The sequence below is a fragment of the Micropterus dolomieu genome, linkage group LG08, assembly GCF_021292245.1.
Source record: "Micropterus dolomieu isolate WLL.071019.BEF.003 ecotype Adirondacks linkage group LG08, ASM2129224v1, whole genome shotgun sequence".
Lineage (NCBI taxonomy): Eukaryota > Metazoa > Chordata > Actinopteri > Centrarchiformes > Centrarchidae > Micropterus > Micropterus dolomieu.
The window spans coordinates 19063837-19124784 of record NC_060157.1 but is presented as its reverse complement, the minus strand read 5'-3'; the positions used below and the strand labels follow the sequence as shown (position 1 = coordinate 19124784).

Below are 60948 nucleotides of genomic sequence, written 5' to 3'. Positions count from 1 at the left end.
AACAAATAAAATAAAAAAATACCTAGCTCTAGATTCATATTTATTTCCTAAAATGTCAAACTATTCCTTTAACAGTATCTTTCCAAAGTGGCTTGTGTGACGACTGCCAGTGCATGCCTTGCATCATTTACCATTAGTAGCTTACAAAACAGTAAACTACACAGATTTCTTGCATGGTAACAGTAAATCATGTACACTATGAATATTTTGCAGTGCATGCTGAATACAATTATAGGATGGTATTGGGGCAGAGACACAGAGAGAGAGAGAAATAGAGGACATGCTGTAAACTAATTCCCTTTCACAATCCATGGTGGGTGTGAACTTGCAGAGTGGGCTGAATCTGCAGTAGAAATCCTTCACAGTCCAATTAACAGCAAGAATTTCCCCACAGCTCTTGCAGCATCGCCTCACCAAATTTTACTGTCGGGATGGTGGGGTGGCAGGGAGGGTCCTCCTTCCTATTTCTTCTGCTACAAGGTTAAGTCAATGCTGGTGTGTCACCTGCACATGTACACTGACCCAAAACACACACTTTCACAGACACAATCTAAAAGTGAACACATTTAGCATGACAAATCGTTCTAAAACTAAATGAGCACTTGCAGGAATAGAGTGAGAACATACATTGTTGTGTGGCGGCTGCCCTCGCCTCTGTTCAGGGCACTTGACAGACATACTGATGGTGACATTTCAAAAGGGCACCTCACATCATGATTGAAATTATAGGTGTGTTTTCTTTAATCATTGGAGGCCCTCTTTATACAAGCAAGAGTATGCACACGCAATCAAAGTTCAGAGCTTCTGGTCATTCAGGAGAGGTTAGAAAGGAAAGAATAATGATGATATTCCCCCCCTATATGCCTCCATGTCACGCTTGCCCTTGCATAACTGCCCCCTTACCTGATATCTCATGCAGCGTGTGTGAGGTTGGTGATGAAGCCGGTGCCGTTGCACCAATAGCAGCTGTGTTGGGAGAGGCAGCAGCGGCGTTTTCACTGTCAGGAAGACTGAATGATGACCCCTATCTCACATTTGATGCCATGTTCTCACAGACGCACACACACATTGGGCTTCAATCCCATAAATAAAGAGGTGCATACAAGACATCCAGGAAATAAACACATTATTCACAACTCAAAATGAGGAAGAAGGACAGACAGTGAGGCGCTGAGGGATTGCCTTTTTAAGTAGGCATTTGAATATGAAACTAAATTTGATTGAAGATGTTGTGTATTAATACAGTCACACTGGAGGATTCAGAAGCCTCTTCAAAGAACATTACACCGCAAAGGATTTATGTAAAATACACCCAGGGTCCTTTTCAACATCAAAAGATAACGTAGGCATACCCTGCAAGAAAGAAAACATTGCAGGACTTTCAAAAAGTATGTCTAATAATGATTTCTTAAATAAAATTTCCTGCCTATTTCAAGAGACTCTTTGTAAACACTGTATGTAAATACATGCCTGAACAGGAAGGTGCCTTTCATTGTTTGTTTGAGTGGAAGTATGGGAGGAGTACACTCTTAATCCATCCTCTGTGCATACATTTTAATAAGTGACCTGGCTCAATACGCTTAATGGCATACTGCCCCCTCTTGGACAATCTTGGCTAATAAAATATTTTTTCATCGATCAATTGGAGCTTACACAAAACTACACACACACACACACACACACACACACACACACACACACACAGAGAAAGAAAGAACACTTTGAGGCATTTCCTGTGGTTTCATTTACTCTTTTTTGCACAAAAGCAAAGCATCTGTAGTGGGAGAAAAAAAAACATCTCATTAGTGTGACACCAAACATGCATTCCAAGAGTTGTAACCATTGCAGATGCTTCAGTTATCCCAAATACATTGGTGTGAAAGCCCATTGTGCTCTTTTCTCTGTCTGAAATAACAAGATGCGGCTGAGGTCTGGATCGGCTCCTGCTTTCGCCTGCCAAACCGCGCCGATTCTAACTGAGACTGGATGAAAGAAAATTGGCCTCAGAGTCGGCTGAACAAGCATCTATGAAGCTGCTGTGCCGTAATGAAGGAGAGACGACATTAGTGTGGGGTCAGGCATCAGGGAGGGGAGGATGAGGTTTGGGTTGTTTTTGTGAACACAAGCTGTTGCTCTGGGAGGAGCACAAAAATGTGGATGCTCGTCCCTTGTCCAGGGCAGAGCTGCTGCAACATTGCACTAAACTCACAGAGCTCATTATCTTGAAACATTCCTGCTGCAGGGAAAGAAAGCCACAAGGGTCAAGGTTACTGATAAACACAAGGGAGTGTTTGGAAGGATATTTCAATACGCACAAGGCCAATGAGATTAAAACTATAGAAATTAAGGGATACTAGAGATACGCTTAGAGACAGTTTTCCCTCCTGCATCAACCCTCCTGCATACTGATTGGAGTGGTTTATTAAACTGAATATTAAGTAGAGACTAACTAAATCCTATTATTCACCTCAAACCACAATCAATGGGCAGCACCTTCCACTGGGCCAGTCATAAAAGAAATCAGTGCCTGACTAAACGATGGTTAACATCCAGATGAAATGCCTCTTCATCTCTAATTGGCACTGGCGCAAATCTACTGGAGTATGGTGAGAACTGCTTGTCTGTTATGAATCCAAAGGCTGAAAACAGCATCTTTTACAAAGGCAGGCGGGTGCTTTGGTGGGAAGGAAGACAAGTCACATAACATTAAACAGTAATACAGCAAAAATAACATGATGATGATTGACTATCTGTCTGTCACATTTCCAGAAAACATTATGATGTACTCTGCTTTCCGTCTCAGCAGCAGACTTTAATCACATTAAGGCATAAGCATGTCGCTCATTTGATGAAAGTTGGCTATAAATGTAATAAAGCTGCCAAGGTTATTAGAAGTGCCACAGGCCATTTTACAGCAGCTCACACACCTTGTATTAGATTATAGAGAGAAATATGATGAACCAAGGAAGTAGAACTTGCCCATTTACAAAGGACCAGGGGAGGTTTAATGGCTTGTGACCGAATCCAGACATACATTGATGCAGATAGCGATGACAATCTGCAGTGGTTTGTCTCAGCTTGGTGAAAACTCAAAGATGTCCTTTTAAAGAGTGCTGCAATTCAACTGCCTGTCTACGTCACGTTGTGTTATGTATATGTTGTGTTACAACATATGCACTCCACTGAAAAACCTCTTTAGCAGGTCACATCCAGCAGTGAGTTGAGTTGTAGAGGGTATTTAGTGTTTTATTTGATTTGATTTGTTTTTCTATTCATTAGAGTTGACAAGATTCGGCAGTGACCAAGAACAACACTGAAAGGTGTTTATTTAGCTCTGATTGGGATAGACTTGACTTGATTTTTACAATCAAATTAACACTGAAAATGAATTATCCCATTAAACCTCCCCTGGACCTCGAGTTCTGCTTTCATGGTTACTTGTCAATTGTTCCAATTAATGCTTTGTATATCATATGTTTAGTTTTGGTTTTTATCAGTCTTTTAATTGGGAATACAGAAAAAGCAGAGGGGAAAGGAGAATTACATTTATGGAAAAATTAGCAGAGCTGCCTTACACTGAGAAAAGACATAAAATCCCTAAGCCACAGAGAAATAGATGGAGCCTTAGGAGATTTCCATAGAAGTAAAATATGGTGAAAGAAGAGAGATAAAGGCCAATATGTCTGACTGAGAAGAATTAAATTGAGAAGAATTAGAAACTGCATAGAGGGGTAAATCGCAATGTCGATTGCCAGAACCTTTGTCAAGATAGTTAAATAATTACTTCTGAATTTACAAAAGAAAAACATGACTCATGGTACCAGGCATCATGGTGAAGGTTGACAAACTTAAAATGACATCTGAACTGAAACTAAATCCCAAGGGTAGACAGCACCACATGGCTACCTGTAAAAGCCGGAGGGACTGTTTTGGGGAGGTAAGGAACATGATTGAACCTCCAACCTATCATAACGACCCTGGTGATTGGGAGGAAGGTGCTATCTATCTAAATGCGGGAGCACATAGTCATATACGCAAAGTAAAATGGCACTCCTCTTTTTGGCTGTGCTGACCAATAGTAGAGCAGAAATTAGGTATGGCAAGTGAATTAATATGTACTTGCCTCTGCCTCTCCCTACAGCTTAGTCCACTCTGTGTCGCCTTCTTTTGCTTTGGCACTGCAACACCTCCATAGCACATATGCCTCAACCGTGCACTGCTTTCATTGTGATAACACCTTATTGTTCATTTGTTAACTTTAGTTTTTATAAATCATACTTTTAAGTAAATCTCTTGCTTCTGCCTTGTCACATTCCCTAAGCCAGATTGAGACAATTCATCCATAAGAAGATTTACTTGATAACCTGAGAAGGAGCCCTGAAATGATAATCAGATACATATAGAAGTAGTTCATCTGCATAAAACAACCATTTCATTTCGACACTAGCACAGGAGACACTGTGGAAATGGGAGGAAGATCTTAATGCAACTGAAGTTCAATGGCCACTTTTAAGGTACTGCAAATGCAATTCCATTCAACCCAATCAAATGCTTCCTCTGCATCAAGTGAAATCACAACTTCAGGGGTTAGAAGAAAATCACATTCAAGAGTGTGTGAATGTGAAAAAATGGTTTGATGAAAACATTTTGTTCCTCCGATATGATAACCGGAAGAATCTCCAAAGCTTTAGCTAAAATTGTGACATAAACATCAAACAAAGACAGAGGTCTATGAGAAACTCAGGTCATCGAAATTGGGAGCATATATATTGATCAACAACACAGGGTTGTGGAATAGAATGCCTGCAATAATCAAGTATCTGCCATTTTTATCAGCTATAATCTTAGAGGCAGAAAATTGGACTCTTCTATCAACCAAAATTGCTACCCCACCACCTCTAGAATTGAAAGTGAAAAACCTCATCCACCCATGGACACCATAGTCTGATTTGATCTCTATCACCTAAATAGGTTTCCTGTAGGAATGCCATATCAGTGTTTAAACGTTTAAGAGGAGAATATGTTTTTGACCATTTAACCAGAAAGTTCACACCTTTTAACATTCCACTTCAAGAACCTGATACAAGATCTGGTGTCCGAATTTTGTGAATTAGGGGTGTTCATCTAAGTTGTCACTTGAATACGAAATAAAAGAAAGGAAAAGCTCGCACCTGAGCCCCACCAGAAGGGAAGGAAGGGAAATGAAAAGGTGGAATGGTGAGGGAGAGAGGGAAAAAAAGTTATAGACACAACCAAACCCCAACAACCAGCCCAAACCCTCCCCCCACCTGCACACCAAGTGTCCCCCATCCCCAAATGAATCCACAGTCCATGTGTAGCTAGGGACATGTATTAAACTATATCAATACAGTATACAAGTGAAACAAATAAAAGAAAAATACAATGCAGACCATGTCAGTTCTGTTTTCATGAACAGCCATTGCCCTGACAAGAACGGTAAAACAAGGTGGTAAAACATAGTATGCAATGCTAATTTACAGTCCATCAGTAATCAAATGTCCATCACATTTACCCTGAGTCCTACTAGGTAATGTTATTAAATTTTTTGTTTGTCCAACCAGCAGTCCAAAACCTAAAGATATTCAGGTTACAATGATACAAAACAAACAACAGCAAATCCTCACAGTGGCAGTGGAGAAGCAGAAACCAGAGAGTGTTTGGCATTTTGCAGCTGGATTTCACATACAAATAGTCATGTAATCCACCGTTAATACTGTATAAACATATTGATTAGCTGCTTTCATAAACAAATGTAAGGTCTCCTCATTAGAAATGTGTTAAGGGTTAAGAACATTACATAGCATAACATAAAAAACAAATATTAGCTGATCCGTCTCAGAAATCCTGATGTACTGAAACATGTACTCGCATGTTAAGTTGTGTCCTTTAAAAATAAAATCACAGTTACAAGCTATTTTTAAGATTTAGTTATATAACAATACTTCCCGTCATGTGCCCATCTATTCAGTGTCTTTCACTGCGAGACACAGCAACCCACGTATCCCTCACTTTATTTGTGTTCTCCGATATGTTGTTTGCAGAAAGCCGGGTGATAAATGTTCACTCAGTTCTACCCCTCTTATTTTACTTTTGTGAAGCACTTTGTGACCTTGCTCTGTGAAAAGTGCTGTATTAAATAAACTTTACCTACTTACTTACTTTTCCCTTGCTTGCCTCTCAACGTGTGAATTTGCTGCACAGGAAACTGGCAGGTGGCTTTAACTGCCTCTCTGAACTGCAGTGAAGGCTCAGGAATTATTGAACAAACAGACTTGGCTCCTCGAGGTGTAATAATGGCAAGGCAGAAGAGCTCTGGTTCTCATACAGTACATTCAGGTAGTCAATCCTGATGTTGTACATGTTGCAGCAATTAAAGGTGTTCATTGTTCACTCACTTTCAAGACGGGTAATAACCATGAAATAAAGACACTTTTTAGGTGCACCTGTGGCTTAGGGGTCTAATGACTGAAGCATGTAACTGCAACATCCCATTCCAGTCCAGCTGCTAAACATCTCTTCTCTTTTTCCCTTAATTTCCTGTCACATCTCACCTACTTACTGTTTAATAAAGGCACCAAATGCCCCAAATGAACACAGTGTATGTCACATAACCTTTACATGTCTGGTAAAAGACTTTCAGAAGACAGAGCTTTAGGTTGATTTTCTGTCAGTTTTCTGCCTCGATGGGGTGATGACTAGGATGGCTTGCCAACCACGCAAAGCAACTGTCTTTGAGCCCCAGATTCACTGTGTGTCAGTTGGTTTGTAGTCATCTACAGTAATTGTGCCTCCTTTGATATGTCTGGGCTCCTATGTGTAGAAGAACCAAAATGTATTATCAACAAATTGTACTTAAATTATCAAAAGAAAAAGTACTAATTCCACAGAAAAATGGCCCCTATGACTGTTATACTATTATATGTTATAACATTAGATTACTACTATTACTGATGCATTAATAAGAAAGCAGCATTTTACTGATGTAGTTTAATCTTTAAAAAGGCGTCGTATTTTATAGAGTAATCAGTATTAGTGTGTAAAACCTATGTTTGTAAAGTAACTAATTAAAGCTGCCAACTAAAGATTTTGCTATAGATTTTTGTAGAATTATCAAGTGGCATGAAATTGAAATACTTAAGTAAGTACCTCCAATTTGTGCAGTACCTGAATAAATCCTGCACTACAAGGAAAGGGATCAATAGCCCTCATCACATTTCTGTCCCAGGGGCCCCTTGCAGGATAAACCAGCCACCGTGGCTGATAATTGATGGATGATGAAGGTTGATGAGTAGCTACCACCATGGCCAAGCATGGTGCGCATTACTGTAAATAGGAAGACAAAAAAGAAAATTGTCATTGTTAAATTGTCAAAATTACCATGAAGTAAGCTGAAAATAGCTGATGACAGAGTTAGTATAAGCTTCTTGTGGAAACTGTTTTATTGACTTTGTGTTTCTGTGAGATGAATGGGGTATTTTCTCATTTACCATGACACAGTTTTTGGACCTAGCAGCCATTACACTGTTAACCTGCACAAGCTGACTTTACTAAAAGGATTTAAGGCAACTGATTTCCTCAAAGAGCTTGAGTGATCGATAACAGAGAGAAACTTATTTGAATAAGTGAAATTGATTTGAATGTTAAATGTTTGGAATTCAAGTCTTCAGGCTGCTCAAAATGGTCAAATTTAGAAACTAAAATTTAAGATATAAAATTCAGATCTGAACATAACAACAATACAATAAGGAATTTAATAAAAGCTACTGAAATCACACAACTTGAAATTGATCATTTTAAAGAGGGAAATTCAGACTACATCAATTCAGATGGATGGTTTTCAAAGTTAAATACTTCAGCGCTATAAATTAAGTGACATATCAGTATTAACACTGAGTAGCAAATTTCACTGCTGATTGGGGAAGGCAGACAATTTCCAGTCTTACATGCTGTACCATCAACTTCAATTTTGTCTAACATTGCTGGATTGCTTTGTGGCACAACATACAAGTTCTCTCCTCTCTGCAGTACAGAAAAAAATCTAAAAGGTTAGGAAATTAAAAGCCAATGTAAACAATGTTTTATTCTCCTCAGTAAAAGTTAAAGAGAAATGTTATTTAAATTCAACCGGGTGTTTTTTGTTTGTAACAAGGTGATAAAATGGTAACACGGTTAAACACCTTCATCCTTTTGCTAATGTCAGATCCAGTCTGTGATGGAAAAAAATGGTAACAAAATCAAAAGAGGTTTAGAAATGTTTTATTACCCGCCATGTGTTAACATCTGCATCTTATCCTGACATTTCATCTTCATCTGTGAGCTGTAAAACGGCAGCACTGCTCTGGTTCAAAAGCAGACGGTCAAGGATTTATCTTTTCATTTATAACAAGGAGTTCTGAATGCAGCATGAATCATTTTTGGATTTCACTAATTCCCTCACATCACTACAGGCTTTCATTATTTTGACTTTAAAACAAGCCTGGAAGAAAACTAAAAAAAAGACAAATGAAGAGGTTAAAAGTGGAAGGTTTGTCTGTGTGTGCATGAAGTCTTGATGCACTGACCATCTTCAAACATTTTTTCCATCTTCTGCCAGGATGTTTGCACCACGCCTCCTCTTCAAGACATCACTGAAGAAATAAAAGGCTTGATGAAATCTTGACAAGTCCAACACTTCAGAGTTGTCACATGTATGAGGGATTACGCCTCATTAGAGCAGCGTTCAAAAGCAGCTCCCCCACAATTTTCCTCCACAGTCTTTTTATCTAAACTGTAGTCTCCTTTCCATCTCTTTCTCTCTCTCTCTCTAGTTTCCCTCTCTGCTACCCCCCACTGGCAGCAGATTGTCCCTCCTGAGCTGCAGGGAGCCGTCAGTGATCTCCTGGGGGACAACCATCCCCAAATACTTTTTTCTACACATGGCGCAGTGTCATGTAGGAGGCCCTCAAGCTCCTTGTTATAAACACTGACTGGAGGGTGAAGGATACAGATGGTGGCATCCTCTGTCCGGCTGTCAGACTCGAGCCATAGTTGTTATCCCAAACGGCAGAAAGAAAACATGCGCAAGGAGTGAAGCCAGATGTGTTGTTTTAAAGGAAACTGTTAAAAGACAGTGATTAAGACTGACAGTTTCTACCTAAAATTGAATGATGGTGTTGAATATGCTCATTTAGGGGCCACAGAGGGGCTATTTAACAAAAAAACAGTCTCCTGAACAGCAATGGCTGAGAGAGCAGAAAAAAACTTGACTCACCACCATTAGATCTCTGTTTTGGTATCAAGCAAGTATGTTGTGTGATTTGAAGCTCCCCACATACGTGGTGATAGGTTTTTCCCATCTACACCGCTTCTAAGCCAGACCAGACTCAGCCTTCTCTGTTGTTCAGCTCACAGTGACATATTATATATATATATATATATATACACATTATTTTTCCTTCCTGTGTATCCACCATAAACCTCAGCAAACTGCCGGGCAGAATCCATATCCATGGGTTTTTAGACGCTCACTGAACATCACACAATGACATTTAAAAATATTGGAATGAGGTTTGTACTCGATTAAAACAAAAAACTCTTTGGTTGTTGTTTCCACTCTAAATACGTGCTTAATTAAACCTCCTAGTTATGTATACTGCTTTGTGTTTCATTTTGATTATTTAAATGATGAAAGTAAATATCTTGAAGTAGTCCTCATGAAAAGGGCCAGTTCTCAGAATGCTCGTTTTATATTAAAGGCAAACAAACTTGAATGGATGAGTTTCCTGATAGTGTTGATTATTCTGTTGTTCAACGTTTTAAAGGAGAAATAACAATCCTACTTCAACAAGAGTATTAGGCCACTCAATAAATTGCAGCTCTGCATGGGGGGGGGGGGGGCAGCCCAATTACAGTAAAGAAAGTATTTTGTTTCTCTCCACCACCTGAATGATCCCACATTGCTTGACAGCTCTAAGTGTCTGACGTCAGAGCAACGTCACTAATTAGAGAGGAGAGGTTACTGTCCAGGGTGCTGAATCCTGAGCCTTTCAGTGCAAAGCAGCTGCACGGTCGCAACAGGTGGGTGTGCGTTTAACGACTCAGGACATATGGATGGAGTATAAAAACTGATCAGAAAAATGTTCACTTATTTAAAGAAGATAGAGAATATTTGAGGGGGAAAAGTCCGACAAAACCTTTTTTTTTTCTTTTCTGCTTGCTAAGATGGACCTGCTCCCAGCCCAGGAGGCTGCTAAGATCTACCACACCAACTATGTGAGAAATTCCCGAGCCATCGGCGTCATGTGGGCCGTGTTCACCATCTGCTTCGTCATCATCACCATGGTGGTCTTCATCCAGCCCTACTGGATCGGGGACAGCATCAACACCCCGCAGGCCGGGTACTTCGGCCTCTTCCATTACTGCATCGGCAACGCCCTCACCTCGGAGCTCACCTGCAAGGGCAGCCCGCTGGACTTCGGCTCCATCCCTTCACCGGCTTTCAGGACCGCCATGTTCTTCGTGGGCACCTCCGTGCTGCTGGTGGTAGGCACCATGGTCTGCTTCAGCTTGTTCTTCTTTTGCAACGCAGGGAACGTCTACAGGATCTGTGCGTGGATGCAGCTGGCCTCAGGTGAGGAGGAGTGCGGTTTCTTCAGTGGTAGAAGGTAGGCTACATGTACTCCAGTGCTGTAGTTAAGGACAATTTTGAAATAGGCTACTTGTACTTCACTCCACCACTTCCATTTACTTCTTCTCCACTACATCTCAGAGGTTAATATGATATGTTTTACTCCACTGCATTTATTTCACAGTTACATATTACTGTTCAGATGGATGTTTTATATAAAAACGTAGTTAATGATTAAAGTACCCAACAGCATATACAGTATTAAAACTAACTCCACCAGCTCACATGTTTATTGTGCATTAGTAATAATAATCTGATGTAATATAACACAACGAAATGCTCCTTTCTGCATACTTTTACTTTTGATACTTAAAGTACATATACTTACTGCATGTACTTTTTGAATGCAGAACTTTTACTTGTAATGGAGGGGGTTTTTTTACATTGGGGCATTACTACTTCTACTTAAGTAAAGAAACTGACATCATTTTGTATTTATTGAATTATGTTTGTAGGTTACATTATGGTTACACTTTATTTTGTAGTCCAGAACTGACACTAAACTTACAACTGAGTGAAGATTACAATGCCAATGATTTACTTGGAGGTTAGACATCAACTGGTATTACATGAATAGTAATATCTACAATATTATCAGATTAATGATATTGAAGCATTGTGTGAAAAATACTGTGGAAATTGATTTTGTAACTATGTCACCAAAATGTCTACTGGGTTTAAGATGAAGGCTTAAAAAGAAAAGCCCATTCCTTTTACAGTTAAGATTATTATCTTGACCAAGGTCAAAGGTCACAGTCGATGAAGTTACTCCACAACTTTTTATTAATTCTACTTTGTAAAACCTTACAGCTGCTTTAGTATCAGCATCAAACTATCCAAATAAAGGTTCATTTGTCCAAATAAACGTTTAACATTTACCTGTGAAAGTATCAAAGTCATGAAACTTCCACAAAACCTTAGCCGAAGTTCAGCACCTGAATATTAAAACTCTGAAATGAAGCAGTGGGTCTGAAGGACAAGTGAGGCCTCTGAGGTGATCAACTCATCCTGTCGTGAGCGACCTTTCCACCTCTCTTGTTTCAGGTGTTGCGTGTGTGTGTATTGGATGTGTTGTTCTTCACTGTGGATGCCAATAGGGGATCCAGTTTCAACCCAGACTCTGACACCTCTGAGGGAGGATTGATTACATGTAACAAGATCAGGTGTTGCTGGGTTGTTAACTGGTCTAAACTCACACCTAAAACATACCAGGGCCAAGGAAACTATGATAAATGGTAAAGGCCTATACTAGTGGTGGAAACATTCAGATCATTTATAAGTAAAAAATAAAATAAAATAAAGAATACCAACACAACAATGTACATTAAAAGTAATGGATTTAAAGTCTTGCATTCAAAATCCTACTTAATTACATTAATCTGACGCTTTTATCCAAAGCATCTTACAACTGCTATATATGTCAGAGGTCACACGCCTCTGGAGCAACTAGGGGTTAAGCATCTTGCTCAGGAACACATTAATGGATGGGTCACAGGAGGAATTGAACCCAGGTCTCCCACACCAAAGGCATGCTCCTTATCCATTGCACTATCACCACTACTACTAATATGAAAGTTTTATCAACATATATATTTAAAGTAACAAAAAAAACTATGGAAGCCATGAGTTTAATCACTAACAGTGTGTATAAGCACATGATGTGTTTTTATATAAAATGAAACCTGTAAAGTAACTGGTAACTAAATCTAAATATAGTATATAAAGTGTAGCATGTAAATAATTATAATAATAAATAATTTTACTTAAGTACAGTTCTCAAATGAATCTACTTACTTACTTTCCACCGTTGTACATAACTTGACAATGACTTGCAATGAATGCAAAATTCTGATCTTAATCTAGGTTTGTGAAGTATAGCTACGGCAAAAACCCAGAGGAAACTTTACCAGATGAAGAGCATTTAACATTTAAGAACTTTCATAACAGTACATCATGCAAACAGCACTGCTGAGCATCCTTTGCCCTGCTGCATCATAAATGAAAACCTTTGGCACTTTATGGGATTACATCAGGCCTTATCCTGCACTGGGGGCTCAGAAGAACTTCCCTAATAATTATTTATCAAAGTAAGAGCACACAAGGGGTAATTATTGCAAGGCTCCGCCATTTCAGTGTCCCTCTTCCCCCGCAGCTGTGTTGATGGTGATGGGCTGCATGATCTACCCGGACGGCTGGGACTCTGCAGAGGTGAAGAGGATGTGTGGCCAGAAGACAGATAAGTACAGCCTGGGGAACTGCACGGTGCGCTGGGCCTACATCTTGGCCATCATCAGCATCCTGGACGCCCTCCTCCTGGCATTTCTGTCCTTCACCCTCGGCAACCGGCAGGACAAACTGCTGCCAGATGACTTTGAGGTGGAGGGAGCAGGTTAGTGTTAGCAGACTTATCACAGTGGGGAAAACACAGGGGCTACTGATAATAGTACTATGTTGGTTTTTTTTATAGTGCAGCATTTTTTGCATAACCAATTCGTAGTAGTGGAAGTTTTGTACATATACAAAGACAGATTTAAGAATGGGACCTACTGACTATTTTGTATGTATTATTTTAATTCAGTGCTTTATTTACATCATTTAGATGATTTCATTCATCCGATTGCCCCCGAAGGCTACAAATATGATGTTATGCTTTTTCCTTAAAGCTCAGAAGGCATCATACTGTTGCCAAAACGTCAGCTCATGGGATTAAGTCTAAGCTTCATATCCATCATTTAAGTTATTAAAGAAGTTTTCTCCATATATTTAACTTTAGTTTGAATGTCTAATAACCAGTATTGAGGAGTTAGTTTAGTAATAATAATGCATTTTATTTGTCTGTGCCATTCAAGTCACCCAAAGACACTTTACAAAAACCAGGTAATACAGTTTATACATAGTAAAAGACAGAAGTGGCAAGAACAAGCCAGCAAGTACACTGATAATAGAAACATTATGATACACAAAATACATTGACATTACGAAGCACCAGGAAAGGCTAATCTAAACCTGAGGTTTCAGTTTCAATTTAAAAGAACCAACAAATGCACACTGGAGAGAGTAGATGGGCATCAGGGGAACGTAGTGAGCCCGTAGGTGTGTAGAGATGGAGTAGATTTTATAAGTTTTGGATGTGCTAGGCCATGGAGAGATTTATAAACATTAACTACTTAAAAGTAGATGTGGTATTTCACTGGGAGCCAGTTCAGTTGTCGAAGCTAAGGGGTGATGTGCTCCCATCATGATGGGATCGCGTGTGGCAGCGAACTCTTGCAGCCAGATTCTGTTCATACGGGAGTCTGTTAAACAGCCGAGTGGGTATAAAAAGGAGAAGGTCATTACAGTAGTTAAAAAGGGATGTGCTAGTCATGAATCAAGGTCTCTGCTTCAGAGTGGGAAAGAGAATGCTGTAAAGTGGTAGACCCAGTGTCTGGAATCCATTAAATAAAAAGGTATCTATGAGAGTGTTTTTCCCTCCTTTACAGGAGACCCCTGATGAACACAAACCTTCAGGACCACCGTGTGATGCAGATGTACTTTGATTGTGATGAACAGGCATCTTGAAATGTCTTGATTTGCTTCAAGTGAAACCGTTTTCATAGTTGTATTGACTCTGGGTTAATTGAAATTTAACAGCTCTTTACTGCTTCACAAGAGCTGTCGTTTTTTATTTTGTACTTCATGTCAGACACCTAATAAACTCACAGAAACAAGCGTGACAGTCATTTTGTGCTGTATGAACATCTGTTTTATTGTATGGTGTGTTGTACAGTTTTTTAAACTGACAGCTCACATAAAGTCTTTGCTCTTGAATTTCACACTGATGTAAATTTTGTTTTTTCTACCTTGGCCTCAACAGATACATAGGTTACTTTAAAATATGATCAGTTTGGGACACCATTACATAACATCAGATCTCACCATTTCTATGGTAAAAACAGTGACATTATTGAACAGTTGGCCATACATACAGAACACATCTTTCATACGCTTTATTAAAACACAGCTACCCAGCTAAATAATTTTAGCTAAGATATAAGATTTGTTAAAAACTGTACATAACTGTAATATACATAAAGGCAAAGTCTTTGGTACAGATATATACAGTTTATTTTCATTACATTTTTTTTCCTTTAAATTGGGCTTCTTAACATAGTCATCTTGTTGAAACCTTTAAAACACTATTCCTGAATTGTAATAAGTGTATGAGAATACCAGCCTCCCATTAGAATGAAAGATCTAATTTATTCTAATTAACTAACCACCACGCTAAATACCAGGTGAGAATGGATTTGTTATGGCTAAATAATATGACCTACATTATCGGACAGTGGGCTTCTCAGTAAGAAACTAGAGTTTGCTGGAGAAATGCTAATACACAGTCAGTGTAAATGTCAGCCCAGTGTGCAACTTCCTAAGCCTACTTTACAAATACAAAATATTTACCTTACATGTGTAATATAAGATAAAATTATTCAATAAAAAAAAAAAAAAAAGACACACAACAACACAGCACTAATGAAAATGCACGAGAATAGAAGTGATAGCGGGTCCTTTTTTAAAGGGGACAAAAATGACCAATAAAGGCTACATATCCTTGCTTTGTTTGGGTTTTAGTGCAGGAGTGTAAAAAACAAGGATGAGTCACTAGCAGTACAATAACAGGTTTGCTTCGTTCGCACAGCAGTTGGAGCCAACATAACCATAAAAGTAAAATATTCCACTGGATTCTGGACGTCACCGCGCCAAGAGAAGAACCAACAAATACAAGGCAAACATACACAGAAGCTTTAGTTCAAGAATGAGAACATAAGAGACCCAAAACGACGAAACAAAAAGAGAAATAAATATTCATCTGATATGCCCAAACTGGAAAGTGATCTGTTGCAGTCTCTGGAGAAGGTGAGAGGGAAGGGAGGTGCAATGGCTGGAGGGCCCCACTAGAGGGAGAGCCAGGGGTGGCGCAAGCACTCTGCGGCCGTGGCTCGCTTCTCTGGGATCAGCTCCAGCATGGGAAGCAGGAAGTCAGTGAAGCACTCGGCTTCTTCACGGGGCCACTCGTACTTGTCAATCAGCACCTCCAGCAGGCCCCACGGCTTCAGCTTGGTGATGTGTTTCAAATCACCTGCAGACGACCAGTCAGTCAGACAGCGTTATATCAGAGCGGTGTAACTTCACTACAACAAGGTAATTAAATCTGTGAAAACATTTATTAATATCTAGGCATACTTTCAATATTTATAATATACTTTATTAACCGTAAATGTGTTTCCAAATAGGCATTTCTTTTGAATAGCAATATCTAACGTAGGAAATTTAACAATAAAAAGTGAAAAAACTAAAACATATGTAAAAATAGTTATGACTATTAAAAAAATCTCTATGGCATGATCTAGACCAGAGACAGAGAACCTCTTCTAATCTTGACACCGATGCTTGCTTCTTTTATTCTCTTCTCTTTTTTACCTTTCTTGGTGAAAAAATCCTTGGAATATTTGCCGTTCATTATGAGTTTGCGTGGGACGCTCCCCAGCAGCTCAATGATCAGCGCTATATGGTCTACAAGGGCAGACGATTGCAAGAGGAGAGGGGAAGACAGAGACAAGACAAACAACAGATTTGTCAGACAGTGTCCCAGTCACAGGCCCACTCTGGGTGTGTGTGTGTGGAGGGCTGAGGTAGAGAGGGGTCGGGCTAACAGCACATGCACACTTGGGCCAGATTATTGCAGCGTTTGGGGTGCACAGACCTACAGTTAGGAATCAGGTTATCAAATATGGCCACCAGACATTACAAGAGCTGTAAGGTTCTTAAACTTTTTCCAGCTCTTCTTCAAGAATCAGTAGATTCAGATTTGCCATGGCAGTCAGAGACACAGGGTGGGACACGAACAAAAATCTCATATTGCTGGTGACGAAGTCATACTACAATTAGGGTGGACAATGCTCTTTCTGAGATTTGTAAACAGCCTTTTACTGAAATATTTCAATCTCAAATCTTTAGTGGACGTACCTTGACGTGTCGCAATTGCCTGCAAGAATTACATTGCAAGCCAGTCTAGCTGTTGCAGACTGCAGCGTGCTGCGCTCAATACTGGACCAATTTCAAAAATTGTTGTCCCAATTACTCACATAGACACAAAACATGGGAAAATAGTGTGAGAGACTCCTTTGAAGTTAAGTTAAATGCAAATTAAATTAGTTAAAATCAAACCACTGCTGTGGCTGACTTTACACTCTTGACTCCCCTGTGGAGGAAAAAAGTAATGGGAAATTCCCCTATGAGGATCAATACAGTACAAAGTGTCCAGCCAAGTCCTCTGGCTACAACGAAAGAGGTCCTAAATGCACTTCTAGCAGGCAATCTTTGGCAGAACTACCGACACTTGAATCGATGGCACTGTTCCAAGTGTTTTGAACACTTTGAACAGTGCCATCAGTGAACACAGTGTTGTTCAATATTTATTGGTCTGTATTGATTATTTTGCTCACTGGCCTGCAAACACCGACAAATTTGGTAGATCTGAATGTGCTGACTGTGCTGGCAGGAGCCTTCCCCCTTTCGTCTCCCATCCACCTTTCCCAGAGCGAGCCATTGGCAGAGGGGTAGCATACCTCTCTTGGTGAAGTATTCCTGTGAGTATTTCCCACTCAGAGCATAGTGACGAGGGATTTTACCAAGCAACTCAATCATGAGAGCAAGATGGTCTGAGAATGAGGCACATCAGAGGAGGAGAGGGGAGAGAGAAAGTCAGAGGGTAATAGTTTGGAGAGAGGAGGAGATGACAAATGAGAGAGGGGACAGGGGAGAGATTGCAAATAGTCGTGTGGAACGATGTATTACAAACAATGGATGATGACAGCCTAGTATTTACAAAAAAGCACAAGTATGGGATGCCTATATTATTTTTCCACATCAAAAGCTATTACAAAAGTTTGAACACATGTGGGCCATTAACTTTCACATAGGCAAACAAACCATCAAGACTGAATCAGCTTGAAAATCAGGCTTAAAGCACAGCCACAGTGAGTACAGCAGATTATGATACAGGATGAGTGATGATCCAAGTCTCAGCCAGTAACACAACAGAGAAAGCTGTGGAAGAACATTAAGCAAAAGCCTCATGAGAACATGTGCTGTAGGTGCAAAAAGCCAATTCATAGCTGCGGGGCATGCAGCAATAAACTGAAGGTTGTATCTTAGCAAATACCAAACTTGTTGCAGCAGAAGCAAGTCACTACAGACACCTCGAGCTAAACAGCAAGCCAATACCAACGTAAAGAAAGCATATGGAGGAGAACAAGGAAACGTGAAGAATGAGTGAGGAGGTGAAGAAAAGATGAGCAAGGAAGTGAGCGATGGCCCCGTCTCCAGTGTAGCAAAAAAAATAATGTGGTTTGAGCTGTTAGAGAGGAAATAACCACAGGAACGCTGGCACTCATCATTTCATGATTCACATCTACATTTCTTCTAAATTTGAAATCACTGCAATGAGAGTACCTCATTTAAGTGTTAACACTGTGGAAATTTAAGCCAAGTGTACTTCAACTTACTGTGCAGTCTGCACAATAAGCTGGAGTGAAGGCCACAACTAGTACACAGTAAGCATGGTATACTGTGAAACTCTCATTAGATGTGTGGATGTTTTCAATCATTTGTAATGGCAATAAAACACCAATGGAGGCCAATTTAACAAGAAAAACATCATGAAGCTTTTCACAGTAGCAATAACTGTTAAATGTTACCACCCATGCTAAATGTCTCTTACCCGTGAAGCATACATTTCACAAAATACTACTAAATATCGAATTTAGGATTAATGCTGTGAAGTCATAAGTGGATTCAACAGAGAAAGAACAGGAAGTCTCAGCAATACCTTCATCTCTTGAATAATCTTCCCCAGAATGTGGCTCAAACAAGTAGTCCCCTGTGGCAAGCTCAAATGCCTGAGGAGACAACAAAACAATCATAAAAACAGGAACAGACTGTACGAGGGGAAATATTTACTTCCTCACATCACTTGCTACACTCTCACAACTCTACTGAGGTCTTTTCAAGGTACATCCAAGTATTTGTGAAACAGGGCGATAGCTGATAGTCCGTGCAGTCTCTCACCATGCAGGCTGTGCTCCATATGTCGGCCGGTGTGCTGTATCCAGAACCAATGAGTACTTCTAAGGAACGGTACTGCCGTGTCTGGATGTCTTCTGTAAAGTGCTTGTGCTGAGAGAGGGAGATAAGAAGACATCTGAACAAACAAGATTCCATAACATGTGTACATGCCACAGCCAACAGATTGGGTCCCATTATGATGGGAGAAATATATTAAAAAATTAGAAATCTGTGAGTGGACTCTGCAGAAGCCTGAAGGACTAGCAGAGCTGTATCTGACTTTATCTACGATTCCATCTTAAATCTAGATCAATACCACACATTAAACAAAGAGCTGGAAGATTTAAGTATTTCTATTTTGGTAGCTAGATGACACTGGATATGTCTCTAGCTGGGAGACGTCATCCCTAATCAGGCAATCCCTCAGGTCATTAGTAGGCTACTCACCACCCAGCAGGCATTTCCCAAATCTGCAATCTTGACCTTGATCTGGTCTGCATTGAGTGGCTCAAGGGGGTTAACTAACAGGGATCCTGCTGTTAGCTTGCCTACATCAGAGCAGAGAGAGAGACACAAGAGAGATAAGGACGGACTAAACATCTAATAAAACAAGAGCCTAACAGTCAGTATTTCAAAGTTCCCATGGCTGAGCCCTTATTAAACTTCCGAAGCCAGCCACAGAGGACAGCTAGTAGATTTACTGATTTTGGCTGACTGACCATTTCTCAGGCTTTCCTGGGTTGTATATTGACAGTCAGGACCGTCGTCCTGCAAAATGCTTTGCTCGAGCTCTCCCTCCTCCAGCCCAGCGAGAAGGTGTCTCTCCATTACTCCACTTCTGTGAGCACCCCTGTCTTTAGTCTCTGCATCCAGCTCCTTGAGATCTGCAGAGTCCACACCGTTGCAGATGGGGTGAACAAGGGACTCCTTGCGTTGCTCCTCCTGACTGGCACATTCCTCTGTGGGCTCTGCGTTGCCATTGTGTTGGTCTTCGTCCCTCCATTGGGACTGCCTCTGGTCTACCTCCACATGGCCATTACAGTTCAACTCTGACAGCCCTTCGGGCCCCATCCTCATGAGATCTGCATTCACAACGTATTCGAAAGAATCAGGAGAAGACAGAGGGAAATTCTTTTCAGATGACTCATACCAGGGATTTTATTCAGAACTTTAATCAATAAGAAAAAAAGTTTAAGAAGCATTACTCGTGTGATGTTGGCTTCTTACCCTCCGTTTCCTCATTTCCTAGCTCGAGAAGAGACACCTGTCTGAGAGGAGCGCAAGCCCGTCCCTTTGGAGACTGCGGGTCCTCATCTTCATCCTCTTCCTCCTCTCTTGTTTCTGTAGTCTTCTCCATCTCCTCCAGGTCCATGATGCACTTTTCTAGCAGCTCCGCCTGACGCTTCTGCTTCTTTTTTAACTTCTTCTTCTTGTTCTTGGACATTTTTACTGTCTGTCAGGGATGAACATAAGAAATAAAATATCACTCATGGACAGTAGCACATGTGTGTTATAATGAGAATGTGGGAGACAACCGTCCTGTGCAAAAAGTAAATGATAAAAAGGTTGTACCTGTTTTGGAGCAGGTGCTGTGCTTACTGAAAAGTGAAAATCAGACGAGTCAAAAACTGTTACCAAGCTGTGCTCATGAATGCACATGTGAACATATATGTTTGTATGTGTGCGTTTGTGTCCGTCTCATACTTGCTGAACCAGAGGGGGGAGGCGCCCCAGCCCTCTGCCACTCTGTGGCTTCAGCTGCGAGCTTCCGGACATAAGGCTCATCAACACTCATCAGGATATTCTCCGGCTTGATGTCTGTGTGGATGATCTCACACTTTGTGTGCAGGTAGTCCAGGCCTTGGAGTACCTGGAAAATGAATGAATGGGGAGTAATTGACTAATTGTAAAAGCTTTACTGTATATTTGAACTGAAATAAACACTTTTTAATATTTCAATTTCCTTTTCTCTACGTCTCTTTTGGTTTTCCAGTTAAAATATGTGGAATAAAAAGACTGATGCATATGGGCCTCATAGAAACTCAAATCTAGATAATGAACTAAAAATACAAAAAAAAAAATCAATGTAATTAGCTATTGTTATAGATATCCAATGTAAAATCAATTATTCACGCATAAATAATATACTTAATACCTAGTGCCAGTGTATATATATCTCAATGGAGTCTTTTGTAATATACTGCTGAATCAGTTATTCGTCAGAATGACAAAGTTCACAATTAGTTAAAAAAACGCAAACAATTTTTTTTCAACATTTTTTTTTATCTCACTCGATCTGTCATGTTAAGAGCCTTGTTTAACTTTCTAACTGTCCATATGTTCAATTATGCAATGCCCCGCCCTGACTGCTTTCCACCTGTCAAACTGCCTGGGAGCTACCTGGCCCTTGTAAACTAGTACAAGCTACAAGCAAACCTTAATCACGAGTCACCAGCACACAATAGGCGCGACACTGCGGGTCTCAGGTTACCTGTCTTACGATGCTCTTCACACACGGCAGGGGCAGCCCTTGGTAATTGGACTTTATTATCCATTTTAACAAGTGATGCCCCAACACCTCAAATACCATGCAGACATCTGATGATCGCAGCAGTTAAGATATTAACAGTGCAATACAGGTAAAGCCAAACTTAAAAAATCCCATCAGAAGAAAACAATTTATTAAAACAATGTGAGGCCCTGTGGTCCATTTACCTACAGGAGGAGTAGCATTATTTATATTGAAAAGAGGGCAGCTCATAGGAGTGCAAACACCACAGCGTTGTTACAGAGTCTCATATTACAGCTCCAGCAATCCTTGTGGCATTCAGGGGATCTTACTAAGCCAACGCGTTGTGATAGGTGGAGGTCTGTTTGGGACACACAAAGCTCCATTTCCTACACCCATCACCTGTTGTTTACCTTGTTTCTGGCAAACTGCCCTCCAGCTAAATTTGACACTAGGGGACAGATTGATCCTTTTCTTTGACAAAGTATTTTTCTAGGAATTACACAGGCTTTAGTTTTTCCAGTAGGAAGCTATTAAATGGATCAAACCTGGGCCATAAAACATACCAGGAAGCATTAGCGATATTTGGCTGTAAAGGATACGAGTTCCATTGACACCAGAGATCTTGAAGTCGTCTAGCAGCTGGACCACCATTTCCCGGTTGGGATCATTGGGGTCTGAGTTTCTTACCTGGGGACAAAAAAGGAAGAGCACAATCGAAACAATCAGGATTTATACCGACTAAAGTTAGACTGAGCCAATAACGGATTGCCGTACGTGTCTCATAGTCATGTAATACTGCTTGAACACACATGCCTAATATGCTGAGTGTTCGAACGCAGTACTGTATGTGAAACATTACGTAAAGTCTGTAATGGCTTACAGTGTAAACAAGGTCCTGTTGTCCTTGTGATAGTCTTTTTACAAAACAGTGACTGATGTGCCTGCGCTGATGGAATTACTGTGCTTCCGGATGTGATTCCAATTCACAAAAGTGTGTAATTAACTCAGCTACTTACAGATCTGAGGAGTTTGATCTCATCCACTGCCGTCTCCGTGTAGTGCTCCGCACTCTTCACCACCTTCATTGCGACAAACCTCTTCACCCTGCAACCACAGAGCAAGTAACGTTCGCAAACAGGAAGCACCGTACAAGGTCCTACCACAACAGTCTCACAGTCAGCTGCTACTCAATCTGCATCCAACTTCAGGCCTCAAAAACAAAAAACAGTGCAGTAAGAGTATGCAGTAAATATTTTTTCGTACTGGATGTCCCAGGCGAGCCACACGGTGGAGAAGTGTCCCCAGCCCAGTTTCCGGATGACATGGTATTTTCCGTTGTAAAGGTCTCCTACTTTCACGTGGTGGTAGCCGCCTAGATGAGAAGAAAATGCATGTTGTTTTTTCAAATGTCCAGACAGTCAGGTAGTACTCTGGTTATTTTAACTGTCATATAAAACACCTCGAATGGGTTATCTTATTTTAATGAAGAGGCATAACACAGTCCCTCCAGGATTTCATGATGTTGCTACTATTAAAACAAATTCAACAAATCCCTTTGAATTCAACGAGACTTGCAATTTTTACCAATCAGCGCAACTTTTCCGGAAATTTGACCCATCATCGCCATTTTCCACAAAACGTTGTCATATGTCAGCTTGTCACTTCCTTGTTTATAAGACACAGCAGACATGTGCGATACCAACATCTCACTTTTGCCGTCAAAAAACAACACAGAAAAAAATAAATAAATACCGTGAAACAGTATCCGGATCTTCTTTGCAAAACATGTAGTATTGTGGTCGAACATAACAATCATCTATTCACAAACACTTTGCCACCGCAAAACATACTCAGAGAGTGGCAGAAACACACGGAGGACGTCAGATGAGACAAATCAGGCTGTTGCATCCCGGTCAATTGCAAGCGCTTAAAGAATCAAGGTAAGTTGGATTAAATATGCACGGTTAGGGCTAGGGCTGCGAAATCCTGGAGGGACTGTTTAATGACTCAACTTTAATTCTAAAGTTTAAAAAACAAACAAACAAAAAAAACACTTGACTTATTCCCACAATTTCAGTGCAAAACAAATTCCCCAAAACATTGCAACTTTCATCGCAATTTTTTCAGAAAAGCTGCAGCAAAAATCAGGCATTTTAGATGCAACAATGACTAAAAAGCCCCGCGAAATCCTGGAGGGACTGAAAACATTATTGGAGAGGTTCGCTGACTGCAAGTAAACACTTTGATCAAAATGTTGGTTATTCTCTATAACTGTTTTACAGTGGGCATGTAAACATACTAAGTAAGACGGGATTCACCTTTGCAGTAGTCATTGGGGTCCTCTTGCTCCTCATCGTCAGAGCCGAGAATCTCCTCAGGTTCCTCGGGTTCCTGAGGTGAGGCTTCTAGCTGCGGCTGCTGTCGACTTCTGGGATTGGCTGGCTGTCTGATGGACAAGTACACCAACCATCATAGACCTCATTAGAAACAACATGACATCCCTGACATCGTTCTTGGCAGAATACCAAGGTCCTTTTTAGCTGGAACTTTCACAGCATCTCTTACCAACAACCTGTCCAAATATTTGAAATGCATTCCTTGATGTCACCAAAACAAAGCGTTGTATGTAAAAACATTTAATTTAAAAACTTTAAGTTTTAATGTTAAACACCCTTCAGAATGTTCTGTAATTCGAATGACCTTGAACTCCATAAGCTCAGCAAATAGAAAGATGCCTATCTGATAGATAGATAGATACTTTATTTATCCCGAGAGAAAATCAAGTATCCAGTAGCATACGAAACATACATACATTAAACCTATATTAAAATAGAATTAAAATAACTTATAACGCAGTAAAACAGTGCAAAAACAGTAAACAGTGCAAATGGAGCGCAGATGGAAGTAAAGAGTGTCTGCCAATTTGTTTGAACTTCTAAATTGCTCCTTCTATAGATACCACAATACAATTCTATATAAGCAATATTTACAGAAATGTCTTTATGCATAGCTCTTCAGCTGATGTGTCATTTTAACACAGTCCTATTTAAGGTTCAGTCTGCAATGTATGTTATGTTACATTATTTAGGAAAATTGAAAAACACTGCTGAATTAGGACTTTAGTACTTGGTATTGGTACATAATAAATTATCATGATCCAGATCAAGAAAACTGCAGCTGCATTAAAGAACAAAGAAATACATGCATCATCATTAAGGATAAGGCCTGGCTAAAAGCCCGTGTGTTACTGGTGTCTCGCAATTACAAAATCTCAATCATATTGTCATTATGTCATTATGTCAGGTTGTCAGATGGAAGAGAAAGTACATCTAGAGAAAGTCATAGAAGACTGAACAAAAATTAAGATATGAAGAATATGGCTCATGGTTTTGTTGACAACTACAGACATAAAATGCACTTACATATTACTATTGAATATTAATATTAAGTCATACATATTTTTATATGTGAAATTAATATATAGCTGTTCCGACATTTCAACCAAGCACAATAGGGCATTTTTGACAACCAGGATCTAAAATGGTTCATACATATACACACAACATCCTATAATCTGTGTCAACAGTTCAGTTGCTAATATTAACTTGAAAGCCAAACAGCCTGATGTTACTTCCTCCACAGAGGTGATTAAGGCTGCTCATCACCATGGAAGCTGAGAGAGCACAAATCGCATTCAAATAAATTCCTAAACTGCTCTATAGTGTCACACAAGTGGGCTGCTGGTTTCCACGTAATCTACAACCTACTAACCAGACACGGTTATCTGAAGCAGAGAGGTTTTACCGCATGTTTGTGCACCACTGACAGAACAAACTGCTGCGATTACTGAATTAACCAAAATGAATCAGACTTTCTAATGATGTTTTTACCATTTGATATGCATTCGCTACACTTGCATTACTGCAAATCTTGTCATTATTAACCCATTAGTGTGAAGCAATCAGAATTGGCGTAAATAATGAATCTTCTTAACTCTCATACTCAGTCACAGCTCTTCAGTGACCTTTGAAGAATGAAGATAGCAATGAACAAAAAGGAATATTATCACTTAAATGTGGAGCCAGACACAACTCAAATTAGTCATATTTACATGAAACATGGATGTTGTAATTTTCATATTTTTTCACACTTTATGTGTAAAGGCAAAAGTGTGTCTAGTACTCAGGTTTTTCCGATGTGCGTTTTCCCTGAAAGGCTTACATTAAACATATATTCATCGTGACAACTGATTCAGAGCTACATCTCCTACACTCCAATAGAAATGAGTGTTTTCTCTTCTATACATATAGTGCTCAGCATGCGAGGATAACTGTGGCATGCAACTGTACTGTTTTAAGTTATATTTAGTTCTTCAGGATCATATGAATCTTCTGTCTAATGGACATGCCAGTTTCAGCCATGAAGAGAGAACACTGTCAGGCAGTGAGTATCTGCAATAGTGGGGTTTTCGCTTAAACACCATGCTTCGTTGGACTGATGTGGGCTTCTTCATTCTGTGGTTTTAAATATAGCACAGGCTGTTATGCAACACTCCAGAGGATGCCGCTGATGGCATGATTAGTAGATTGTTAGGTACACCATAACAATCAGTGTTGGTGCTCAATGCTTGAGTGGTCTGTTTTGAGCCCTCAATGCTGCATTATCTTAATGCAAATCATTCATAAATTATTTTGACAGTACAGAACAGGCAGTTTATTTCAAGCACTGCATACTCTATACAGATACCTAACAACGTATATCTCACTAAAACATATCTTATTAAAACATCTGTCGAATAAATAATGGTAGTGCCCCATTCAAAAATGGAAAGCTATGGAAACCAACCCAGAGTGTTCAATGTCATAATAATTTTGAGATTTGTCAGTCTTTCACTTCTTTATCTTTGGATCGTGCACAGAACAAAATGAAGCATGAGGGCAAGCATGCAGTCAAGGAGCTTGAGTCAGTTTCACAGCTAGAAGGTCTAGACCATGTACAGCACATGTGTCAACCTGCAACAAACAACCACCTCTGACTGAGTACACTTGACAAAATGCATGCCTGAAGGTGCCATGTACACCATGAAGAGACAACAAGCTTTAACTGAAGGGGGGTGAAACTCACTTTTTGACGGTCTTCTTTGCTTTCACCCTCTTCTTCCTCGCCTGGAGTGCTAGAACTGTCAACAAAAAGACATCAGTAACCAATTACTTTGCCATTGTCTGGTGGCCGTTTGTTGTCTAGCTGACACTCGAGACAAAAAAAACGATGACAATGTCTGAGGCAAAGAATTCAACTACCTCACCCTACAGCTCATAAACTCAGTCATTATGCACTGTATTGTCATATTTGCAACTACCAATATCTAGATCATAGTTGCAGTGCATCTGTCGGTCAGCCAGTGACCCGGGCTGATTTGGGAAGCCGTCTAACGTGAAGTTACATCACTAAGCTACAATAACCGTTCTTCCAAAACACTATAACGTTATGGCATCAAGTAATTTCACACACTCGGGTGGCTAGCTGGTTGGTTAACACAGTAACGGCGGGTTAATGTTGTCGGTGTTTTAGGTTGTAAAATATAAAGAGCTTGAGTGTTACACGCAGCTAGATAATCCTGACATGTCCCATTGAAGCTAAAGCTAATGTCTGAATAGCTAACGTAGCTCGCTCCAGCTCAACAGTGCGTGACAGACCCGTTCAATTAATCCACCATCTGAATATATACAGCTCGGCTAAACTTTACATTTGTGACTGTGGAGGAGCATCAAATGCAGTGTCAGCACACACACCGGCTAACATTAGAAATACAGTGTGCAGCGTGTCGGTGTAAAGGTTTACCTTTTCTCTCCATGTTGGCTGGATTCGTAGCCTAGCCGTTAGCTACACCACCAGTGATCGAATGTTCCACGCATGCGCACTGGTTCGTTGTGCTGGCGTTCACCTGGGCTTCAAACCTTTGTTTTATGGGTTTTTACCTATGGTTTTTACTATATTGAAGCTAACATTAGTCAGTGTCAAGACAGTGAACAGCCTTATAAAGAAGTATTTTATGTGATAGTACTATTTTTTTGCCTTTTTAACTTTTACTGCATATGTACTCATTATTAATATTAGTATTTAATTTACTATTTATTACGACCTTTCTGTTAATACAGTAAAATACTGTACATATCTACAGTCCTTATATTTGTATTTGAACCCATGCCATATCAACTCTACCAGTACTCATTATTGGTATTCATGTCTAATGCATTAATAGCCTACTATTTAGGCTATCATTATATTTCTGTTAATACTGTACATATACACACTCCTTTATATTTAGATTTTTAGATTTGTATATTTCATTATATTTTCTGCTAGTGTTGTAGTACTCGAGACCAGTCTTCAGACCACTTTTTGATGGTCTTGGTTTCGTCTTGACACGACCGCATTTGTACTCGGCAGGTGATGTGATGTGATTGGACAGACTGGATTCTTGAGGCTGATGTCAATAAATATTTAAAAGTCTAAACATGATATATTTTGTAATATTCTTATTTTTCTGATATATATATATATATGCATAACATTTTATTTTTTTAATGGCAAGTAGCCCTTAAATGTGGTTAATACAGTTAAAAACAAACTTGTCACAAACTGTAACAGGACGCCATTTTTCAAATACCATAAATACATAACTTTGGCTTTTCTGTACTAATTTCTTGTTACTTTTGGGCCAACTTATATGTTAAAACTATATATCTGTTTTAAGTTACCATCGCCTGATTTAAGGGCTCTGGGCAATATAACAGGGCAGGCTATAATTTTAGCATTATTTTGTCAGCACCTTGTGTTACAAAATTGTGGATGAATGGGCATTTGACATTGGCAAATGACAATACGGCAATTAAGTAAAATAACTGTAGATAAAGACAACATTCATTTTCCATTTGAAAAGTACTGCTTAACCATAGACAAAAATGCAGCGACCATCTGTCCTCCTGCACGCTGATCAATCACAGTGCACTCAAGACTTCTTTAAAAAGCAGACGCTTATTCTGAGACCAAGTTTGTGATTGAACAGCCGATCTGTGGTTCAAGATTTTCTGTTCATCAGTGTTTTGCTCAAGAATACTTAAACTGGGCACATACAGTGGCTGTATGTCCTCATTGTTGGTGCTTGAGAGAAAGTCTAAAATTTGCATTAAGTAAATGGGGTAATGAATCATGAACTTTCAAAATGAAAAATATAAATCGTTGTCTACTAGGCAAAATCAGACATCAATTCATTCATTATTTCTCAAGTGAAATCACTGAGGAGTGGCACAACTGATAAAAATTTGAAAATTGGAAATAAAACATGCTGTAGAGGAAATAGAAAAAAAACACAGGTCTCTTGAAAATAAGTCTTTATTTTGTTAAACAAAGGACTGAAGATAGTAGTTACTTTGCTGGACTGAAAATAGTTTAAGGGATTTTTCGATTGTTGTTTATAAATACCACCTCCACAAAGTATAAATACATCCGAAATGCCTCTTTTGCACATTTAAGCAGTATTTCTATTAGAGGATTTTAGCATGACACTTAAAATTCTTGTAAACCAAGAACTCACTCTCACAAACGCACACAAAATACTGATTTACTTACTAAAAGTGATTGCTTCATAACATAACCACAATAAGTCAGAGATTTAAAGAATATGGCACAGATATTTACATATTTTTGAGCAGAGCGTGTACCCATGAATATTTTTTTTCCTATTTTAGGTGCCTTGTTGAATAGCGCTGTCCTTAAACAGCAGAGGCTCAGCTTTTTCTGTGTAGCCGACATATGTATGAGTCTCACAGAGCATCTAAAACTATCAAAATAAACATTAAAATGTGTAAAATGCATTTGGAGAGCACAAAAAGGTCGCCGACTACACAGAACAGGCACATTCTCAAATTGTCAAATACCTAAAAACATAAAAATCTACTTCTGTCACAAATATAAAATCCCTTCAAATTATCTCTTTTTTTAAATATAGGAACAATCATGGCAATAGCCGAATACACGCGACCCAGTTCTAAATGTGACAACTCGGCAGGGTAAGTGGTAGACTAGCATAATCCTTTTTCCATTGATAGACGCAAAAGCTTATTCATAAGTTACTCTATAGAACATTTTAAAACACAAAATAGCACAGCTATAGGTCCAGGTGTTTCAGCATCTCAATGTCACAGTGATGAAAGTCTAAATTTTTTTAAAAAAAGATCTGAAGAATATACATTATTTCAGAGATTGGCAAGAAGTGAAATTTCCCAGCAACAGATCATCAACATTAGTGGTTCATAAATAAGAATAATGATTATTGGTCAAGCTCTTCCCTGTGCTGGTAATGATCTCCTTACAAGAGCTAATCATGGACAATGTTTTCTCGGTTAATAAAGACTGACAAATGTTGGCAGGCATCTCTTTAACACTAATGCACATGTTGAAGGTTGTTACAAATTGTCTGAAGCTGGGGTCGAAGTGGGTAGCATGTCTCATCACTCCATGTCATCCTCGTCGAAGATCGGTGCCTGAAAACTGCACACCTCCTCGTAGGTTAATCCTGCAAGAAACGAGAAAATGTTCAAGTGCATATCAGGTTTTCTATCGTGTCAGTGCGGCATACAGTAACAACTTTTACCTTTACAGAAAACAAGCACATGATCAGATTTCTACGGATTAGTTTTTCCAATATTTCAATAATTTCTGTGTAGAAAAATGACATACGTTTCCACTCTTCAATCTCCAACTCGCGGCTCTCAAAGCTCTGATCGTAGGGCTCGGCCTCAGGCTCGTCATCTGGGTCGTGGTACTGAGCGAAGTAGGGGTGAGCCAGAGCCTCGGCTGCTGTTATCCGCTTGTCTGTGTCCAGAACCAGCATTTTCTCCAAAAGGTCCACAGCTTAAAAACATGTCAACACGCGAATAAGCTACATCTAAAACTATGGTCTATGATCCATTAAAAAACCCTAGTGTCTTGACTTGTAGCATGCCCTGCATCATAACACAATACAGTCAATGTTGAGGAAAGCCATTTTTGTGGTATTACCTTGAGGGTTGGCACCAATGAACACATCAGCAAAGCTCCTCTTGGGCATGTGTGGCAAGGAGCTGATGTAGTTCCTGGCCTGGAAAAGCACATACAGTAACTAAATGTCAGCTCACACTAGTACCAACATGTCGCTCACATTCAGCACCGCCTGTTTCACAACGCTCACGTTTTCATGCTGCTGATACCGTTTAACGCAGCCACCTGCATCAAATGATAACTGCTCAGTTATTACACGTCTATTCACAGATGTGACTACACTGTATAGCACAATCCTGAATGTATATAAATACTACAGAGAGTATATAAGGTTAAGGGCTCTGTTGTATACTTCAGGGTCACTGTTTTCCACGTTTTATAAAGAGATTAGTTAAACACTTTCTGCTAAGTTTTTAGATCTGATTGTCTGTCACCACAGGATTTCTGACTGCCTGAAGTGAGACGTAGGCAGTCAAAGACACACACACCCCCGCTGTTGACAGCTACGTTTAGCTCGCAGCAAGCATTAGACTGACAGCCTTGACGTGTTGCCTTACAACAGCAAGACCGTCCATTTTGAGCAGTTAGGGTTTACACTGCAAATATCAGATTTTTTTCACGATTTTTAAATTTTATTTTAATAGTATTTTATCCATTTTAAACAAAACATACATGAATACAAAGTTTTTTTCCCTTGACAATTAAAAACTGAAAATAATGAGACCCAAGTTCCCTCTAAATGGAAAAGACTGTGCTGTCCTTGTCTTCGGTGTGAAGACTCAGTGGCAATAACAAAAGGATTCTCGGTGTAAACAGAAAAGTTTAGACTGCAGGCTGGAAATTATTGAAATTAATGAAAAATAACATTAATTACACAAAAACATGGTTAAAGAAGCAAGATGGGGTTTCAAGAAATGTGCACCAAAAATCAAAGAATGAAGCATCTTCCACACAGAAAATCTTGTTAGTAACTACTGTATCACCAACAGTAAGCCTAGCTATTGCACACAGTGTGCATGTTTAATTCTGCAGAGACATTTTAATACTACCCAAGTGAAATGACAAGCACAGAAAAAAAAACATATGAGTTTAGTGGCACCTCTTGCAATCACTGCTACAAATCACATGCAGCAAGCGTGTTAGACACCACACAATTACTACAATTAAACTGGAAAACTAAAATCTTAAATCCCTGATAGTGGTCCTTAGAGGCCATGGTGCTTCTAACATCCCACTTGACCAAAGTCAACTGAGTGATGGTGCCATCGTTACATCCCAGCGCTCATTTGTGTGGCCATTAACATCTCCATTGCCTTATCACTTAAGACCATTTAAGTTTAATAAAGACTTACACTGTTTAATCTTGGCATCAAACATTAATGCTTTTATAATTTTTACATACACTAATATATATATATATATATATAAAAATCTGTCCATTTTGTAGTATGGCTCAAGATAAATACAGGATACTAAGCCAAGAGCTGCACTGCTTTAAAGCAAAGAAAAGGCGAATTACAGCAGGTCTGACTGTCCTCTCGACCCGGTCTGCTGTGTGGTCTAGTAAAAAGCAACAGTGGATCCTGCTCACCTCGTGGCTGGGCATCCTGCTTATTAGAGATGCTGGGGGTGTTCCTGTCAGACGCATTATCTGCTGAAGCTGGTTTATATCTATGAAGCTTGTGTCAAGGGGAGTATAGCGACAGAGCAGAGTTGGTTAAAAAGCTGCTTCTCAATTTAACACGGTGCGGCTGAACTCCAGATGCGCTACAATGTTATGTTGAAAAGCAAACTTCAAGCTTTGAAGGAAAATGTGACCAAAAAAAAGTTAAGAGGAAAGGACTGGCAGATTGGGAGGGAAGAGACAACAATAATTAAAGCCAATCAGTGAAAGCAAGAGCTCAGTCCCCTGTGTCACAATCACAGCATGGCAATTGTAACTTAATTCACCCAGTTAATGAGGCAGAGGGTACGACTCAAACCCACAAAGCTGAAGGATGGAAGACATGCTGTCAGATAGGTTGCAGACAACAAGTTATTGTGGAGGAGGCAAGTTTTAAGCAGAAAACTGGTTAGAGAAAAACCTTGCATAACTTTGTGAACTCACAGACTCTGAAGATATTTTCATCAAGAGCTCAGGCCCTGGTGTTCCGACGAGCATCATGATTAGCTTCAACTGATCAATGTCTACCGGCACACGGTAAAGGAAGACCAGATGCTGGACAAGGGAGAACTTGTAATCTGAACTGTTAATCTTCATCCTCCTTGTGAAACATACGTCACTTAAAAAAAAACCCACCTGTATATTTATTTTGTTTTTCACACATGAGATGCGACAAAAAGAAAAAAGGCTGACAGGTACAGTAAGTCTGCGCAGAGGAGAGAAGAAATGTAACCTGTGGACAGTTCACAACATGGTTAAAGTGGAGGCAGCGGACAGCCCTTACAAGCTCAGCCGTTAAGTCTGAAAACACTGGCAGGGCAAGGGAAAGATCTTGAGCACAGACTGATAGGCCCGTACAAAGGCTGGCAGTGGCACAGGCAGAAACTGGACCAGAGCCAACAATGCATACTGACGGTGTAGAAGAGTTGAAGCATGCTAGTGGAAACATTAGAAGCAACTAGGAAGCGTGGAAACAGGTACTATCTGTGTTACATTTAAATATAAAAACGCCTCAGGCATGTTGTCAGAGAAAAGCAAAAAAGCTGGTTTTCATGAGAGGACAGAAAAGAAGCCTTGCACATTAGTTTCTGCTACTGCGCTAGCAAAACAAATAAACTAGAACTTCCACAACACTGCCAACCTGTTTGATTTGTTATGGTGTCTCAGAGTCTCACTAGTTATGTGAGCTCTGCACAGCTCAAAAGAAAAAAGGATACGGTCGGTACCAGGAAACAGAGTTTTTCCAGTGAGGAGTTCTGCCATTATACACCCCACTGACCAAATATCCACTGTAACACAGAAAAGCAGGGCACAAACATTAAGAGACTCTTGTCAAACAACTCTTCTATCATGACGTACACATGCAGAAAGTCATCTACCCGTCATGTTGTAATGCATCCAGTTCAGCATGATCTCTGGGGCCCGGTACCAGCGGGTGGCCACGTAGCCGGTCATCTCATCATCTGTGTGCCGCGCCAAACCAAAGTCCAAAATCTGGGAGCAATTGAAGTGCAAAAAAAAAAGAGAAGCAGAGTTGTTTACAAAATATTGACATTGGTGGATTTAATGTTTAAATGAGAGCTGCAGGTCACTTACCTTCAGCTCACAGTCTTCATTCACTGCCAGATTACTGGGTTTCAAGTCCTTAAGGGAGCAAAGAGAATGTAAATTTAAATTTAGGCGATCATTTTGGATATACTGTACATCTGTAATTATGTTATGAGAAATTTAGCAACTTTTCATTTGTCAAAGATAATCTGGCCCCTGTTTGTTAACATTAAAATAAAAGCATTGCACCATTAACACCATGTACAAGTAAAGGTGCTGTTTACGACTTCCTTTCCCTTTCAGTGTTTGCACAAGGCACAGGCCAAACTCTGCCAAGTGAAAGATGTCAAACCCTGACACATTTGTTTTTTTTTTTAAAACCAAATTGAGGTCAAAGGCAAAGTGACATTTGTCCGACAAAAAAAAAAAAAAGGTTAACACGGCACTTACTCTATGAATGATGTCTGCTGAGTGGATATACTGGAGAGAGATGGAGGAGAACATGTGCATGAAATTACATTATCAGTTTAAATGTGTATTGATTTACCACTACATAAGATGTCAGAGGCACTGCTTTACAATGTTGAAACCACTAATTCATTTAACATTTAGGGAAATGCACTTGCACAAAGCGCTTTCTTGCCAAGGGTTAGATGAGACAGTTGATACCACTCTCATAGCTGTCTGTCATGGACATGAGACGGTTAGCTTTGCATGGTATAACCTGTTTGTTTAATCTGCACAAAAAAACCAAAGTGCAAAAACTACATATTGTGGTTTGTGCCAGACTATTTCTTGGCTGGGCGCAGTGACTTCCTGCAGATACGAGATTGGTGTCAATCTTCTCATCGAACTCTAGGAAGGACAACATATAAGCATATTTCCCAAAACGTCAAACTATCTCTTCAATAACCTCACCTTCAACCCTCTGAGGATCTGGTATATGAGGAACTGGACATGGTCATCTGTGAGTTTCTGACATTTCACTATGTTGTTGAGATCTGCCCCCATTAAGTGAGTCACAAGATATCTGCCAATCAAAAAAGAAAAATCATCACAGTTTAAATAGGCACAAATATGAGAAGGTATGCCAATGTTTTCTCACTTCATAAAAAGCCAGATGGATGAGAATGAATATATTTGCACTTTTCCAGAGTTGTTTGCAGTCTGAAACAAATTTCCCATATGGCTATGTGAGCTTAAACTGGTTTAGCTGCTACTTCTTCTCACTCTCACTTCACCTCCAGAGGGACTGAAAGGCCAAGCCCTCAAACTAGAGTATCAAAATAGAGTGTAATTTAAAAACAAACCCAGATTAATGGGATTAATGGGACTGCAACAGTGGATAATTCAAGATCTAATCCCAAAGCTGTTTAAAATGCCCCAACAGAACTTGTGGAAGAAGACTACAGGCAGGACACAGTGGCAGTTTTACAGCCAAAATACACAGAACCATGTGTAGCTTCGTCAGTCTGCTGCTCAACAAATACCCATTTCATGAATACTCTTCTATTCTCACACAGTGCCCAAGGCCTTAAAATAGCACCTGGTTACGCTTGAACTTGTTAGCAGCAGCACACAAGGAAACAGACACTCTCCAAATGTTCACCGGCCTTGGAAAAAAAAAAAGAAGAGATATAAATAGTGACCTCTGTTTTCTGCTCTCCTATAGAAACAGGAGCATGACTGGAGCAGTGAGGAGCCTTACCACAACGCTGTGACTATTTTTAGAGCTGAGGGGAACCACACTTAAAAGCACCTGCATAGCTGAGATTTTTCTTGGATATCATAATGCATTCAGAATATTTCCAGTGTTCCAGCAGATAAAGAGCCATATTTCCTTCTGATAATCTCACTCAGCACTTATTCTTCTATGTAGTATGAAAAACTTCCCAGCACGAGTTTCAGTTTCCACACCACTCACCAATTCTCTCTCCCTCTTTTTTTCTTTGCATTTTTCCCTTACTCTCAGGAGCCACACAGTCTACTTGTGTGACCTTGTACCGCCTTCAGTCCTCCATGACATTTTGCTAATCTGGGAGGAGTGTGGGGCATCTTCGGAGGATGGATCTCCATTTCAACAGCAAACACAGCCACCGCTGCTCAAAGTGTGAGGAAGAATTTCCAATATGTTTCCATGTTGAGTACTGTTCCCATTAGGGATAAATTGAAAAACAATTCTGCACATTAAAATGGTACTTGACCCATTTAGCATTGCACTTCTATAACATAATGGACAGTTTTTTAAAATAGCATTAGAACCAGAGAAAGCCTTTTATATTCCATGGATTCTACTTCCTTGTCCCTTGTCAAAACATGCCGCCTACATTACCCACACTGTAATTCGACTGCAGAGTTCAGTAGTAGGTTCGAGTGTGTTTTGCTAGTAATAATAAAGCCTTGGGCCACTTGCCCCAAGCTGAGATGAGCAGGGGGCTACAGAGGTTTGGTAACCACTTCTTAACTCCACACCTCCAGATGTTTTCCCCTTTCAAACTTGTAGTCTTCCTTCTTCATCTGACACTGGCTCCAGTTACATCGCTTGAGACAATTTATCAGATTTCATGCAGTTCACTCTGGAGCCACAACAAGCTTTAATACACAAGAGATGGTATGTATTACTGGGAGTCAGGAAAAATTAAATAAACCTTTAGGCCTTTAGGGAAAAGAGCATGGGTGCCATTTCACACAGCAGATGCCATATACGAGTCTGTAGTGGGTTTCCTCCACACAGATATGTATATAAAAAGGTTGTATGACCAGTATATGCAGAATATGTACAGTTGCCTGTATGTACAAATATGGGGGGGCATTGTTATTATTTTCAATATTGGGTTAGTTAAAGTAGGCATGATTCCTCAATCATGACTGGGCCAAAATAGTCACGTGACACAGGCAGTTGGAAGACAATAAAATAGGTTTAAGGTGTAATATTTACAAAATCTAGACCTACAGCTTCTGCTAACTTTAAATACAGTGTTTAACACATAACTTAAGTCTTAAGTTAAGATGGTAAGATATTATATCTCAGGTTAGGAAATCCTAAATACTCAATCCAACATCGGTTATCAACTTAAATGTCTGTTGTCCAACAACTGATGCCACTTTTCTCCTCTTGCCGAGCTAAATGGCTTTTAATTGCTGTGTTTAGCAAATTTTTTAATGAAACATTCACTGAAAATGGACCAAAAACAACATATCGTTGGACTTCAAGACAGATGACTTAGAGGTGTTGGTAACCTCCGTCGAGAAATCCAAATTCACAGGACGCTTATTTTGGGAGATTAAATATAGAGTGGGCTAAAATAGTGGACACATTCATCACCGCGTAGGCTATCTGGCAGCCAGTTGATGCTGTCAAGAAATAAGTCCATTTACAAGTGATATGAAGAAAAAGGCAATTGCTGCATCCAAAGAGCAGAGGAAAACTGGTGGTGGCTCCTCCTGTGCTGCCGCACTGACCCCGGCAGTAACCACTCTTCTCGGGAAAGTTATTCATGAAGGTAAAATAAATAATAATAAAGGCTGCGGGCTAACGTCATCATGTTTTTCATGTATTTCTTGAATTTAACAATCTCCTATCAAAGACTTGCATTAGAATCCTTTTGTTGATTCAAGCCTTTACATTATGTTATATAATGAGACATTAAACACATCGGTAGAATCAAAGTTCTGCCTGTTGACATTTTATTGATTTTGTAAAAGCAATAAAAGAGCAGCCATGTGGATTAAACGAGTTAGCAAACACTACCTGGTGGACAAATAAAGTTAGGACAGCTTAACAGCTATCCTAAAGTTAGGAGAGTTTATTTAAGATTTTATGAAGTTAGGATGCTTCTGAAATACCCTTTTTCTATCTTTAGGAAAGGAATATTTACTTATGAACTGTTAATCTGTAATGGCCTTTTTCCTAAATCAGTTCCTAACCATTATTAGAAATTACCAAGGAGTTAGGAAAGGGATCTGCTGGTTAGGAAGTTTCTGTAATACAGCCCCAGAGGTGTAAGTGTATTTGTGTGTGTAAGTGTGGGAAGATGAGAAGGGGAGCTTATTCAAGTAGTGAATAAACACTAAAATAAAAAGGTGGAAAATTACCTAGAATAACCTACTATCAATACAAATACCATAAATACCAATACAGCCCTAGTTGAGAGATATTCTTATGTCGGGTGTCGCTCGAGATCATTCACAATTGGATCTTGATACAAGTCACTCGTTGTGTGTAGGGAAAAGAAAGAGCCTGACATTCCACACACGACGTGGGAAGCAGCACGCACATCTGAGGACTGAGTCACTGTCTAGCTGTCCACTTCCCATTTCTAACAACTTTCAACATCTACAAACAATCACTACCTGTTTGACAGCAAAGCAGATTTGTTCCACAGAGCCAGAAAGCAGGAAGCAAAGGGAGGAAAGCTGGTGGTGAAAGAACTCTTGTAGCAGCAAGAGAGTGAACAACTAACAGACAGCCTAAGAAATGTTCCAGTGTGTTTGGTCAGCTGGCCTGTGTCCAGGTGTTTCCCAGCTACAGTTAGGATTGTCTGCTGCTGAGAAACTACAGGCTGCAGTTTGTTTAACACTTCTTTTTTTTTTTTTTATTATGCACAAGTGTTGCTGAGGTGACCCTGAGCCAAAGGGCAGAGGAAACCTGGGATGAAGGTAATTATTTTAAACAAACACATTCTACTTACACATCTGTGAATTCCTTCAGAGAAGTAGCAGGAGTGAAGACATCTAGGAGGCCAATCACCTGCAAAAATATGAAAACCACTGTCAAGTTAACAACACAGAGAATGCTATGGTCAGCAACTCAAACCTTAAATAAACTACAACTTTTTTAAGCATTGCAAAAAACTTTGTTTACGCATGTTCACCACCACACAGAACAAAGGGAAGAGAAACAAGTCCACTCACATTTTCATGCGTCATGTGCTTCAGCAAGCGCAGCTCTCTGTATGTTCTCTTGGCATGGATGATGGACTGAAACGGCCGAGAGAGCTTCTTCACAGCTATCTTCAAACCAGTCTTCATATCATATGCAGAACTGTAAAAAAATAAAAATAAAAAAAAATAAAAAAAAATTAGCAGGCAAACATCCAACTTTAAATCTCATCAGCAATAACACACTTGTCACGTAAAACCTACTTACATACAAGAGTTTAATCAGCAGGAACTGATTTAAAGAATAAAGCCTACTAGTAGGTCTGAACAGTTAATCAAAATATTATCTAAATCGCAACATCGCCAAGTGCAGTTTTTTGACAAAAGCTTGTGTTGCTACAGAGATGCCCCGGCCTACAAATCATATTGTCCAGACATGAGGAAACATGCTTTCTTAGTACAGACTCCATGATTTTTTTATTGTGTATCGTTCAGCCCTACCTACAAGTGATGACAATATACTGAACAAGAAATTAACTTGAAATGAAAAGCGAGCTTCTCATTTGTAGGCTGATTCTGCTCAGAATGGGCTGAGTTTGCTCTCAAAACCAAACTAGGTGCAGTAAGAGCTGCTGAAGCCTGGTAAAAGGGCGACATCAGCACAAAATGTCATCTCTCAGCAGAATGGGAGCAGGCCTGCCTGCAGTCTATACTGCACACTAAAGGCTGACTGTCCCAAACCCAAAATTTCCTCCCACTCACCCCACCTAACCATACTCATGGGCAGTGGACACATACCTATGACTACGGCTAAGACTCAAGAAACCAGTGTGACAAGGGATGTGCCAATAACACAAGTTGTTGAAGCTGAAATATCCAATAGTTTAAATCCATATCAACCGATACCAATGTTTTTTTGTCAGAGTCACAATACAAAATATTTAGATAATCCAAAAACAACAACACAATGTGCCTTCTGGAGAGAGAGAAACTGGGTGCTGAACCTCAAAAGCCTAAATAAGTTTAAAATGAGAAAGTGTAAATGGAGTCCATTTACAGTATGTGTCAATTTATGAGACAAAATGTATTTTTTATTAGTGTTATCAATTTACTGTGAATTTTTCACTTAACAGCATGGATCGCAGTTTAGCTGGGCAACCAATTAAAGCTGTGCGTTGCCAAATAAACTAGTCAGAGTTTCACAGCAAAACTTAGGAGTCCATGTAAACACTGAAAATATAACTGAAAAAAACAAAACAATCACAGTCAATGCACTGGTGAGCAGACAGTAATCTGACCAGCAACAGATTATCCTATTGCCCAGCAACAGCACAGCTGCCCATTTCCATTTGCAAAACAAACATCTGCCCACTAAATCAAGTGTACCGCTTACAATGTTGTGTCCTAGATAGTATCAGGAAAACCTATTTAATCAGCGCACCAATGCAAAGAGTTTATCCTGTGAAAGCTTATGCGTTTGCCATGAAGGAGCATTTAGGCAATCCACCTTACCAGCAAGATCTTCTTAAAAAGAGGCATGATCCTAAAATATGAGTCGTTATGTTTTAAATAAAGCTGGAAGATATATTGAAATTACGTTGATGTTATGATGAGACTAATCATTTGGGATTTGTGTTACCTGGAAAACTGTCCCTTCCTGGTCTTATTGGCTGAATGTCATGTCTGGACTAGGGCTGCAACTAACATATTCACCCAGCTTGTCAGTTATTTATCTAATTATTATTTAGTCTTATAAAATGTCAGAAAAACAGCCTAAAACGATTTGATGTTTCCCCCCTTGCTAAATGACAATTACAATTGTTGGCAATTAATTTAAGCTATTCTACAAGAGTGAAAATATCTTTTGCCATCTCATCAACTATACTTATATATTTTACTCTGAGACAATATCAGTTCAGATTAAATATAAGCTATATGTATAAATGTATATGAAGGCACCAATAATAGAAATATTGTCAAATTATCATATATATGACGGTAGTGAGTCAAAAAATGCAACAAAAAATGTTGGAGATCCTTTCACAACACAACACCCAACAATATCTGTTAATCTTATCCTGTCTTACTCGAATTACATGTTGTACTTTGCACCAAAATGTAATTTAAATCTCTTTTTCCCCAAACCAAATGACATTAAAGTAGCCTCTGGAAACAGGATCTGCAGCTGCAGTTTGCGAGTAATTAGAAATACAGATGTCTCTGCAACATCCCCACTGATCAGAAGAAGCCTCGCAGACTTTATTAAACAGTTCAACGTCATTGTAGGTGAGCGCGTCTCTGCAGTGTTGCTTGTGTGAATATATATGAAGTTAGACTGGTTGATTACACGTTTTACAGGTGGACAATGGGGACAGATAGCAAGTCAACAGGTTTTCTTGTTGAAAGGCACATCGTGGCTCCACCTTGCTAGCCAACAATCGGGGCGAGCTAACCTAACTTTAGCATCTGCAGCACAGGCCTAGTCTAAATGAATGGAGGTTAAGTTAGGTGACTAGGCTTCACGCAAGCTCACAAACTAACATTAAAAAGTGATTTAGCGTTACCTCACGGATCCGTAGGCACCAGAGCCAACTGGAGACAGGTTTTGGTATCGCTCCGGGACTTCCCATATCGTCTTGTTGACCTCCTGTCGGTAAAACGTGGGTCTTTCTTTCTGCGACATTCCTGCAGAACCAACTGCCGACCACCGACTTGACTTTCTGCTCGGAAATGGGGCTACTCCGAGCCGTGCAGGCGGAGTTAAACTTTCCCCAAGTAAACAAAAAGAGAAGTTAAATTAAACGTTTGTCTTCGTTAGATAACTTCAAGTTATCAAAAGTTGAAGGTCTGCCTTCCTGCAGAGTGTTGCAGAGCCACCGCCTCATAAATGCACGTTTAAAAACCCTTCTAGCTGTTTGTTCCTCACTCGGCTTTCTTTCAGACAGCTCTCGAGATTTCACCCTACTTGCAACGGCTTGCAACACATCGCGTGAAATATCGCGAGAAGAAAACTTCATTGCTGAGCAGACGAAAGGAACTGAAGCTCATGCTGCGGTCATGTGCTACTGGGAAAAATAAGAAACTAGAACAAAAAGAACTCTCGAAAAAAGTTTGGTATTCAACAACTCACTTTATGTGAAAGTACAAAATTATTATCACCGAAATGAACTTATATTAAAAATAGTCATAATGCAGCAGAATGGCCCCTGTCAGTGTTATATTATTTAGTATATTGTTGGGTGCTATTCACTAATGCATGAACTTGTAAACAGCATTTTAATGTTGTAAATTGTCATGATGGAGTTTATCTTTAACAATTTGATATTCTGTTGGGAAGTTAATCTATAAAGACACACCATACTTTATAGAATTACACGTTTGGTCTGTAAAATTTTAAATGGAGTAAAAGTACAGTATACAGAGTAGTAGTGAAGTATAAAACAGAAGTACTAGAGAAAACATTCCACCACTGCTTATGATAGTTGATGGACCAGGATGTGTTGTGAAAATAATATTCAACTCCTTCTTCTACTTCTATTCCATGGAAAATTGCAGATACATTTTTGGTTATTAATATCATGTGTAATAACATATTTGTTTAACTTATCTTGACATGTACAGTATATTCAGCACTCTTTGGTAAAATATTTCAAACATCTATTACATGTGCATATTTTTGTTTTTGATAAAAATATTTTTGTTTTTGAAAAAATTTGCCCTGTTTGTATTTTTTTGAACCACAAAAAGACTTTTACTTTTTGGTATTGTCTTGTCTAATAAATAGCTCATGAAAACACATATAAACAAAGTAGTAACATAAAGGTATTCAAGTGAATTATTTTCATGCTTTGCTATATTTTATATGTTACATTTATTCATTTTAGCTGATGCTTTTATCCAAAGCAACTTACAATTGCTATATATATGTCAGAGGTCGCACGCCTCTGGAGCAAGTAGAGGTGAAGTGTCTTGGTCACAGTGGGGGATTGAACCGGGTCTCTCACACCAAAGGCAGGCATCTTATCCATTGCGCCATCACCACCCCTATGATCTTACAAAAAGCCCCTAAAGGCAGCAATAAAGGTCATTCTCAGGTCCTATGCACCTTTGTTGATGTTTTTTTCATTTTAGAAAATGTTTTAATTTCACAATAAATTTTTATATTCTTATTTATATTCAGAGTCGCTGTGTCAGGAATATTGTTTTAATCTGTTTTTGTTTATAGTGTGTTTATATGTGTTCTCTATACTGTAGCCTGTGTCTGATTTTATTATGGTTTTATTGTATAAGTAAGCACATCGTGAGCAATGTACAATCCTGAGTCAAATTCTTCGTATGTGTAGGTACACATACCTGGCAATAAAGCTGATTCTGATTCTGATTTTGATAAAGCAAGATTATATCATAATCTTAGGTGCAGCTGGAAAGGTTATCAAAAGCTGTAGCTAATATAATTCACATATTACCAAATAATATTAGAAGACTGGACTGGATGGCTAGTCTAATACAAAACAGGATAGCCTAATAAAAAATACATGAAGAAAAATGAGGAAGAAACAGAAATAACCTAAATACACATTCACAGTAAAATGTACACACAGTCACACGTCTACAACAACTGCAGCTTTATCCACAGTTTGGTTCTTACATCATTTTGAAATACACTATGGGGCTTTGAAAATACGGAGTATCCCCAATATGGAGACCTGCGAGATTAGGTTTGGCAACCCAACATATGACAAATAATATTAAATCAAATTGTCACTCTTTACATTATTTTAAAACTCCCTCAGCAATCCCATATCATTTGCAATAAATACAAACAACAAACTCAACAGCCTATCTCTATTTTCTGTGACTCCATCTGTTACGAGCTGCATTGATGTCAAAAAGTTTCATTAAAAAACAAAAACACTTCCTCTGCACTCTGTGTAGAAGGATCTGTAAGTTCGCTGAATTAAGCATCATCTGAGTCTTCGTCCTCTCTTTGCTGGCATGAAGATGATGACTTAAGTGGAACCGAGTCAAATCCATCTGACGTCCTCTGAAAACACATTGAATAAAAGCATGAAAGGTTGCCTTATACCCAGCTCAATGAATGTGTGAATGGAGGGGTTACTGACCTCTCGTGAGAAGGACTTCATTTTGGTGAAGAAGGATTTCTTGGTGAGGTACATGACATCATCTTCTGCGTCCTCTCCCTCCATTATTGCACAGCTGTCTGCGGTGGGCAGCTCACACTCTTTACCCCCAGAGCTCATCATCAGCTTGGAGTACTTATACTGCAACCTGCACACACAAAGAGTGACAGGTATAACATCTTGTCAACAAAAATTACAGTTTCTTCTTTTTGAGATTTTATGTTATTAGGTTGAAGTATGATATATCAGTGCTTCAACAAACTCAAGGAAATGCAAAGCTCAGTACTCACTTGCGTGTCTTCTTCCAGAAATAGCAGCTGAGACTGATGAGCAGCACAGCGGCGATCGTTCCCGTGGAAACACCAAACTTAAGCCAGAAATCCAGAGTCACACAAGCACTGACTTTTTGTGCTGGTAATGACTCTCCTCCATAACACTGCAACGGCTGCTGCCACACATAGGTGGTCCTCTGAAACACACGCAGATAGTTAGATTTGCCTTAGTCACATATCAGTTAAGTACTTGACTAATGTTTTCAGTATATACCTTACAAGAATACTTCAACATTGTGGAAAATACATGAGAGTTAATGTTAGATGAGAAGATAGATACAACCAAATTTGTCGACTTAATATAAAGCTATAGCCAGCAGCCAGTTAGCTTAGCTTAATACGAAGATTGGAAACAGGCGTAAGAAATAGTCTGAAACAAAACCCCAATAAAACTGTGAATTGTAGTTTTTACACTTTGGTTTTTGTACAGATCAAACAAACTAGATGTAACTTCTACAGAGCTTTAAAGGTGTGGCTAAGTTGATTTTGTTACAGTTTGGCAGAGCCAGGCTAGCTTTTACCCCGTCTTTATGCTAAGCTAAGCTAACTGACTGCTAGTGGTAGCCTTATGTTTAACGGACAGACATGAGAGTGGTATCAATCTTCTCATCTAACTCTCCGCTAAAAAGCAATTAAACCTATTTTTCAAAATGTCGACCCATTCCTTCGGATGTCCTCATAAAAGTTAACTAAAACATTATATTTGCAAGCTCCAGTGCTTCACTGTATGTGTAGCTCACTTCAGGGCCAGCCCTGGCAATGTTGGCGCCCTAGGCGAGATTTTAAATCGGCGCCCCCCCTAATGCCCAACCCTAAAAAGTGCACCTCAGGGGTTGGGGCCATCGCTCCCCTATCCTCAAGAATTATTTTAAACGTTCAGCAGCCAAATTCACAATTTTAGCATGTATAGATGAAAAGCCAAGTCTGTAATCATGGTCAATAATGAATAAGTGTGATCAGCATACTTGTCAACCTCAACATCATAGCCTAAATTGGGAGACCACACGTATTCCCGTCCATAAACTGTGAGTCAACCCAGAGACTGTTTACTTGCACTATGTCTTAGATTCCTAGAAATGCAAGAGCATTGGTTTAGTTTCAATAGTGGAGATGAGATCTGGGGGTCCTCCCTCAGAAAATTTAAAGCATTGGGGAATTCATTTCCTGCGTTCTGGTGAAAATGTCTGCCTTTTCTGCCTCAATTTATGGTGGAAAAGTAAGTGACAATTCAAAATATAAAAAATGGATAGAATATAATGCAGTAAGGCTTTCAGACATTCTGTAGCTATTGTTTTTAAATAGCCTATATTTCTCCGGTAGATCAACTTGTCTAATTTAATAAAATCCCTGCTGAGTCAGCACACCTGCAGGCATGATTCAGTCTTCCCTCCTCTTTTGTGTCTTTTGCATGGGGATGTGCATGTGGCACCTTTTCACCTCAAATAACTTATAGTTATATATTCCTGGACTTTAATAAATCCTGTGTTTCAGCAGGTTTTCTTCTCATGTTCAAAACTTTCTGCTCATTCAGAATCTCTCCCACATCTGTGTTCTCTGACATGTCGAAAAAAAGAGCAGCACCGAAATCATCTGGAAAGCACTCATCACAAATCCACACACATTAACTTCAGCAGCTCCGGTAAAGTGCTGCTCACAGTCCCAAACAGAGCAAGTCTGCACCTCAGGTTTTAGATGTTTATATTCTCTACACAACGACACTACTCGCCACAACTGTCTGAACTCAAAGCGCGGGCCGCGAGATGCACTTAATTGCTATCACGGCGTATGCCGGCGTCACAGTAGCTGGGCTGAGATGACTTGTGCCAAGTCGAAAACCTTCTCTTGCGGGGCCCCCTGACATTTTGCGCCCTAGGCAACCGCCTATGTCACCTATGCCACGGGCCGGCCCTGGCTCACTTACAGTACAGTAAGTGAAATGCAAGATGCTCTGTTGGACATAATTGAAATTTCAAGAACCTTTAAGTATTTCTCTTTGCATAAGAGTTGCTGGACTTGTGATGGATTTGTGGGTTTGAAGAAGTAAAATTATTTTAGTCAATATGTCTATGCTCGTGCAGCATTACCTGTATTCCCTGGATGCAAGCACTGACAATCTCTCTGTAGTGGCTTTTGGTGCAGAGTGGACAAGCATGCTGGCTCTGCCACATAAAGTGGAAAGTACAACCATCACACGTCCCCTCTGAACAGTTACTGTGGAGAAAAACAAAGAAAGAGAGATTATTATAAGCTTTATCTGATCTCCAAGGAGTCACTTTGTCCACAGTTCAGATTCACAGAGCTCAGCATGTGACATGTAAGTGCCAAATATGGCTATTGTAATTCAGTATGTGTGTCAACTCAAATGCTGTCTGGACAACTGTTGTAAGGTCAAAAGTTGAGCTTGGTCACAGTGAAACCTTGGCAGCGTGATGAGGTCTGTAGCGGCCACTGTGGGATTGCATCTCAGTCTGATGGTGGCTGACCTGCCTTGTTTACAAGCTTGAGTCGTCTCACTGGACCTGGAAACATCCCAGACATGAGGAACATAAAAGTCTTAACTTCTATAATGTGATATACTTTAAGACTATGTTTGATTTTTAATTCTATTTAATAATTAAACAAATGATCAAACTTTCAGCATCAAATATTTACTTAAAATTAAACATAACATGGAACTGAAAATACCACAGTGGATGAATGAAACACAATAAATGAAAAACTGTGATCTTATTTACTTGTAATAGAATATGATATCTGGCAGGCCGGACGCAGGGGGAAACAGCCATTTTGGAGAGGAGATGCTACTCAGGGTTGTGTCAGTTGTCACACCTTCAGAATAAAAAGACATGTTGTATGTAACACATTTTAAAACCAGCGGTTCTTACCTTTTTTTGATAGCAACCCCACAATGTCAATTTACAACCCTTAATCACACGATGCACATGACTTTAATTCGGATACTACACTATCAAGTATGAAGTATGAGGCACATCCCATTGCAACAGTGTGTGGGTGTACATAAAATACAGAGGATGAGGGTGTTTTAAAGTGCATGATACACCGGGGGGGGTTGCCCTTAATGAAAATCAGGACATTTTAATACAGGGCTACAGCATTCAGTCCATACCTATGAGTGAGTCACCAATAAGGAAAGGCTGGGAAGAAACCACGGTCTGACTCCTGATGTCAGAGGGAACCACAGTGGACTGACATACGTAACCTTTGACCTCTCTCCTAATCTCTGTTACATTGTCCACACAGGTGGCCGGTACTCTGCTCTGTAAGAGAGAGACACATCACGTTAAAAGGCACGCCAAATTAAAATTTAGCTAAATCCAAGGTCATCAGGATCCCAGCTCCTCACCTCTTTCCCACACAGACCCAAATTAAAGCGGTGGAAATATCTCAGGCCTTTGTTGGTGAAGCGCGGGCTGCTCTGGAAGCCGGTGACATTGGCCAGAGGAGAGAAGTCATAGTGCAGCAGTGCTCCCCCTCCTGTCTGTACGTCCAACGTACAGTCACTGATACATGCTGTGTGGCCCTGAAGGGATTTAGATGTACATCCATTCTGTTTACAGTGGGTGGAATAATCTCATGCACAAGCTGTGGGAAACCCAATTTATTTTTGGTAAGTATTATAAAAGAAGTCAAGTAAGAGGTAAATAGCACCTTAGCCAGACCAACGTATATTGTGGAAAACAATTCAAATTCAAATGGTGGAAAGTCTTGCAACTGTGATTATTGATTATTGATGTGATAATTGCTTATTGTGTTTATGTATATGTAAGAGAGACATGATACCCATTAACAAGTATTGCATATTTTCATATGAGATAAAGATATATAGATACATTCAGGGCCATGGCCAGGGTTTAAGAAATGCTGAGGTCATAAGTCCAAATTCCCCAAAGCAAACCCCACCTTCTTGAATGAGAATAGTCTTAAAAAAATACAATAAAGCAGCCTTTAAAACCCCCAACCCAGAGTGTAATTTTTTAATAACAAATTCCCAGGAAGAACCCTCACCAGCCCTGCATACATCCATGCAATGAGAGATCAAGTCAGGGCTTTGTATGTAGAGTTTTTCAGTAAAAAGAATTGTATTCCCATTACCTTGTTACTCTTCATATTTGGTCCACACTGAACACAAGCAGCCTCTCCGACTGGCTGATCGGCCCTGATGAAGGTGTTTGGCGGGCAGCTCATACACACTCCTGTCCCATTGACCATGTAGTGTCCCGGTGGGCAGGGAACACAGGCAGAGCCCTCGTTACCAGAACTCAGGGCACAGTGGCGACAATGAGAGGCCACGCCTTCGATCACATTGGTGATGTGGATTGAGTAGATCTTTGCAACATCAGCACTGTATTTCCTCTCCTGAGGGAAGAGAAACACAAGGTATCATTCAGCAGCTGAGTCGCTCTACATACAAGGAAAGCAGGAATTTCTATTATTCCCACTTTCTACTCTGTTCTCATGAAGTACATGTACAAAGTTGATTCAGATTTTTTAGAAGTGGACAAACAGCCCCAGACTGCCCTCTAGAGTTCAGTACAAAAGCAAATTCACTGTGAAAGCAAAAAGCAAACATGATGCTACTGCAGTCTTTCATAACAAATCCTAGTGATAATTTAAAACATTTACAGTCAAATAATTTTATCTCTAAATGTGGTGCATCATCTTCTTGCCTTCTTGCATATCCTCATCAGTCACATAAATAATCATAAAAAACCTTTATAATGGATAATGTCTCAGGATGTCTCACATCTCACATCTGTAGTTCTTATTATTAATGAATTATCATATTGTATTGGCTAAACAGGTACACATGTCCTCGATTACTATGTAAATAGCCTATGTGATATCCAACCGAGGATACCAAAACAAAATGTGGTGTATTTGTTTTCTCCTGTCATTTTTTGATGCAAAGTCTCTCTATGAGCTGCAGGTGAAACTCACTGAATGCAATGGCGCTGGAAAAACAGAATGAGGCAGGAAGTGAAAGGCAGAATGAACGAGATGGAGGAAAGTCTTTACTGTGGTAGTTACTGTTCAAGTAAAGACACAATTTCATTCTTAAATTATGGCTAAAAACCTATTTTGAGGTCACAATGACTTGAAAATATGGTCACAGTCTCCCATTCTGTTCCTGAGTTTTTTTTTCCCCAGGACATTTTGGCTACATTCAGACTGCAGGCCAATGTGACCCAAATCCAAATTTTTTTTGCCCATATGTGACTCAGATCTGATCTTTTTATGACAGTGTGAACAGGCCAAGTGACATGGAATCTGATCTTTTCCAGTTCGGAATTGGGCCGCTTCCATATGCGGTCCAAATCCGATTCAGATCGGATCTTTTTAAATGCGACCTGAGTCTGGACACTCAGGTCGGAATTGATGCCACAGTTCACACTGGAGTCTGATATGGGCCACATTTAAGCAATAATGTCAACTGTCAAACAAAAAAAATCGGATCTGGTTAAAAAATCGGAATTGAGTATTAAGGCCTGCAGTCTGAACGTAGCCTATGATGTCACAGTGAAGTTGACCTTTGACCTTGGAATTTAATACCAGTGGACGTTTGTGGCAATTTAAAGAAGTCCCTCAAGACGTTTCTGAGATATCGCAATCACAAGAATAGGACAGACTGATGGACAACCCGAAAACATAATGAAAAACACATAACAAATGTATATATAAAAAGCTGTAAAATGAATAGAACTGTTGTGGTACTACAGAATCTCCCCACTACCTTGTGTTCTTTTGTTCCCCCCTTCCCTGTCCTCCCTGTCTGTCCTCCCTGTCTGTGTTTGTCTGGGCGTGGCTACACTCTCTGGCTCCAGCGGCGCACCTGGTCCTCACTCCACTAATCAAACTCCTGCAGTATTTCAACCCCAGTCCTCCTCACATTCTTTGCCAGATCGTCAGTTAACCACATGTGGTACATGCGTCAAGGCCAACTATCTACTCCTGTAAGATTCCTTGCAATTTCTGTGTCTCCCTGGATTAACCTGTTTTTCTCTGTGCCCAGGATCACACTACCTCCGGGAACTCTGCTGAACGCCACACCCCGCTCTGCTCACATCTTGCCTGGACAAACTCCCCTCCTCCGTGCTCTCCATTCTGCCCTGTTGGAACCTACCACCCAGTCTTCCGTTGCTCTTTTCATTAAACCCTTTGTTACCCCTTTGAACTGTTCCGAGTCTGCCTTTGAGTCCTTAAGTTCTTGTATTATGACAAGAACTTGAATTCATGATAAATTGCTGTTGGGCTGGCTGTCTGGTGAGAAGGATGGAAGTGAAGATAAAATAACAATGTACTGCTTGACCAGTGAATGAGAAAGCAATTCACTTTTTTCCTACCTATTCCTTTAAAAAAAAAAAAAAACTTAAGGCTGAAGGAGTGAAGCTGTTAAAAGGTCATAAATAATGAATGATATTCGGGATGTGTGATTATGTCTCACCACGTTAAATTCCTCTGTTCGCTGAAATGTCCAGGTGAAGCTGACGGTGCTGTTGCTCTGGATCAGGTAGGAGTACGACTGTTTGCGGTTGCTGCCTTTCCACTGCTCCACCACATCATTACTCCACTGATTATAACCCTGCAGAGAAATACACTCACCTCTTATACATTCATACTGATGCCAAGCTTCTTTTTATGGATGCATCCTGACACATACATATGAGAAGAAATGTTGTAACTTTTTCCCTCACCGCCAGGAAAAAAAATTTGCAGTCAGCTGTACATGTGGTCTCAAAAACGAAGGTGATGTGAGAGAGTTCACTCCTTTCACTGTCTTTGGCCATGGACTGAGGCAGCCTGTGGAAACAAATGGTATTTAATTTAACTTTTACAGCTGGGATACAGTGTGTGCATATATAGACTTGTATGTGTGATTCCTTAAGAGACCTCACCTGTATCCAGTGACACTGAGCGTGAGCATCAGGTAGTCTGTGTCCTGATCCCCAGGAGTGGTGTAAACATACTCTCCAGCCACCTCCCATGCTGCCATTACAAACATATATTTAAAAAAACAGTAACACACTCCTACACTCCCTTAACAATGCAAACACACACAATCATTCTGATGGACAAGAATAAATCACATATACTGTAAATAAGAATCAAAGCATACGTTAGCACCATAAGTAATGCAGAGGCTGAATGTTTAAGTTCATTTTTGACCTTGGAAATAGAGGTTTGACAAAATAATATTAACTGAAGGTCCAGTTTTTGGATATTTGCACTTGAAGATTTTTGTCAAATGCTGGGGCTGTTTTGTTTGGTATTTTATGATAGATACATCCTGAATTTTACTTTGTCCTTACATTTTTCTCTTATAGAGGGTATGGGCATGACGTCACAGAACACAGTTACGCTCACTGAGTGGCAGAAAGACGAGCAGCAGTGTTACCTTGAATCAGCTAAAACACAAACAACACATCTAACATGGGAAAGAGCTGGACCACTGGTTCTTTGGTAAGCAGTAAGGATCACTGTCGAGTCTGACTACCTTTAATTTCAGCAAATAATCACTTGTTTTACTCGCAGTTTGGTAAACGCAGCCTTGGTAACAGATGTTTTGCCACTCAGTCCAGTATGTCCAAGGGGAAGTGACATCAACGCATACCCTCTATACATCCTGGATAATTTGCTTTTTGGGAGCTCACTTGTGCTATCTGTGCTATCCTTCAACCTCTGGTTGTTTTAGTAATTCTTGTGCCCCTCTTTATCTCACCCGTGCTGTGTTCAGTGTCGCCGAACTCCCGACGGAAGGTGTAGCTCTTCATGTTGCTCGGCATCGTGTTCCACCATTTGTACTCAAGACCCAACACTGGCTCCGTGCCAACAGGGCACTTGGTACACGCTGTGAGTAAATAATGTGTTATTAAGGCAGGGTATACATTTACTAGAAAGCTGGAAAATAAAACATGTGATGTATTGCCAGTGCCTGTTTGGGTGGACATTAACATTGAATCTGGAGCACACAAAAACTTTTTTTTAACCCTGATGAAGACACAGTAGTGTCTTTAAATGTATTAAAGGCTGCTCCAGGCCCTTTTTTCCTCAACGTTTCTTGTCCTTGTTCTGAGAAACAACTAACTCTGCGGCATATTCACCAGGGTTTGCATTAAGTTTGAATATGACAATAGGAAAGCTCCAGTTATCGAATAAATGTCAGCATTTACAGGCAACTCTTTACTGTCCATTTTAAATGATAATTGTTTTGTACTTGTTCCAGCACAGTTCAGTTTGCTACACATCTTTGCTGAAAACATGAATTCTAATTGGTCACTTTGTTTTTATTTGTGTCTTTACTTGGATCACAGTTTTATATACATCTTTTAAATATTGTAGTCAGGCTGCAGTTGCAGTCAAGAAGTGTAATCTATTTTGGACAATTTCACAACAGTGAGACTCCCTTTTGCACTAAGGATGTAAATAAGCTTTTGTTAAAATCATATTACTTGATATTAAGTGTCAAATGATCAGCATCTTTGGTAAGTGCACATGTATGACAGTACAAAGTAAGCAGTCTAACATGCATGTAAGATAGAGTGTGAGGAGTGTACTGATCCTGCACCTGTTCCGTTTGAGTAGAAACCTTTGTCACAGGGTTCACAGGTGGATGAGTTGGTGACAAAGAAACCCGGGTTACATGGGGGACAGGTTTGCTTCTCCCCTGATGCGGGCAGTGTCACAGCTCCTTCGATGGTCTCACTGCAGATCTTAGGCTCGATCCACTTGTACATGAGCTGGGTCTGGGACACACGGCAAGCCAGACATGAATACATGATAAAAGCCATTAGTGGCTCTGTGGGCATACACAATCAGTCCAGACAATGCATATTTAAAGAAACCTAATAGTTACACCAGATGGTTGCTAGCAGGATATTCAAAGTTAAATCTCTTTCTCTCTCTTTCTGTTCACCCTACTGAACCTGCATAAATGCTGCCTCCACACAGGCCATGCCATTTTCTGCATTACCTTTCCCTCAGAGTCACAGGGAGTGTGGGTGTAGAAGTAGTCACTGTTTGTACATGAAGGTCTCGGTTTGCAGGTCCCTGAACCAGCCTCTGGAAAAATAGAAACCAAGCCAGAGGAAAGAGAGGGCGGGGACGAAGGAAAACACACAGCTCACATTAAGATCCAGTGATAAGGCAAACCTTACACACACTAAAATCACTTAAGCAGTAAATGCAGCATTTGCATGCGCATTGCTTTGCATGCACATTGCTTTGCATGCATGTGTGTGGCAACACGCAAATGCATAATGGTTGTAAATTTAGACAAGAATTATGTCAAGTTAAAGGGTGGACAGCAATGTGCATACCTGCATATGTGTCTGATTCACACTGATGGCAAACAGTGGCACCCTTGTTGGAGTAGGTTTCAGCAGGGCAGGGGGCACAGCGGGCAGATCCTTCTTTTGCACTGTGGGTGCCAGGTTTACAATGGAAACACTCTGATGTGTAGGCCACCCCTAAAAAAAAATATCAATCAACTTGTAATCATTAACAAGAAAAAGGAGTTGAGGAGTGAACAAACGTGTAAGACAATAACCTACCGGAGATGGCAATGTTTCTTAACAGCACAGGTTTCACAGCACTGGCCTGCAGAGCGTACGAAGTGGCTCTCCAATACAGCACATTGTTGCCGCTGTTCAGCTCAACCTGCACAGAGTGAATGTGAAAATGGGATATGAAAAAAACAAGTCAGAGAAAAACGGGGTAGAGAAAAACATAAGAGATTTTTTGGACTGAATTCTCAGGTAAGTGACAACCAGATGCCAGCAGATGTAATGATACATGCAGGGATGGGCAAAGATCCATCAAATGTATTTTCAAATAAGATACCAAATACCCAAATTTTAAGTGTATCAAAATAAACTACAAACTACAGCAGGCACGCCATGTATCATAATAAATTACTATTTTCAAAAATACTAAAAATACTTTTCCATAGTACCATGTAATCACTTCAAACCTTCCATCTATTGGTCTATTTGATCCATCCCTTCACTAGCACACTCACTCAAGTGACCAACGTTTGAGAACAGCAGCTTTTCTCTCATGCGATAAATCTGACATGCACCCAAATAAAAGACCAAATATTCACATATCCCTGTGATGAAGGTTAGTTTTAAAGTAACAATTGTATCCTAATTTAATTAGTAGGTGTTTGGTAATGAAGGGGGTACTTTGCATCATCTGAGCCAAAACAAACACGAGTGCTGGATGGGTGGACAACCTGCTGTTTAATGGTGTTGCAGCAGATTGTTGTTGATGATGTTAATGACGTTAACAATAAGGGTTAGGGTAAGTTACACCATCTCGTGGCATTATAAAGTAATGTTGTACAACATCTCCAAAATGCTTCTTTTTTTTCATGTACAACCCAAAAACCCAAAAAGTTAACATAGCTTAAAGTAGCAAGTCAGCGTTTACTGTGGCGGCTGCTACAAAGCTGGAGAACTACTCTTTTCTCACTTTGACCTTCCTCCTCAGGTCTGGATCAGTTTTCTGTTCCGATCAGACGAACACGTCTGGGCAAATTACTGAGTAGGCACTAATCAGAGGCAGCCTTTTTATGATGTCATCACGTTGACTTCTCAAAGTATTTTACAGTTTACATTTTTATCAGCCCATTCAAAAACAAATTACAAAATCCTATTTTGTATTTGAAATACATATTTTAAATGCAGGTATCATAAATACAGTCCGTCCCTGGCTACATGCAGACAAACCTCGTATTTGCTCCATTTGCTCTCAGATCTCTTTATCCACCGGTTTTGAGAGTCCGTAGACTGACACTGGTCATTCTGAACCTACAGCAGGAAGCGAAATGAGTTAGAAGTTACCAAATATACCCCTCCCTGAAAACTACCATCTTTATCAAAATCAAAAGTCATTTTAAAAACACTTACAAAGAACTCAAAATAAATGCCGCTGTCAGGGTAGAAATATTCAAAGGCCACAGTTCCAGGTTTCTTCAGGCTCACAGCGTAGGACAGCGTTGCAGTGCACTCATCTGTGTTTGAGGCTACATAATCGCCCTTTGGAGTCCAGGTTGAGCTGGAGAAAGATCAGCAGCAGAAACAGTTTGATGAGCTTCTCAAAACTGAGAAACAGTCAGAGCTTTGATTGATCAGAAACGCCAACACACGTAAAATAAACCTACTTTTAACACAAAAACAAGTGAGGCCTATACTAACTTGGAGCAGTCTGTGTGGGCGTCCCCGTAGTTTGTGTTCACCCCATGGGTCTCAAAACCAGAGGGCAGGGTGTCCCACTCATCAAAGGCCACCCCAGTGCCCAGAGAGTAGGTGCCTGCAGCACACTTCTGGCACTCCTGCGACTGCATGTCGAGGAATTCCCCCTCACTACAGGAGAAGGCTATAAGAGGAAGGAGTAAAAAGAGAAATGAGAGGCCACACTGAAAAGGTATCAGGAAGATGAGGACAAGCTAGCAAGGAACAGATACAGGATGGAGTGTGGTAACAATTTAATATTTACACTGTTATTTAGCTGTGATACAGATGGAGGGTGTGTGGAAAATATTTAAACAGTGATGTAAGAGCAGGACACTCACTGCACTGGGTGCCTTTGACTGGATCTGGGAGGCCTGTGCATGTGTCAGCTTTGTTGGGAACCGCCACTCTCCATCGTGACCCGAGCACATCACAGTCTGTGTACTCAAAGTGATAATCTGACTGCAGGGACAAAACACAGGTGGTGAGTTTCACACAGCTGGATAAAATGGCACTACACACACACTTTACTTAAAAGAAGTACATCAATGTATTTGATGTACTTCTTTTAAGACACAGAAAGATTTCAGCATGCACGTGAGAAGCAAATGGAGCTTGTTTTATACGTCTGCAATCTCTTTGCAAAACCAGGCAAGCCTCTTTTCCAAACAAAAGTTGCGGCTAATGTTTGCCCAGAAGGCTGTCTCAACTGTCTTTTTAATCTCACTCATCCTTTTGTAAACATTTCATTTCAGTGTTGTCGCAGGATTTTGGAGACAGCAGGAGCTCAGGTGCAAAGCTTTGGAAGCTCTGTGAAGCTTTTGACACCTTTTGGAGATACCCATTATGATGCAGTTTGGGTTGTGACATAATGTAAAAGGTTATCTTGGTTATCTGACACCTTCTGAAACAAGTCCTGACCGGGCACACAGTGTAATCTTGGTCGAAGGAAAGCAACTCACTAGACTTATCCAAGCCCACACAAATAGCCTTGTGGGATTAATTGTTAACAGAAACACAGGAGCAGCAGCAGCACCACTCCTCCTCTGGGTCTATGTTTTCGATTAGAGCTGCTACATTAGCTGTGGTTGGGGTATCAGATGAACATGAGTCTGGGTGGGAGGATCTGATGTAAAAATGCATCAAACTGGACATGTGCTGTAGCCGAATCGCCTCCTTTAAACAAACATGAGGAAACCAAGGCTACGGGACATAATGACCAGTGTGCCTCAAGGTCAATGGACTGGCATGGAAACAAAGTGGCTGCTCCCCAAGCTCCTTCCCTAAATCATCATCATCTATAAGCCTCAACAGACTCAAAATAAAATACTAAAAACACTGGTGTCTTAATTCCACATTCATATTGTGTCAAAGTTCTAATTAAACTGATAAAAAAGAAAAGTTTTGAGTGTTATCAAACAGTACTGTTGTTATGCAAATTGAAAACAGATATAGCAGGGAGAGGAGAGCACAGCAGCAGTGTAACATTTGGAAGTTAAAACAACCATAACACCAAAGCAAGCAGAAGGGAAGTGACCAATGTAATGTCACTCAAACACTTGCTAGAGAAACACATTTCCAACACACAATATGCGAAGGACGCCAAAGTGTTATACTTACACTTTTCTTTATTTGTATTTAATTCTAAAGACTAAACTTAATCATGCAATGATACAGGTTTCCTTGCATTAGAAGACATTTAGGTCAGATCCCTTTTAAAATGTTCAGAAATGTTGCATATCTCAGAGCAACAAATTTCATATCTTGCTGGATTTACTGTAAATGTCCATCTACTTCTCATCCATAAGCAATTTACCTGATAAAACCTTTATATGCACATGAAATTGTCATGATGGGACACCTATGAGTGTCACTTCTGGATGGGTTTGCTATTCGTAATTTATAGAAACAGCCTGGCTCACAATAAAACAATAATAATCTCCTTACCTCTTTGCACATGGGCAAATCCGCAGACGCTGGCGCAAGAAGCAGCCAAAGTAACAGGTGGCTCAGGTGTGTCGGGCCTCGCTGCATCGTCGCCTGCTGTCAGTGCTGAAGTGATGGAGACGGAGGAGCAGGCGTCTGACCTGCGCCCTCAGGTGCTGCTGCCCAGCCGGCGGCTGGAGGCGCGGCTTCACGCTGAACAAACACTGGGAGGTGGTACCTGTTTTTACTCTGAGTCATCTTTAAATGCGCGACAATAGGCAGACTTTGCATTTTACCTGCCTTCTGCAAGTATTATTTGCACATTCTGTAGAAGTTAGCCGATTCAAGTAAAAAAAACATGACTTTGTTACACGCATTTTAATGATTTATAGGCTAGGGTAGTGGTTGGCTAAAGACAGCGTCCAACTCAAATAGGCCCAAAAGTATTGTGGATCTCATTTGTGCCGTCTGCCATCAGACTCCACAACGCCACAGCACCCAACGTCTCCCATCTCTGACAGACTCTATTTTAGCTCCATTTTCATTGTACATAATTGATATTAGGCCTAGGCTATTATATTTGACTCTAGGCTATATAGTGTGTAGGCCTAGCCTAGCCTATTTATTCATCTAAGTAGAATACCGAATTGATTCTACAGTGCTTTTATTGTATTTTCTACCTCCTTTCTACCATACGGAAGTATTAATAAAATAATAACTAATCTTATTTTATAACATGTGGAAGAAAAACTTGGCCAAACATCGATTTCTTTTGAAAGGTTTAACCGGAAGTTTGTGGTTGCTAAGAAACCCAGTCGTAAACATACTAGGAGATTTCTTCTTTAACAACAGAAACAACCACACAGTTCGCACATATTGTATTTTTTCGCCACCTTACTTGGTGTTGTCATCAAATATGTCAGGCCGGGATCCTTTCCCCTCCCCAAAGTTTGAAAACGGCTTCACTCTCAGCGGCTTTCTGCCGCAGCAGGTGGGTTTTTCTACTGATGAGAAATTAACGTTACTGTTTGTCTGATGTTCCGCTACAGGCTGAGCTAAACGTCACGTATCTTTCGAATATATATATTTGATACAAGGTAGATGTAGCCTATTTGTCACATTACATCAGGTTGTGAAGTGAAATTGAGTTTGTAACTGCTTTCTGCTACGTAGCAGACAATATGCTATAAAATAAAGGTCTAGTATAAAGGCAATTATAAATATAGTAAACAGAAATAAACTATATTCAGTGGAGCAGTGCTGAGCATAATTTGAGTTTAAAAGTCTGATAGCTTAGGGGGAAACCAGCTCTGCAGTCTGGTGCTGTGGCAGCAGAAACTTCTATATCTCTTCCCAGAAGGCAGCAGGGTGAACAGGCTATTGATATATTTTTCTTTTCCCCACTTTTCAAACTGCCTGTAAGGGCCAGATGTCCAACATACTGTAAATTCGTGTTATTTTGAAGAACATCATCTACTGTTTTTGTTGTCAGGTTACTGGTGGTGATTGATTGAGCTGATGGGTTCCTATTATCCCCATGCTGAAATATTACATGGCCAAGGGATATACAGAACAGAATATGCAGCAGTAGCCTACCCTAAGCATGCATATTCCTATATCCCCCAAAAAGTCACAATTAATTGACCACAAGCCAGCTTCTTTTGGAGTCCCATGGGACGTTGCCTGGCTGGTAATCAGGCCTTACGGAAATAAAATGACAAAGCAGCTCTCCTGTGCAGCAATTAAACACATCAAATACTTAAAAGACAAAATGATGAAGATTATTCATATTATCATAAATATTAATAAAGTAAAAATTTTATCTCTGTGGAAAGAGTATGTAAGTATGCTGCAACACACAGATACTTCTGGACATTTTTGCTACCATTTTAACTCTTTGACTAAACTACGATGTTATCCTAATCCCCCAAATACATTTACCAAAGCTGTCGTCTCACTGAGTTCTCATGTAACCAAACTATACTTCCAAGCACTTCAAATTTTGCATAAAACATTTCACAAGTGTATTTGTTCACTACAGGTGTAACCTAAAGCAACATGCTTGTGTGACATGTTTGAGCTCAGGCATTGCTGGCTCACTACATATAATTGCTTTGTATATTTGGAATTCATTTTTCTCCTTTCCAATTGTGCAGAAAAAAACATTTGATAAACCAACTCACCTCGCCCAAACTGAGGAACCCTGGAGTCGCCTCCATGATACAGCCACTTTGGCCAGCACCCGGCGTAGTGTTCTGCATTATGAGCCTCAGGTAACCTCCAGGGAGCATGATTTTAACCTTCACTTATGAAACGAGAGAAATATTTCAAGGAAAAAGCCAGGACCTTGAATGCACCACTCTTTTCTCAACCTCAGGGTCAAAACGACAGCCTCGACTTTCAGCTTAAGTCTGTCTACGATCACCACAAGGACTTCTTCTGGAGCAAGAACCAGGTTTTATACCAGAAGGAGACCATCTCTGAGGAGCAAAGGTGAGTGTTTGAGATGTTAAGTTTGTGGCCTGGCAGAACAACTTCCATGTGTTGGCAGTGACATTTCAGGAGTCTAATTCACATTAATTTATCATTTTGTTACAGGAAAGAAGAATATTTAAAGCAGGACATGCTGGAAAAGGAACAACAGAAAGACATCAGAGTGTGGATCGACCCACAGAGGCGCTCCATTTACAGCATTAAATGAAGCATAAGTGAAGTTCAGTTTTATTATGAGCCCCAGTCATTGCAGCATATCTGTGTAGAGAAACTAACATTAGCAAGCCCAATACTTCTGATTAAAATGTCAGACTGGTGGAATCTGACTTCAATATAAACCCGGTGAGTCGGGGGAGAAGCTGGTTTTGTGTGGAACAAGGTGTTTCCCAAATATCAATACAATGCCCCCCCCAAATGACAAACAAGGGCTACGCCAGGGGGAATGACGGCAGCTTCTATTCAACAAGAACCTCCCAGTACTATTATCTCTAACTGCTACTGCTACCTTCAGAGCTCTGCAAATAAGCAAATAAATTAGTTCTTTCAGTTCATATTTGTGCAGCTGGTGTTTTTCCAAATGTCCTCTGAATACTTAACAGTTATTCATGGACCACACAGACTGCGAAAAAAAGAGATTCCTTTAAGACTCCAAGCATCATTTCAGAATCACTTTAACCACAAAACTCTCAGTAAACCCTGAAAAAAAACTGCCACAGTGGAATAAAAGCATGAACACTTAGCTCACTCGTCTGTCACATTACAGAGAGATTTAAATGGATATCTAATGAAGGCTTTTAAGACACAACAGCGCTTCTGTTTGTAGATTTCACTTCTGTGCAGATTGCCTACACATTTAAGCACAATGACACATGTGACACACATGGCCCTGTTCTTCCTGTTTTCTACAGCATTTGGTCAAAATAACAGAAATTTAATTCGCATACAACTTATATTTATTTTCCAGAAAATATCAGAAACTTCTTCATATAGCACTGCGTACTGAAGCAGTATTCAAGCAAAGCATACAAGGTGTCAGATATTTAATCAATATTCTAAATAAATTAACATATCCATATAGAGCAGAAACAGCAGAATATTTTATTCAAATATACAGTATAAACATGTGCATGTCAACAGCTGAGGAAGAAATGAAACAGTTGTACATATTTTATAGTATCTAAAGAGTTAACATGTTGCTGCATAAATAGAAAAATGTGAAAGCGAGAAACAAATGTGCTCAATGCATATTTCTATTTTCTATAAACCTGTTTTATAAATGTCCACCTTACTTTAAACAAATTGTTGCACTTGTGACAGACCCTTCAACAGAGCAAAATTAAAATGTTCTTTCCAAAGTTAATA

General features: G+C 39.9%; 6 protein-coding genes across 12 annotated transcripts in view; 2 read left to right on the top strand and 4 right to left on the bottom strand.

The window, feature by feature from the left end:
- The first annotated feature begins 10218 nt into the window (after positions 1-10218).
- Positions 10219-14403, top strand: lhfpl5b (LHFPL tetraspan subfamily member 5b). The gene is made up of 3 exons (XM_046056385.1): positions 10219-10630; positions 12840-13076; positions 14170-14403. The coding sequence occupies exons 1-3, from the start codon at positions 10222-10224 to the stop codon at positions 14178-14180; spliced, it is 657 nt and encodes a 218-aa protein (XP_045912341.1). The 5' UTR covers positions 10219-10221; the 3' UTR covers positions 14181-14403.
- Positions 14404-14409: 6 nt separating this feature from the next.
- Positions 14410-27245, bottom strand: srpk1a (SRSF protein kinase 1a). 6 transcript variants are annotated; one of them, XM_046056379.1, is made up of 17 exons: positions 27150-27245; positions 26433-26487; positions 23627-23754; positions 22572-22680; positions 22325-22412; positions 21908-21995; positions 21288-21394; positions 20501-20666; positions 20369-20394; positions 20024-20249; positions 19516-19878; positions 19244-19344; positions 18800-18907; positions 18561-18630; positions 17299-17391; positions 16151-16243; positions 14410-15809 (listed from the first exon to the last, which is right to left on the bottom strand). In XM_046056379.1, exons 1-17 carry the CDS (start codon positions 27160-27162, stop codon positions 15625-15627), a joined length of 2019 nt encoding a protein of 672 aa, XP_045912335.1. In that variant the 5' UTR covers positions 27163-27245; the 3' UTR covers positions 14410-15624. The 6 variants fall into 6 exon arrangements, with proteins under 6 accessions (XP_045912335.1, XP_045912334.1, XP_045912339.1 ...); XM_046056378.1 differs by lacking the exon at positions 27150-27245 and adding an exon at positions 27055-27091; XM_046056383.1 differs by lacking the exon at positions 16151-16243.
- Positions 27246-28687: 1442 nt separating this feature from the next.
- On the bottom strand, positions 28688-41412 carry mapk14a (mitogen-activated protein kinase 14a). Of its 2 annotated transcripts, none has more exons than XM_046056376.1 (12): positions 41007-41412; positions 38476-38605; positions 38253-38311; positions 34480-34591; positions 34012-34041; positions 33610-33657; positions 33393-33507; positions 33231-33302; positions 32458-32537; positions 30372-30450; positions 30051-30224; positions 28688-29886 (listed from the first exon to the last, which is right to left on the bottom strand). In XM_046056376.1, exons 1-12 carry the CDS (start codon positions 41123-41125, stop codon positions 29822-29824), a joined length of 1083 nt encoding a protein of 360 aa, XP_045912332.1. In that variant the 5' UTR covers positions 41126-41412; the 3' UTR covers positions 28688-29821. The 2 variants fall into 2 exon arrangements, with proteins under 2 accessions (XP_045912332.1, XP_045912331.1); XM_046056375.1 differs by lacking the exon at positions 32458-32537 and adding an exon at positions 31942-32021 and having other exon boundaries at positions 41007-41410.
- A 1309-nt stretch (positions 41413-42721) lies between these two features.
- Positions 42722-58075, bottom strand: elapor1 (endosome-lysosome associated apoptosis and autophagy regulator 1). Its single transcript, XM_046056374.1, has 22 exons — positions 57115-58075; positions 55509-55629; positions 55132-55312; positions 54844-54991; positions 54664-54744; positions 53485-53590; positions 53251-53400; positions 52905-52993; positions 52500-52677; positions 51654-51782; positions 50830-50920; positions 50629-50734; positions 50379-50516; positions 48029-48292; positions 47280-47456; positions 47043-47193; positions 46651-46744; positions 46333-46434; positions 46000-46126; positions 43874-44052; positions 43566-43731; positions 42722-43486 (listed from the first exon to the last, which is right to left on the bottom strand). The coding sequence occupies exons 1-22, from the start codon at positions 57199-57201 to the stop codon at positions 43400-43402; spliced, it is 2952 nt and encodes a 983-aa protein (XP_045912330.1). The 5' UTR covers positions 57202-58075; the 3' UTR covers positions 42722-43399.
- cfap276 (cilia and flagella associated protein 276) lies at positions 57903-59806 on the top strand. The gene is made up of 4 exons (XM_046056377.1): positions 57903-58084; positions 59250-59366; positions 59471-59586; positions 59692-59806. Exons 1-4 carry the CDS (start codon positions 58010-58012, stop codon positions 59792-59794), a joined length of 411 nt encoding a protein of 136 aa, XP_045912333.1. The 5' UTR covers positions 57903-58009; the 3' UTR covers positions 59795-59806.
- Positions 59807-60661: 855 nt separating this feature from the next.
- The window catches only part of smc5 (structural maintenance of chromosomes 5), a 12798-nt gene continuing 12511 nt past the window's right edge, over positions 60662-60948 (bottom strand). Inside the window, exon 24 of the mRNA XM_046056373.1 lies at positions 60662-60948. This exon is cut by the window's right edge and continues 281 nt beyond it. The gene's annotated coding sequence lies outside the window, so the exon portion shown is untranslated.

Coding starts and splice junctions, on each gene's coding strand:
- lhfpl5b (XM_046056385.1), top strand. CDS start 10,222: ATGGACCTGCTCCCAGCCCAGGAGGCTGCTAAGATCTACCACACCAAC. Junction 10,631..12,839: donor GTGGATGCAGCTGGCCTCAG/GTGAGGAGGAGT, acceptor CTTCCCCCGCAG/CTGTGTTGATGGTGATGGGC.
- srpk1a (XM_046056378.1), bottom strand. CDS start 27,076: ATGCTCCTCCACAGTCACAAAT. Junction 22,413..22,571: donor TGGCTCGCCTGGGACATCCA/GTACGAAAAAAT, acceptor CTGTGGTTGCAG/GGTGAAGAGGTTTGTCGCAA. Junction 21,996..22,324: donor AGATCAAACTCCTCAGATCT/GTAAGTAGCTGA, acceptor TTTTGTCCCCAG/GTAAGAAACTCAGACCCCAA.
- mapk14a (XM_046056376.1), bottom strand. CDS start 41,125: ATGTCGCAGAAAGAAAGACCCACGTTTTACCGACAGGAGGTCAACAAG. Junction 38,606..41,006: donor GGTGCCTACGGATCCGTGAG/GTAACGCTAAAT, acceptor ATTTTTTTACAG/TTCTGCATATGATATGAAGA. Junction 34,592..38,252: donor CTGAAGGAATTCACAGATGT/GTAAGTAGAATG, acceptor TTTGATTGGCAG/ATATCTTGTGACTCACTTAA.
- elapor1 (XM_046056374.1), bottom strand. CDS start 57,201: ATGCAGCGAGGCCCGACACACCTGAGCCACCTGTTACTTTGGCTGCTT. Junction 47,194..47,279: donor TGGGTCTGTGTGGGAAAGAG/GTGAGGAGCTGG, acceptor TCTCTCTTACAG/AGCAGAGTACCGGCCACCTG. Junction 46,435..46,650: donor GATATCATATTCTATTACAA/GTAAATAAGATC, acceptor GGATGTTTCCAG/GTCCAGTGAGACGACTCAAG.
- cfap276 (XM_046056377.1), top strand. CDS start 58,010: ATGTCAGGCCGGGATCCTTTCCCCTCCCCAAAGTTTGAAAACGGCTTC. Junction 58,085..59,249: donor GCGGCTTTCTGCCGCAGCAG/GTGGGTTTTTCT, acceptor CCAATTGTGCAG/AAAAAAACATTTGATAAACC. Junction 59,367..59,470: donor TTCTGCATTATGAGCCTCAG/GTAACCTCCAGG, acceptor TCTCAACCTCAG/GGTCAAAACGACAGCCTCGA.